Source organism: Oncorhynchus mykiss, chromosome 19, assembly GCF_013265735.2.
Source record: "Oncorhynchus mykiss isolate Arlee chromosome 19, USDA_OmykA_1.1, whole genome shotgun sequence".
Taxonomy (NCBI): Eukaryota; Metazoa; Chordata; class Actinopteri; order Salmoniformes; family Salmonidae; genus Oncorhynchus; species Oncorhynchus mykiss.
Window position 1 is genome coordinate 2,397,362 of NC_048583.1, and position 64,030 is coordinate 2,461,391.

A 64,030-nucleotide genomic window follows, 5' to 3' on the forward strand; every position below is an offset into this window, starting at 1 on the left:
GGCGGCAGCTACTCTTCCTGGGGTTTATTATGGATCCCCATTAGTTCCTGCCAAGGCGGCAGCTACTCTTCCTGGGGTTTATTATGGATCCCCATTAGTTCCTGCCAAGGCAGCAGCTACTCTTCCTGGGGTTTATTATGGATCCCCATTAGTTCCTGCCAAGGCAGCAGCTACTCTTCCTGGGGTTTATTATGGATCCCCATTAGTTCCTGCCAAGGCAGCAGCTACTCTTCCTGGGGTTTAATATGGATCCCCATTAGTTCCTGCCAAGGCAGCAGCTACTCTTCCTGGGGTTTATTAAGGATCCCCATTAGTTCCTGCCAAGGCAGCAGCTACTCTTCCTGGGGTTTATTATGGATCCCCATTAGTTCCTGCCAAGGCAGCAGCTACTCTTCCTGGGGTTTATTATGGATCCCCATTAGTTCCTGCCAAGGCAGCAGCTACTCTTCCTGGGGGTTTAACATGGATCCCCATTAGTTCCTGTCAAGGCAGCAGCTACTCTTCCTGGGGTTTATTATGGATCCCCATTAGTTCCTGTCAAGGCAGCAGCTACTCTTCCTGGGGTTTATTATGGATCCCCATTAGTTCCTGCCAAGGCAGCAGCTACTCTTCCTGGGGTTTATTATGGATCCCCATTAGTTCCTGCCAAGGCAGCAGCTACTCTTCCTGGGGTTTATTATGGATCCCCATTAGTTCCTGCCAAGGCAGCAGCTACTCTTCCTGGGGTTTATTATGGATCCCCATTAGTTCCTGCCAAGGCAGCAGCTACTCTTCCTGGGGTTTATTATGGATCCCCATTAGTTCCTGTCAAGGCAGCAGCTACTCTTCCTGGGGTTTATTATGGATCCCCATTAGTTCCTGCCAAGGCAGCAGCTACTCTTCCTGGGGTTTATTATGGATCCCCATTAGTTCCTGCCAAGGCAGCAGCTACTCTTCCTGGGGTTTATTATGGATCCCCATTAGTTCCTGTCAAGGCAGCAGCTACTCTTCCTGGGGTTTATTATGGATCCCCATTAGTTCCTGCCAAGGCAGCAGCTACTCTTCCTGGGGTTTATTATAGATCCCCATTAGTTCCTGCCAAGGCAGCAGCTACTCTTCCTGGGGTTTATTATGGACCCCCATTAGTTCCTGCCAAGGCAGCAGCTACTCTTCCTGGGGTTTATTATGGATCCCCATTAGTTCCTGCCAAGAAGCAGCTACTCTTCCTGGGGTTTATTATGGATCCCCATTAGTTCCTGCCAAGGCGGCAGCTACTCTTCCTGGGGTTTATTATGGATCCCCATTAGTTCCTGCCAAGGCGGCAGCTACTCTTCCTGGGGTTTATTATGGATCCCCATTAGTTCCTGCCAAGGCAGCAGCTACTCTTCCTGGGGTTTATTATGGATCCCCATTAGTTCCTGCCAAGGCAGCAGCTACTCTTCCTGGGGTTTATTATGGATCCCCATTAGTTCCTGCCAAGGCGGCAGCTACTCTTCCTGGGGTTTATTATGGATCCCCATTAGTTCCTGCCAAGGCGGCAGCTACTCTTCCTGGGGTTTATTATGGATCCCCATTAGTTCCTGCCAAGGCAGCAGCTACTCTTCCTGGGGTTTATTATGGATCCCCATTAGTTCCTGCCAAGGCAGCAGCTACTCTTCCTGGGGTTTATTATGGATCCCCATTAGTTCCTGCCAAGGCAGCAGCTACTCTTCCTGGGGGTTTAACATGGATCCCCATTAGTTCCTGTCAAGGCAGCAGCTACTCTTCCTGGGGTTTATTATAGATCCCCATTAGTTCCTGCCAAGGCAGCAGCTACTCTTCCTGGGGTTTATTATAGATCCCCATTAGTTCCTGCCAAGGCAGCAGCTACTCTTCCTGGGGTTTATTATGGACCCCCATTAGTTCCTGCCAAGGCAGCAGCTACTCTTCCTGGGGTTTATTATGGATCCCCATTAGTTCCTGCCAAGGCAGCAGCTACTCTTCCTGGGGGTTTAACATGGATCCCCATTAGTTCCTGCCAAGGCAGCAGCTACTCTTCCTGGGGTTTATTAAGGATCCCCATTAGTTCCTGCCAAGGCAGCAGCTACTCTTCCTGGGGTTTAATATGGATCCCCATTAGTTCCTGCCAAGGCAGCAGCTACTCTTCCTGGGGTTTATTAAGGATCCCCATTAGTTCCTGCCAAGGCAGCAGCTACTCTTCCTGGGGTTTATTATGGATCCCCATTAGTTCCTGCCAAGGCAGCAGCTACTCTTCCTGGGGTTTATTATGGATCCCCATTAGTTCCTGCCAAGGCAGCAGCTACTCTTCCTGGGGGTTTAACATGGATCCCCATTAGTTCCTGTCAAGGCAGCAGCTACTCTTCCTGGGGTTTATTATAGATCCCCATTAGTTCCTGCCAAGGCAGCAGCTACTCTTCCTGGGGTTTATTATAGATCCCCATTAGTTCCTGCCAAGGCAGCAGCTACTCTTCCTGGGGTTTATTATGGACCCCCATTAGTTCCTGCCAAGGCAGCAGCTACTCTTCCTGGGGTTTATTATGGATCCCCATTAGTTCCTGCCAAGGCAGCAGCTACTCTTCCTGGGGGTTTAACATGGATCCCCATTAGTTCCTGCCAAGGCAGCAGCTACTCTTCCTGGGGTTTATTATGGATCCCCATTAGTTCCTGCCAAGGCAGCAGCTACTCTTCCTGGGGTTTATTATGGATCCCCATTAGTTCCTGCCAAGGCAGCAGCTACTCTTCCTGGGGTTTATTATGGATCCCCATTAGTTCCTGCCAAGGCAGCAGCTACTCTTCCTGGGGTCCATCTAAAATAAAGGCAGTTAGACCATTTTAAAAACATGACAATAAATTGACAACACACTGTGTCCTCAGTCACCTTGTCCCAGAGAGATTTACATGGTTATCAAAACATCACACCAGGGTGAGTCTAAACAAAACACAGCCCTGTGGGGAAAATGAATGGAACCATCTCCCTGTTTGACCTCTAGTTGTTATGGATATTATGACTCTACAGAGACACACAGTGGACCTGTCAAAATATGTTCCATTGATAAATCACACTTTATTTAACCTCAATGTCATCTTGTGTTTACATGGCATTGTAGATTTTAGCTGTATATAGTATGTATTCTGGATGTTTTCAGTGTGTTTTTAACCCTTTCAGACAATGGATTAATCACAATTAAAAATAGTGCATTAACATTACACAAAGTGAACTCAAGTCTGACAGCCGAAACAAACACACACATTCTCAGTCAAAAACAAGTCAGAACACAGCCTCTCGATTCTCTCATGTGTTTTCAGGTTCTCTGACTGGGAAAATGTCTTTCCACAATGAGAGCAGTGGTATGTCTTCTCCTCCTGTGTATTTGTATGTATTCCTTCATGCTCTTTCAGGTACCTTAACCGGGTAAATCTCTCTCCACACTGGGAGCAGCGGTACATCTTCTTACCTGTGTGTGTCCTCTCATGCTTGTTTAGGTTTCCTACCTGGCCAAAACTCTTTCCACAATGGGAACATTGGAAAAGCTTTTCCCCTGTGTGTCCCCTCTCATGCGTTTGCAGGCTCCCTAACTGGGTAAACGTCATTCCACATTGGGAACAGTGGTAAGGCTTCTCTCCAGTGTGTATTCTCTTATGTGTTCTCAGGCTCCCTAACTGAGTAAAACTCTTTCCACACTGGGAGCAGTGATGTCGTCCTGCTGGTTTGGACGTCTCGGGGTCTGGTTTCCCTGAAGGACTCTTCCTGCTGTCAGAAGGAGAGTCTGGTCTCTCTCCTGTCAAAGACAAACAGATGATTTAATTAAACAGAGACCTGAATGAAACCTCCACATGATAAAACTTCCTATGACGTTTAAATCTAGACTAGATCCCTCAATCACCTGAAGTCACTTTTCACAAGTGTTATTACAGCCACTACAAAATGCAGGTCTCTGTGTGTTCTTAGTCAGAGAGGCCTATAGAATGGTCTAGAATGTCATTGTATGCTGTAGCGTTTACACCACTCCAGCCTACGCTTGACACTCTAGCAATGATAAAGTACTTTATGATAACACGAAAATTAAATAAACGATTTGGTATCATTTGTATTATGGAAGATTGAATAAGTGTGCTTCAAACGGTTTGCTTGTAATGATTTGTAGCCATGGTCTCGACTAGCTGTGCATGAGAGTCCATTCAACTCAGTTTCCCTAACTGAAAAAACGCCATTCCGTAAAGTGTTTTCGCGCACGCAAATTCAGGAAGAAACTGAAGAGCAGATGGCCTGACCGCGTTTTGCGACTGTCGGCTCACTTGACCGCAGTCAACGGTGGGCTGGAAATCGCCTCCAGTTTAGTACAGTGGAATTGCAGTATTGAATGAAGGCAAGTCCATTCCGTGAGACATTTAAGTTGTGATTTTGGGTGCAAATCCATTGTTAAAGTTTTGTTGTTGGCCAGCTTCTTGATGGTATTCACATCTTACAGTGTAGCTTTATCAATTCCTACATTAAAAAACGGCATTTAAGCTCAGAACTAGAGTAGAATGCCGTTTTAAAACCTCGTATCAGTTCAACAACTATTTTCAAGACAGGACTTACTGGTGTTACTCAGATCTTCTGTCTCCTTCTCTTCTTCCCTCTCCTCCTCCTTCAATATGACAGTTATCTCTCCTTCATTCACTCCAAAAAAAAGTATAATCGTTTTCTTCCTCTTCTTTCTGTGTAACAGCCTCACCCTCTACTTCTTCGTTTACTGTGACATCCTCCTCTTCATTCTCCTCTTTCACGACAACGTTCAGCCAAATACCTTCTTTCTCCTTCCAGCAGACCTCTTTTTTAGCAGGAGGGCAGCAGCTTGCTGAGCTCATGGTCGGGGATGTTAGCCAGCTAACCTAGCTAGTTAGCGACTAGCCTAGTGATAGGCTCATTTATCAAGCCAGCTACCGTTACCTGACTAAACGGAAATATGACATGAAATGGGGAAACTAGTTAAAAGACAGAATTATGTTCCAAATACAGAAGTAAATATTGACCGAAGCAGTCTGAACAGCTTGAACGTTTCCGCTAGGAAGCTACCGAGGTGGCTGACGAGATGTTGTTGAAGAAGCGTCCCGTCCACTACATTATACGTCACTCTGATAGCATCGCCTGAAAAACGCATATCGCCATCTGTTGACTGGAGTGGTTAACGCAGATAAATGTTTATTTTATTTCCAGACAAAAAGTGCATTTTTACATTTCTTTCATTAAATAATAATAGAATAGTCAGACAACTGCAGATTTGTAATAAGTATGAATTTAAAACCTACTCCCACATTCTACCAACCCAACAGATGTTTCTACTACAGGGAATATTAACCAATGAGGTGGGTCTTTCCACATTCTACCAACTCAACAGATGTTTCTACTACAGTGAATATTAACCAATGAGGTGGGTCTTTCCACATTCTACCAACCCTACAGATGTTTCTACTACAGGGAATATTAACCAATGAGGTGGGTCTTTCCACATTCTACCAACTCAACAGATGTTTCTACTACAGTGAATATTAACCAATGAGGTGGGTCTTTCCACATTCTACCAACCCAACAGATGTTTCTACTACAGGGAATATTAACCAATGAGGTGGGTCTTTCCACATTCTACCAACCCAACAGATGTTTCTACTACAGTGAATATTAACCAATGAGGTGGGTCTTTCCACATTCTACCAACCCAACAGATGTTTCTACTACAGGGAATATTAACCAATGAGGTGGGTCTTTCCACATTCTACCAACCCTACAGATGTTTCTACTACCGGGAATATTAACCAATGAGGTGGGTCTTTCCACATTCTACCAACCCAACAGATGTTTTTTACTATGAACACTTTCAGGTTCATTGAAGTTAAATTCCCAAAAAGCCTAAACAGGTTTGGTCATTATCAGGTATTGGAGCGTTGAACGATGATGCACAACAACGGTTTCTTCCACGAAACCACGACTTCAATAACCACCGCGGTCAAAATAACTGTCAAGTCATTCACCATCGAAACGAATACCGCTACAATCGACCTGTTCGCAACACATGGGTATTGGATCTAACCTCATTGATCTATCAGTAAGATATGTTTACATGGGTATTGGATCTAACCTCATCGATCTGCCAGTAAGCTATGTTTACATGGGTATTGGATCTAACCTCATTGATCTATCAGTAAGCTATGTTTACATGGGTATTGGATCTAACCTCATTGATCTGTCAGTAAGCTATGTTTACATGGGTATTGGAACTAACCTCATTGATCTGTCAGTAAGCTGTTTACATGGGTATTGGGATCTGACCTCATTGATCTATCAGTAAGCTATGTTTACATGGGTATTGGATCTAACCTCATTGATCTGTCAGTAAGCTATGTTTACATGGGTATTGGGATCTCAGCTATAGTCTAATCCATCAAAGGAGTCCTACCAGCTAGCAGTGTAACGAACCTTGTAGGAAAGTACTACGTGGCTCTGGTGGAAGATCAGACATCACCACCATTTGACTGATGTTGGGGGCGTGTCTTGGATTCTTTAAAACCTCTTAATTAAAGAGGCTGCGAATTTTTGCAGCTTTTTGTTAAAAATCGCGCAAAATTTCAACGTCCTGCTACTCATGCCAGGAATATAGTATATGCATATGATTAGGATGTGTGGATAGAAAACACTCCGAAGTCTCTAAAACTGGTTAAATCATGTCTGTGACTATAACAGAACGTGTGTAGGAGGCAAAATCCCAAGGAAAACTGTTATCCCTCCGCCAGTCTCTGTATTGTCTATGGCAAGGGAAAATAGATAGCGTCCAGTTTACAATGCCTACAGCTTCCACACGATGTTGCCAGTACTGGCGATTGAGTTGAAGTTTATCCTTGGTGAGATGAGGAATAGGCACTTCCTGTCTTCGGGTACAATTGTGGCTGGTATTGGAGTGGCCATCACAAAGCCCTGACCACAATCGTATAGAACATTTGTGGGCAGAACTGAGAAGGGAATTTTTACTAGGATTAAATGCCAGGAATTGTGATGAGATGAAATGTATTTGTCGAAGGTGTATGTAAACTTTGGACTTCAACTGTAGGTACCGTTACTGTGTTAAAAACAGAGGCAGTTGTGGGACTGATGTGTGTGGTGTTAAAGGGGAAATCTGACATTTGTTTCTAAACATTGGAGTAAAAAAAGAATGACAGCTTTGTTATTGTTTCAACTGCAGATTGGTTGTTTGTTGTGTGGCTTTTTTAAAGGGGCAACCTGGGTTTTAAACAGAAACAAAATGGCAGCCCAGAGACCTGAGCTGTGTTGGAATACTCAGACTAACCGTACTATTTGTGACGTACATTGAGTTTGTAGTTTGCTTATTGGTCGTAGTATGATATAGTTGGTTTAGCCAAAAGTTCCCTGGTATGCAAGCATTTCTAAACTTTTATTCACTTTTATGGGGTATTGTGATGTCATTATGGGGTACTGTGATGTCATTATGGGGTATTGTGATGTCATTATGGGGTATTGTGATGTCATTATGAGGTATTGTGATGTCATTATGGGGTATTGTCTGAAGATGGATAATAAATAAAAAAATGTAATCCATTTTAGAATAGTAGCCAAAGAACATTTTACTGGTTGAAGTCGTTTTTAAATATAAAGTAGTACATTTTCGACAAAAACAAACATTATGTTAATCAGGACATTCAAATGAACCTTACAATTATAATCCAAAGTAGTGTGAAATGCACTCATAAGCAACCTGTAAATGGAGGCTATATCTGCTGTCAGCCTATGAGAAGTCCCCTGAGTTTTCCCCCACGGGGGTGAATTAGTGAATAGACACAGAAATTAATGTGAGGTTCCTTGAGTAGCATCCTGATCTTACACTGATAGTGTGTTGTCATATTCAGAATACATTGTGGAAAAACTACAATCTCTGCTCACCTTTTTGCTCCAGGCAGATATACAACATCCATAACTAGGGGTTTCTGCATTAGAAGGGAGTTGTTTCTGCATTAGAAGGGAGGGGTTTCTGCATTAGAAGGGAGGGGTTTCTGCATTAGAAGGGAGTGGTTTCTGCATTAGAAGGGAGGGGTTTCTGCATTAGAAGGGAGGGGTTTCTGCATTAGAAGGGAGTGGTTTCTGCATTAGAAGGGAGGGGTTTCTGCATTAGAAGGGAGGGGTTTCTGCATTAGAAGGGAGTGGTTTCTGCATTAGAAGGGAGGGGTTTCTGCAACCAAATTGCATGTGCATCGCCCTTGTTGCAATTTTAGCAAACACAGAAAGGGGCCTATATAGAAGACCAAAAGTCATCTGGCACACTGCTTAGGATGTCAACAACTTTTACTTTTTTCTAGCCTAAAATCATTGATGTTACTACTAATGTGAAAAAAATACTAAATATGACTTGTTGCTCACTTGACTGTCTTCAGACGATTGTCAAGTAATTTTAACATTCTTTACAGACGTCAATTGTTGTACAACATCATGGCTACGCTGTTGGCATCACCTTTTACAGTGGATTTCTGCTGTTGTGGGCCTTTAACCATCTGTCTGACTTGTTGTTTACACAGGAGAGAGATGTGACTACTAAGTTGACGAGGCAGAGAAGAGTCTCTCCAGATCATATCACCTCAAGAATCACCAGCAGAGACCCACAGGGAATAAATCTCATTGCTTCTCAGACCGTGGGAAAGGTTGCAAATCTTCATCAGAACTTAAAATACACCAGCGAGTACACACAGGAGAGAAATCTCACCACTGTTTTGATTGTGGGAGAGTTACTTAAGATCAGAATCACTAAAAGTACACATGAGAATTCATACTGGAGAGAAACCTTATACCTGTGATCAATGTGGGAAGAGTTTTACTCAGTCAAGCTGCCTGAAAACTCACCAGAGAATACACACTGGAGAGAAACCTTATAGCTGTGATCAATGTGGGAAACATTTTACTCACTCAAGCTGCCTGATGGTACATCTTGAGAGCACACAAGGGAGAGAAACCTTACCACTGCTCTGACTGTGGAAAGAGTTTTGCTAGTTCAACAGATCTAAAATCACACCAGAAAATACACACAGTAGAGAAACCTTATAACTGTACTCAATGTGGGAAGAGGTTTAATCACTCAAGCTGGCTGATAGTACACCTGAGAGCACACACAGGAGTGAAACCTTATAGCTGTGATCAATGTGGGAAGAGTTTTGTTACATCTAGGCATCTGACTATACAGCAGAGAACACACACAGGAGAGAAATCTTACAGCTGTAGTCAATGTGGGAAGAGTTTTTTTCAGTCAAGTAGCCTGATATCACACCAGAGAACACACACAGGAGAGAAATCTCATAGCTGTGATAAATGTGACAAGAGATACTCTGATAAAAGATCTCTGATCAAACATCAGAAAATACATTAATGATGGAGTTGTTTCATTATATCAATGAATTAATGTCACAATGTAGAATGTTTTGACATTGTAGTAGGAGTATTTTAATGATGTCACAATGTAGAATGTTTTAACATTGTAGAAGGAGTATTTTAATGATGTCACAATGTAGAATGTTTTCACATTGTAGAAGGAGTATTTTAATGATGTCACAATGTAGAATGTTTTAACATTGTAGTAGGAGTATTTTAATGATGTCACAATGTAGAATGTTTTAACATTGTAGTTGGAGTACAAAGGATGTGAATGTGTTAAAAGTCCATATTGATACAGAAACACTAAACCAGGATTTAGATGTATTAATAGAAGTTGATTGACAAAGTCATGAAAAATGGAATAAACCACATTTTGGCTGTGATAAAAGATATGCCTCTGGGGTCAAAATGATCCATGTCAGAACTATGGTTCAATGTAAATATGTAGTGGGTCAAAATGATCCCTGTCAGAACTATGGTTCAATGTAAATATGTAGTGGGTCAAAATGATCCATGTCAGAACTATGGTTCAATGTAAATATGTAGTGGGTCTAAATGATCCATGTCAGAACTATGGTTCAATGTAAATATGTAGTGGGTCAAAATGATCCATGTCAGAACTATGGTTCAATGTAAATATGTAGTGGGTCTAAATGATCCATGTCAGAACTATGGTTCAATGTAAATATGTAGTGGGTCTAAATGATCCATGTCAGAACTATGGTTCTATGTAAATATGTAGTGGGTCAAAATGATCCCTGTCAGAACTATGGTTCAATGTAAATATGTAGTGGGTCTAAATGATCCATGTCAGAACTATGGTTCAATGTAAATATGTAGTGGGTCAAAATGATCCCTGTCAGAACTATGGTTCAATGTAAATATATAGTGGGTCTAAATGATCCATGTCAGAACTATGGTTCAATGTAAATATGTAGTGGGTCTAAATGATCCATGTCAGAACTATGGTTCAATGTAAATATGTAGTGGATCTAAAGTTTGTTTTAAATTATCACTCATTAAACACGAATAAATCAACACATGCTTCTCTTTGAATGACTTAATATAATATTACACTTTTATGAAATAAATGAAAATAAACTTTTGGTTCCTCAACTGTGTTTCCCCTCCAGTCACCAGATGACGATGTGTCTTTTTATTTTAATTAAATTTTATATATTTATTTTTTGATTCAAAATACAGACCAACAATTTGCATTGTTACATCATACAAAACAGAACTAGTATCAACTAGAAAATACTAAAACACACAAAATATCAATGAAGTAATAAAACATTAACTATTTTAGTGTAGTTGTTATCACTCTGAAAAAATCTATAATGATTCAGGAAAATGTTATTCTTGTTGTTATTCACTAGGGTTAATGTTTTAATAAAATATTTAAATTCAATCAGAAAAATGTGTAATTTTGATATAGAATTTTGGAATGTTTGTTTGTGTATAAAGTATTTGGCAACAAGAATAAAAAAAATCACAATCATTTCAGTGGTTTTGTTATCATTGCAATAGTAACATATTATATCCTCCATGTTAAACAAGGGCAGTGTTCATAATGGTAACATATTATATCCTCCATGTAGAACATGGGCAGTGTTCATAATGGTAACATATTATATCCTCCATGTAGAACATGGGCAGTGTTCATAATGGTAACATATTATATCCTCCATGTAGAACATGGGCAGTGTTCATAATGGTAACATATTATATCCTCCATGTAGAACATGGGCAGTGTTCATAATGGTAACATATTATATCCTCCATGTAAAACATGGGCAGTGTTCATAATAGTAACATATTATATCCTCCATGTAGAACATGGGCAGTGTTCATAATGGTAACATATTATATCCTCCATGTTAAACATGGGCAGTGTTCATAATGGTAACATATTATATCCTCCATGTAGAACATGGGCAGTGTTCATAATAGTAACATATTATATCCTCCATGTTAAACATGGGCAGTGTTCATAATGGTAACATATTATATCCTCCATGTTAAACATGGGCAGTGTTCATAATAGTAACATATTATATCCTCCATGTAAAACATGGACAGTGTTCATAATGGTAAATAGGTATCTTGCAAGGTTTTCACAAAATTATGACACAGATTTACATCAAAGAACAAGTGGGACAGATTCTCACCTTTTTCACAGAAAACACAGATATCATCAACAGCCACACATGTGGACATCATGTGGGGGAGAATTGTGCAGGAAACATATTTTCCAGGCCATTAAAGCTTGTTGGTGAAACCTAACTGACTTTGAGAGTTTACTTAGTGTAGAATTGCTTCAGTTATCTGGTGTTGAAAAGTCCCACACCACACCTTACCATCCCATGGGTAACGGCCAAGCAGAACGTCTGAATCGCACACTGGGTGGGCGAGACTACTGGGTTTCCACCCTTCTTCTTGATGTTCAGACGCACCTCTAGGCTGCCGGTAGATGTTATGTTTGAAAGTGTGCTGTTGGATGGGGACACAGTAGATGTGGATAAGTAGGTCCAGTCTCTGGGTGAATGAAATACCATATTGAATCAGTATTGATCAAACATCTTTTCAACCAGTTGATCTTGAAAGTGTTATTTATGTCACAAAGTCCAACACTTCCAGACCTCCTTCAGCTCTTTTATTAGAGGACTCTTTTAGTTGGTGAGATTTATTTTTCCAGATGAAGTCAAGAAAGGTCTTGTTGATCTCTTTACAAGTAGCAGGATTTACACATAAAGATAATGAGGGGTACACAAAACCAGACAGTCCCTCTGCCTTGGACAGAAGTTCTCTCCCAAGTATAGAAACATCTCTTTGTAGACAATTATTACATATATTTTGGGTTTTCTTCATTTTAGGAGAGAAATTCATGTGTTGTCTGACTAAGTGGTTTTTGACAGATGTATTCCTAAATATTTAACACAGTCCTTTACAGGAATATTTTATATTTCTTTATCATCAGAGTCAAATAAACATAAGATTTCTGTACTATATAAACACTGCTAATACAACAATAGTGCTAGGTGTCTGTACTATATAAACACTGCTAATCCAACAATAGTGTAGGTGTCTGTACTATATAAACACTGCTAATCCAACAATAGTGCTAGGTGTCTGTACTATATAAACACTGCTAATCCAACAATAGTGCTAGGTGTCTGTACTATATAAACACTGTTAATCCAACAATAGTGCTAGGTGTCTGTACTATATAAACACTGTTAATACAACAATAGTGCTAGGTGTCTGTACTATATAAACACTGCTAATCCAACAATAGTGCTAGGTGTCTGTACTATATAAACACTGCTAATACAACAATAGTGCTAGGTGTCTGTACTATATAAACACTGCTAATACAACAATAGTGCTAGGTGTCTGTACTATATAAACACTGCTAATACAACAATAGTGTAGGTGTCTGTACTATATAAACACTGCTAATCCAACAATAGTGCTAGGTGTCTGTACTATAGAAACACTGCTAATCCAACAATAGTGCTAGGTGTCTGTACTATATAAACACTGCTAATCCAACAATAGTGCTAGGTGTCTGTACTATATAAACACTGCTAATACAACAATAGTGCTAGGTGTCTGTACTATATAAACACTGCTAATCCAACAATAGTGCTAGGTGTCTGTACTATATTAACACTGCTAATACAACAATAGTGCTAGGTGTCTGTACTATATAAACACTGCTAATCCAACAATAGTGTAGGTGTCTGTACTATATAAACACTGCTAATCCGACAATAGTGCTAGGTGTCTGTACTATATAAACACTGCTAATCCAACAATAGTGCTAGGTGTCTGTACTATATAAACACTGCTAATCCAACAATAGTGTAGGTGTCTCTACTATATAAACACTGCTAATCCAACAATAGTGCTAGGTGTCTGTACTATATTAACACTGCTAATACAACAATAGTGCTAGGTGTCTGTACTATATAAACACTGCTAATCCAACAATAGTGCTAGGTGTCTGTACTATATTAACACTGCTAATACAACAATAGTGCTAGGTGTCTGTACTATATAAACACTGCTAATACAACAATAGTGCTAGATGTCTGTACTATATGAACACTGCTAATCCAACAATAGTGCTAGGTGTCTGTACTATATAAACACTGCTAATACAACAATAGTGCTAGGTGTCTGTACTATATAAACACTGCTAATACAACAATAGTGCTAGATGTCTGTACTATATAAACACTGCTAATACAACAATAGTGCTAGGTGTCTGTACTATATAAACACTGCTAATACAACAATAGTGCTAGGTGTCTGTACTATATGAACACTGCTAATCCAACAATAGTGCTAGGTGTCTGTACTATATGAACACTGCTAATCCAACAATAGTGCTAGGTGTCTGTACTATATAAACACTGCTAATACAACAATAGTGCTAGGTGTCTGTACTATATAAACACTGCTAATACAACAATAGTGCTAGGAGTCTGTACTATATAAATATAAACACTGCTAATCCAACAATAGTGCTAGGTGTCTGTACTATATAAACACTGGTAATACAACAATAGTGCTAGGTGTCTGTACTATATGAACACTGCTAATCCAACAATAGTGCTAGGTGTCTGTACTATATGAACACTGCTAATCCAACAATAGTGCTAGGTGTCTGTACTATATGAACACTGCTAATCCAACAATAGTGCTAGGTGTCTGTACTATATGAACACTGCTAATCCAACAATAGTGCTAGGTGTCTGTACTATATAAACACTGTTAATACAACAATAGTGCTAGGTGTCTGTACTATATAAACACTGCTAATACAACAATAGTGCTAGGTGTCTGTACTATATGAATACTGCTAATCCAACAATAGTGCTAGGTGTCTGTACTATATAAACACTGCTAATACAACAATAGTGCTAGGTGTCTGTACTATATAAACACTGCTAATACAACAATAGTGCTAGGTGCCTGTACTATATAAATATAAATACTGCTAATCCAACAATAGTGCTAGGTGTCTGTACTATATAAATATAAATACTGCTAATCCAACAATAGTGCTAGGTGTCTGTACTATATAAACACTGCTAATACAACAATAGTGTAGGTGTCTGTACTATATAAACACTGTTAATCCAACAATAGTGCTAGGTGTCTGTACTATATAAACACTGCTAATACAACAATAGTGTAGGTGTCTGTACTATATAAACACTGCTAATCCAACAATAGTGCTAGGTGTCTGTACTACAGAAACACTGCTAATCCAACAATAGTGCTAGGCGTCTGTACTATATAAACACTGCTAATACAACAATAGTGTAGGTGTCTGTACTATATAAACACTGTTAACACAACAATAGTGCTAGGTGTCTGTACTATATAAACACTGCTAATCCAACAATAGTGCTGGGTGTCTGTACTATATAAACACTGCTAATCCAACAATAGTGCTAGGTGTCTGTACTATATAAACACTGCTAATACAACAATAGTGCTAGGTGTCTGTACTATATAAACACTGTTAATACAACAATAGTGCTTGGGGCCTGTTCTACAGGTTCACACTTGAATTAAATGGGAACTACCTTAAAATCTACATTTCTTAGATTTTCCCCAAACCTCAAAAGTGGTCTACTATTATCCTACTGAACAGTACAGCCTGGGTTGGTCTACTATTATCCTACTGAACAGTACAGCCTGGGTTGGTCTACTATTATCCTACTGAACAGAACAGTTTGGGTTGCTCTACTATTATCCTACTGAACAGTACAGCTTGGGTTGGTCTACTATTATCCTACTGAACAGTACAGCTTGGGTTGGTCTACTATTATCCTACTGAACAGTACAGCTTGGGTTGGTCTACTATTATCCTACTGAACAGTACAGCTTGGGTTGGTCTACTATTATCCTACTGAACAGTACAGCTTGGGTTGGTCTGACTGTGAAAGACCAATATGGGATTCATCATTTAGGTCATTCAGAGTGTATCACTGTTTCTCGTGCTTTTCACACAGGGTGCCTTTCCTTCTCTGGGCCGTTTGGAAAATGTTTTGCTAAATTAGAGTACTGTATACCCACTTCTCCAGGCACCACTACACCACTGACCTACACAACAGCTTTCAACATACCAGTATTCAGTTTGGAAACATTGACATCTTTCAACAGTTTGGAAACTGTCAAAATAAATGCTGGTATAAATTATACAATATTAAAATATGTCAAATTATCCATTTGTTTCAAAAGTGGTTGCAATGCTGTGAAAAACAGTTGTATTGAACTACAGTGCTAAAATAATCGATATTGTCAAATTTGAGCTTGTCCTTTCAGAGGGACTCTTATTTAGAAAAAATATATATATATTTTTAGAATTTTTTATTGTATAATTTTTTTTTATTTAGAAAAATATAATATGCTGTGTGCTGCAAACATATTATCCTGCTGCTAGCAGAACGGTAATATCGGCGTTTAACTTTGAATATTTGTACGGTGTGCTGCGAGGTACAAAATGCACAGAAATATATAGAGAAGGATTATATTACGTTCTTTCCACCAGGGGGTGATAAACGACAGTTAATATTCCAGAATAGAGCACCACAGAATTTTTGGCTCCCTTTGCCAAGAGGTCAATTTGGAAATCAGAGAAGACAGGCTATGTGCCCACAGCCCACAAAATGAGGTGGAAACTGAGATGCACTTCCTAACCTCCTGCCAAATGTATGACCAGTTAATTCATACTGTATGTTGTAGTCTGTCCAAGAGGGGAATCACACAGACTGATCTCAGTTAATTCATACTGTATGTTGTAGTCTGTCCAAGAGGGGAATCACACAGACTGATCTCAGTTAATTCATACTGTATGTTGTAGTCTGTCCAAGAGGGGAATCACACAGACTGATCTCAGTTAATTCATACTGTATGTTGTAGTCTGTCCAAGAGGGGAATCACACAGACTGATCTCAGTTAATTCATACTGTATGTTGTAGTCTGTCCATGAGGGGAATCACACAGACTGATCTCAGTTAATTCATACTGTATGTTGTAGTCTGTCCAAGAGGGGAATCACACAGACTGATCTCAGTTAATTCATACTGTATGTTGTAGTCTGTCCAAGAGGGGAATCACACAAGACTGATCTCAGTTAATTCATACTGTATGTTGTAGTCTGTCTAATAATTAAATCACACAAGACTGATCTCAGTTAATTCATACTGTATGTTGTAGTCTGTCTAATAATTAAATCACTTAAGACTGATCTCAGTTCAGTTAATTCATACTGTATGTTGTAGTCTGTCCAAGAGGGGAATCACACAGACTGATCTCAGTTAATTCATACTGTATGTTGTAGTCTGTCTAATAATTAAATCACACAAGACTGACAGCCTGTAATTTTATTAAAAGCATTCAGTTGATTACATGGCAGTTTAGAGAGCAACATCAGAACAATAATCTACATCATAATCAATAATCAATATCATAACATTTATAATCAATAACATTATCTCTATACTACTAACAACATAACACTAATCTACATCATAATCAATATCATAACGTTTATAATCAATAACATCATGAGAGGTAAACAACAACAAACCCCTTTATTAAAAAATGTTTAAAAATACAAAGAATGAACAGATGATTATAATAATACCTGGACTAATAATGGAAACACTTCAAGATAAAGAATCTAAGAGACACTAAATAAGATAAAGAATCTAAGAGACACTAAATAAGATAAAGAATCTAAGAGACTAAATAAGATAAAGAATCTAAGAGACACTAAATAAGATAAATAATCTAAGAGACTAAATAAGATAAAGAATCTAAGAGACACTAAATAAGATAAAGAATCTAAGAGACACTAAATAAGATAAAGAATCTAAGAGACACTAAATAAGATAAAGAATCTAAGAGACACTAAATAAGATAAAGAATCTAAGAGACACTAAATAAGATAAAGAATCTAAGAGACACTAAATAAGATAAAGAATCTAAGAGACACTAAATAAGATAAAGAATCTAAGAGACACTAAATAAGATAAAGAATCTAAGAGACACTAAATAAGATAAAGAATCTAAGAGACACTAAATAAGATAAAGACATGAAGAGTCAAAAAACAGACTTAATTGAGCTTCTCTCTTAAAATTATTAAAACCCCATGTTACCCAGAACCCCATGTTACCCAGAACCCCATGTTACCCAGAACCCCATGTTACCCAAAACCCCATGTTACCAAAACCCCATGTTACCCAGAACCCCATGTTACCCAAAACCCCATGTTACCAGAACCCCATGTTACCCAGAACCCCATGTTACCCAAAACCCCATGTTACCCAAACCCCATGTTACCAGAACCCCATGATACCCAAACCCCATGTTACCCAAAACCCCATGTTACCCCAAAACCCCATGTTACCAGAACCCCATGTTACCCAGAACCCCATGTTACCCAAAACCTTTGTTACCCAAAACCCCATGTTACCCAAACCCCCATCTTATCCAAAACCCCATTATACCCAAAACCCCATGTTACCCAGAACCTCATGTTACCCAGAACGCCATGTTACCCCATGATACCAAAACCCATGTTACCAAAACCAATGTTAACCCATACCCCAATTTACCCAATCCCCATGTTACCCAAAATCCCATGTTTTTCTGCTGGTTTGTCACCACATTTTAAACATCAGTCCACTGCTGACCATCGATTTAAAACACAAAACTGACCCAAGATCAGCATGTAGGGTCAGCTTCATTCTACTCCTACTCCGTCCCATGGGCTGCTCTCTCCTCTCCCGGTCCAGCTTCAGCTCTGGAGCTCAGAGAGACCGTCTCCATGGCATTGACATAAAGATCCATGCTGCTCACCCTGTTCACTCTCTTCTGCCTCCTGGTGGGCTAGGGAGACACAGCACCAACAGTCAGACATTTACTCTCTACTATCTCCATTCTCTCCCCCTCACCCTCTCCCTCTAGTTTAAATGACTTCTAAATGTCTGAGTAAATGTCTTTACCTTGTAGTACAGGTAGGAGGTGGTGATGGCTGTCAGTAGGATCAGCAGCACTACAACGTGTCTGATGATGAAGGCTGGCAGAGGAGAGGCTGCAAACAGAAACACCTTTGATGAGGGGACTGATCATCATCACATAGATCTGTGGGAAATCTGTCATTGACAAAGTTATAAATCTGGTTCATGTTCAGTTACCTGTGATGGTGAGGGAGAGGAGCTCACTCTCAGAGGAGAAGTTATGAGAGAAAACATAATTGTCATAAACACAGCTGTAGTTCCCTTGGTGGGAGTCATCTGCAGCAGGGAAGAGGAAGGCAGCAGAGTGATTGACAGCTGGCTGGGTCTGGGTTCTGTTGGAGCCAGTGAACGTGAGGAGGAAGGAGCCTCCTGGGTACTGTGGCTGAGTGGAGCAGGTGATGGTGAAGTTGTAGCCCCTGAACATCTCGGGCCCCTGGTGGCCCCTGAAGACCCCTCCCATTGAGTCAGTCAGGAAGATATCAGGCTGGACCAGGAGATCTGTAACAATAAAAGAGAACAAGAAAAACCTCTTCAACTAGTTTCCTATAGATATGACAATAACATCAGCATGTAACAGTGCCAGCCACCCTCCCTCACAGGGCAACATGAGTAGTGGGCCTACAGTCACTGAGACAACACATGTTGATATCAGGCTGAAGCAGGACATCTGGAACAAGAGGAGAGAAAAAGAAAACGTAGCTCCTCAACTACTTTCCTCATTTAGATGTGACAATAACATGACATGTGACAGTGGTAGTGAGTAGAGACGTTCACTGAGATAACACTCACATACAAAAGCATTCTGGGATATTTAAGGTGTATTTGATTCCTACTTGACTGAGTGATCTATTTAGTAAAGCAGACTGACAAGTTAAACAGTCATCATGAGAGGTGCAGAGGAAGTTGTATGAATGAAGGAAATCAGTTGAATATAATTATAATATGTTGATATTTCCTGAGCAGATCACTGTGAGTCCAGGAAGGAGATATAATACATGGACAAAAGTATGTGGAACTCAGCAGTGAGTTTTTCAATCATATATTTTTAAGCTTTATGAGGTTCGTTCTGTGAGTTTTTGTGGTCTACCACTTCGCATCTGAGCCGTTGTTGCTCCTAGACGTGCCACCTAATGTCCACCTACTTTTGGCCATTTTGTGTATCTTGTTATTACCTGAGCAGATCACTGTGAGTCCAGGACGGAGATAATAACTTCTGGAACATTCCCTCAGTGAAGACTCAGACCCAGAACAGAAAACTCCAATCCCTCTAGTGGTGTTTCCAGGTGGTACTGAAACAGTGGAGCCACAACCCAGCTGTCTACATACTACTGCAGCTACATTCTCCTTGTTCCAGTCAGCTCCCACAATCCTCCACTCTCCCTGGTCGTACCACTCCACTCCACCAGCACAGCGACTGCCTCCTTCCACCAGCCTCACATCATCAGGCTCTGAGAAAAGAAAAGAGAGAGACAGTAATCTTACTATTTTCTCACTAAAACACACCTATATTGTCTCTCATATTCTTCACTCCAGATGAGAAACAATGTTGACTGAGTGACAAACTGTTTCTTACCTGAGCAGGTGAGTCCAACAGCATTACCAGGTAGGCAGGTGTTCTTTCTGTCTGAGGTGTCACAGTCCAGGAGAAGGGACTCTTTGCCTTTACACTGGAACTCTTTATCCCAGGTCTGACCCTCACCTTCTCCATAGAGCCCCCCCTGTAGAGCTGCAGGAGCCCCACAGCCAACATCCCTACAGACTACCTCTGCATCCTGCCGGTCAAAGTCAGCTTCACACACTGAGGCCCAGGACTGATTGGACTTCACCTCCACTCTCCCAGAGCAGAGACCAGCTCCATCCACAAGCCGCACAGACTCTGGAGAAAAAGAGTTGGTTGAACATTCAATCAGTTTTGTTGATGACACTGTCAAGGACGAAACACAAATATGTTGGATAAAAGATTGTAGTTTGCTATGTTTGATACTGTAAGAGGTAGAAATGGGTTCTTAGTCACTCAGGATCGGGTTGGGAATAATGCAGGCAGGAGACAGGAATAAGTTCACTTCACTTTATAGAAAATAAACAGCTGGACATCCATCAGGCAGCTTCACTTCAGTACCATCTGAACTACAATGATCTGCCCATGAACATCTCCCATAAACCAATATGACAAACACAAATATAATGTTTAACTACATCTGACATCTCTCCCTCTATTTAAATGAAATAAAAACACATAAAACATGATACATGGTAATATTGTATAATGTATAAATAAATCTCTCAATATGACCAGTCTCTAACCTGAACAGGTCACATGATGATAATATCCACCATCACAGACACCAGGTTCTTCTACGATCTCACACTGTCTAATAGAAGACTCATCTCCACTACACCTATATAGTCTGACTCCACTTCTCCCATCTTCAATCAGAGGTCCTCTAGATTCAGATACAGGATTCCCACAGTCCAGCTCTCTACACACAACCTTAATCTCTCTCATCATGCTCCACCAACTAGGACATAGACCTGTCCACTCTCCTCTGTAGAAGACTTCCACTGTCCCAGAACAGGAAGTGGTTCCATTCACCAGTCTGACTGAGTATTCAGCTGTAAACAGCAGAGAGGAAAACACAGTGGTGATGACAGATGATGACAGTGATTCTGTTATTCTAACAGCAGTAATGCTTTGTGGTTGACAAGTATTAGTAGTTCCATAAAACACTACTTGTTATTGGGGTTTAGAATGGTTTGTATGGACACATGAATTTCTCCATGTGGGATAATAAAGTTGACTAATATTGAACTGCTATAATCACTGTAGATTTATACTCTACCTACCTGGTGGACTGACGCTTTGAGCCTGGAGATCTGAGGAGAAAGAGAGAGACAGAGGAGAAAGAGAGAGAAAGAGACAGAGAGAGAGAGAAACAAAGGAGAAAGGGAAGAGAGAGAGGAAGAGAGAGACAGAGGTTAAATGAACATCAACATGACCTTTCATGATGTGATGTGGAAGACAGGTTTATCGTTGGTATGGTGCAACAACACCCATGTGTACATACACTACATATACAAAAGTATGTGGACACCCCTTCAAATTCTGTCCCCATCTGGTCGTGCTGCTGCTCCAGTTTCAACTGTTCTTCCTGCAGCTCTGGAACCCTGACCTGTTCACCGGACGTGCTTCCTGTCCCAGACCTGCTGTTTTCAACTTTCTTGACACAGCAGGAGCGGTAGAGATACTCAGAATGATCGGCTATGAAAAGACAACTGACATTTACTCCTGACCTGTTGCACCCTCGACAACCACTGTGATTATTATTATTTGACCCTGCTGGTCGTCTATGAACGTTTGAACATCTTGGGTTTTAGGTTTCTGTACAGCACTTTGTGACATCAGCTGATATAAGAAGTAAATACATAAATGTAATTGATTGATTGTATGTGGACATCTCTTCAAATTAGTAGACTCTATTTCAGCCACACCCCTTCCTGACAGATGTATCAAATCAAGCACTCCGCCATGCAATCTCCATAGACAAACATTGTCAGTAGAATGTCCTTAATGAAGATCTCAGTGACTTTCAACATGGCAACATCATAGGATGCCACCTTTCATTATCCCACAACTCCTCTCCCTCACTTCTCCTCTTATCGTCCTCACTTCTTCTCTTCTGCCCCTCTCGTCTACTCCTCTCCACCCATTCTTCACCTCCCACTCTCTTCTCCCTCTACTCTCATCTCTTCCCCCCCTCTCTCTTCTCCTCCCCCTTTCCTCTCCTCTTCTCCCCCTCTCTTCTCCTCTTTCCCCCCTCTCCTCTCCCCCCTCTTCTCTTCTCCACCTCTTCTCCCCTCCCCTCCCCTCTCCTCCCCTCCCCTCTTCTCCCCTCCCCTCTCCTCTTCTCCCCTCCCCTCTCCTCTTCTCCCCTCTTCTCCCCTCCCCTCTCCTCTTCTCCCCTCCCTCTTCTCCAACCCTCTCCTGTCCTCTTCTCCCACTCTCATCTTCTCTTCTCCTCTTTTGACAGTCTATTCTCCTCCTCTCCCACTCTCATTCTCTCTCCACTCCTCTCCTCTTCTCCCCCTCTCATTCTCCCTCCACCCCTCTCCTCTTCTCCCCCTCTCCACTTCTCACAATCTCCTCTTCTCCCCCTCTCCTTTCCTCCCCCTTTCTTCTCCTCTTCTCCACCTCCACCATTCTCTTCTCCTCATCTCTTCTCCAATGTCCTCCATCTCTTCTCCCCCTCTCTTCTCCTCTCCTCTCCTCCCCATCTCCTCTTCTCGCCCCTCTTCTCTTCTGCCCCTCTACTCTCTTCTTCTCCCCCTCTCCTCTTCCCTCCCTTTCCTCTTCTCCGTCTCTCTTCTATACTTCTCCCCCCTCCTCTTCTCCCCGCCCCCTGTCCTCTTCTCCCCCTCTTATCTTCTGCCCCTCTCTTCTCCTCTTTTGACACTCTATTCTCCTCTTCTTCCCACCTCATTATCCCTCCACTCCACTCCTATTCTCTTCTCGCCCTCTCCATTTCTCACAATCTCCTCTCCTCTCCTCCCTCCTCCCCTCTCCCCTTTCCTATGACTTGTTCAGGCAGCGTTCGGAGGTCGACGTCATCGGCCTTCTAGCCATCGCCGATCCACTTTTCATTTTCCATTTGTTTTGTCTTTGTTTTACACGCCTGGTTCCAATTCCAAATGACATGTTCATTATTTAACCCTCTGTTTTCCCCATGGTTTTTGTGCGGGATTGTTTTATGTATGTTTGGTCTGTTACTGTGGGCTCTGTCATGTACTGTCATGTTGTGTCTTGTCTCTGTCCTTTCCCTTCACCCTGTCTCCCTCTGCTGGTCGTTGTTAGGTTACCTTTTCTCCCCCTCTTTCCCCCAGCTGTGCCTTGTCTCCTCCTAACCACCTCGTCACCCCTTTTCCCACCTGTTCCCTTTTTCCCTCTGATTAGGTCCCTATATCTCTCTCTGTTTCTGCTCCTGTCCTTGTCGGATTCTTGTTTGTTGTGTTTCATGCCTGAACCAGACTGTCGTCATGTTTGCTGTAACCTTGTCTTGTCCTGTCGGAATCTGCCGGTCCGTCTGAGCCTACCTATGTTTGGTAATTAAAGAAGCTCTGTTTAAGTTAATTCGCTTTTGGGTCCTCATTCACGCACCGTAACAGAAGAATCCGACCAAGAATGGACCCAGCGACTTCGGATCCTCTCCACTCCGCCGTCGAGATCCAGGGAGCGATGCTAGGCAGACACGAGCAGGAAGTGTCTGCTGCTCGACATGCCGTTGAGACCCTGGCCGCCCAAGTCTCCAACCTCACTGAACAGGTTCACCATCTCCGCCTCGATCCACCGGCCACTTCCAGGGCTTTCGAATCTCCGGAGCCCAGAATCAATAACCCGCCGTGTTACTCTGGGAAGCCCACTGAATGCCGCTCGTTCCTCACCCAGTGTGATATTGTGTTTTCTCTCCAGCCCAACACTTACGCCAGGAGCACTGCTCGTGTCGCCTACGTCATATCTCTCCTTACTGGACGGGCTCGTGAGTGGGGCACGGCAATCTGGGAGGCAAGGGCTGAGTGTACTAACCAGTATCAGGACTTTAAGGAGGAGATGATACGGGTTTTTGATCGATCTGTTTTTGGGGAGGAAGCTTCCAGGGCCCTGTCTTCCCTATGTCAAGGTAATCGATCCATAACAGACTACTCTATTGAGTTTCGCACTCTTGCTGCCTCCAGTGGCTGGAACGAGCCGGCTTTGCTCGCTCGTTTTCTGGAGGGTCTCCGCGCAGAGGTAAAGGATGAGATTCTCTCCCGGGAGGTTCCTTCCAGCGTGGATTCCTTGATTGAACTCGCTATTCGCATTGAGCGACGGGTTGATCTTCGTCACCGAGCTCGTGGAAAGGAGCTCGCGTTCTCCGTTGCCCCCCTCTCCGCATCACTACCATCTTCCTCTGCCGGCTCGGGTGCTGAGCCCATGCAGCTGGGAGGTATCCGCATCTCGACTAAGGAGAGGGAACGGAGAATCACCAACCGCCTCTGTCTCTATTGCGGTTCCGCTGGTCATTTTGTCACTTCATGTCCAGTAAAAGGCCAGAGCTCATCAGTAAGCGGAGGGCTACTGGTGAGCGCTACTACTCCTGTCTCTCCTTCAAGATCCTGCACTACCTTGTCGGTCCATCTACGCTGGACCGGTTCGTCAGCTTCCTGCAGTGCCTTAATAGACTCTGGGGCGGAGGGCTGTTTTATGGACGAGACCTGGGCTCGGGAACATGACATTCCTCTCAGACAGTTAAAGGAGCCCACGGCCTTGTTCGCCCTGGATGGTAGTCCTCTCCCCAGGATTCAGCGTGAGACGCTACCTTTAACCCTCACTGTTTCTGGTAATCATAGTGAAACCATTTCTTTTTTAATTTTTCGTTCACCTTTTACACCTGTTGTTTTGGGCCATCCCTGGCTAGTTTGTCATAATCCTTCCATTAATTGGTCTAGTAATTCTATCCTCTCCTGGAACGTTTCTTGTCATGTGAAATGTTTAATGTCTGCTATCCCTCCTGTTTCCTCTGTCTCTTCTTCACAGGAGGAGCCTGGTGATTTGACAGGGGTGCCGGAGGAATATCACGATCTGCGCACGGTGTTCAGTCGGTCCAGGGCCACCTCTCTTCCTCCACACCGGTCGTATGATTGTAGTATTGATCTCCTTCCGGGAACCACCCCCCCCCGGGGTAGACTATACTCTCTGTCGGCTCCCGAACGTAAGGCTCTCGAAGATTATTTGTCTGTAGCTCTTGACGCCGGTACCATAGTCCCCTCCTCCTCTCCCGCCGGAGCGGGGTTTTTTTTTGTCAAGAAGAAGGACGGGTCTCTGCGCCCCTGCATAGATTATCGAGGGCTGAATGACATAACAGTGAAGAATCGTTATCCGCTTCCTCTTATGTCTTCAGCCTTCGAGATCCTGCAGGGAGCCAGGTTTTTCACTAAGTTGGACCTTCGTAACGCTTACCATCTCGTGCGCATCAGGGAGGGGGACGAGTGGAAGACGGCGTTTAACACTCCGTTAGGGCACTTTGAATACCGGGTTCTTCCTTTCGGCCTCGCTAACGCTCCAGCTGTCTTTCAGGCATTAGTCAATGATGTCCTGAGAGACATGCTGAACATCTTTGTTTTCGTTTACCTTGACGATATCCTGATTTTTTCACCGTCACTCCAGATTCATGTTCAGCACGTTCGACGTGTCCTCCAGCGCCTTTTAGAGAATTGTCTTTTTGTGAAGGCTGAGAAGTGCACTTTTCATGCCTCCTCCGTCACATTTCTCGGTTCTGTTATTTCCGCTGAAGGCATTAAGATGGATCCCGCTAAGGTCCAAGCTGTCATTGATTGGCCCGTCCCTAAGTCACGCGTCGAGCTGCAGCGCTTTCTCGGCTTCGCGAACTTCTATCGTCGTTTCATCCGTAATTTCGGTCAGGTGGCAGCTCCTCTCACAGCCCTTACTTCTGTCAAGACGTGCTTTAAGTGGTCCGTTTCCGCCCAGGGAGCTTTTGATCTCCTCAAGAATCGTTTTACATCCGCTCCTATCCTTGTTACACCTGACGTCTCTAGACAGTTCGTTGTCGAGGTTGACGCGTCAGAGGTGGGCGTGGGAGCCATTCTTTCTCAGCGCTCCCTCTCTGACGACAAGGTCCACCCATGCGCGTATTTTTCTCATCGCCTGTCGCCGTCGGAACGTAACTATGATGTGGGTAACCGCGAACTGCTCGCCATCCGGTTAGCCCTAGGCGAATGGCGACAGTGGTTGGAGGGGGCGACCGTTCCTTTTGTCGTTTGGACTGACCATAGGAACCTTGAGTACATCCGTTCTGCCAAACGACTTAATGCGCGTCAGGCGCGTTGGGCGCTGTTTTTCGCTCGTTTCGAGTTCGTGATTTCTTATCGTCCGGGCTCTAAGAACACCAAGCCTGATGCTTTGTCTCGTCTCTTCAGTTCTTCAGTAGCCTCCACTGACCCCGAGGGGATTCTCCCTGAGGGGCGTGTTGTCGGGTTGACTGTCTGGGGAATTGAGAGGCAGGTAAAGCAAGCGCTCACTCACACTCCGTCGCCGCGCGCTTGTCCTAGGAACCTTCTTTTCGTTCCCGTTCCTACTCGTCTGGCCGTTCTTCAGTGGGCTCACTCTGCCAAGTTAGCCGGCCACCCTGGCGTTCGGGGTACGCTTGCTTCCATTCGCCAGCGTTTTTGGTGGCCCACCCGGGAGCATGACACGCGTCGTTTCGTGGCTGCTTGTTCGGTCTGCGCGCAGACTAAGTCCGGTAACTCTCCTCCTGCCGGCCGTCTCAGGCCGCTTCCTATTCCCTCTCGACCGTGGTCTCACATCGCCTTAGATTTTGTCACCGGACTGCCTTCGTCAGCGGGGAAGACTGTTATTCTTACGGTTGTCGATAGGTTCTCTAAGGCGGCTCATTTCATTCCCCTTGCTAAGCTTCCTTCTGCTAAAGAGACGGCACAAATCATCATCGAGAATGTTTTCAGAATTCATGGCCTTCCGTCAGACGTCGTTTCGGACAGAGGTCCGCAATTCACGTCTCAATTTTGGAGGGAGTTTTGCCGTTTGATTGGGGCTTCCGTCAGTCTCTCTTCCGGCTTTCACCCCCAGTCTAACGGTCAAGCAGAACGGGCCAATCAGACTATTGGTCGCATCTTACGCAGTCTTTCTTTTCGCAACCCTGCGTCTTGGTCAGAACAGCTCCCCTGGGCAGAATACGCCCACAACTCGCTTCCTTCGTCTGCGACCGGGCTATCTCCTTTTCAGAGTAGCCTCGGGTACCAGCCTCCGCTGTTCTCATCTCAGTTCGCCGAGTCCAGCGTCCCCTCCGCTCAGGCTTTTGTCCAACGTTGCGAGCGCACCTGGAAGAGGGTCAGGTCTGCACTTTGCCGTTATAGGACGCAGACTGTGAGGGCTGCTAATAAGCGTAGAACTAAGAGTCCTAGATATTGTCGCGGTCAGAGAGTTTGGCTCTCCACTCAGAACCTTCCCCTTAAGACGGCTTCTTGCAAGTTGACCCCGCGGTTCATTGGTCCGTTCCGTATTTCTCGGGTCATTAATCCTGTCGCAGTTCGACTTCTTCTTCCGCGATACCTTCGTCGCGTCCACCCGGTCTTCCATGTCTCCTGCATCAAGCCCGTCCTTCGCGCCCCCGCTCGTCTTCCCCCCCCCCCCCCCCCATCCTTGTCGAGGGCGCACCCATCTACAGGGTCCGTAGAATTTTGGACATGCGTCCTCGGGGCCGTGGTCACCAGTACCTCGTAGATTGGGAGGGGTACGGTCCTGAGGAGAGGAGTTGGGTTCCCTCTCGGGACGTGCTGGACCGTGCGCTGATCGAGGATTTCCTCCGTTGCCGCCAGGTTTCCTCCTCGAGTGCGCCAGGAGGCGCTCGGTGAGTGGGGGGGTACTGTCATGTACTGTCATGTTGTGTCTTGTCTCTGTCCTTTCCCTTCACCCTGTCTCCCTCTGCTGGTCGTTGTTAGGTTACCTTTTCTCCCCCTCTTTCCCCCAGCTGTGCCTTGTCTCCTCCTAACCACCTCGTCACCCCTTTTCCCACCTGTTCCCTTTTTCCCTCTGATTAGGTCCCTATATCTCTCTCTGTTTCTGCTCCTGTCCTTGTCGGATTCTTGTTTGTTGTGTTTCATGCCTGAACCAGACTGTCGTCATGTTTGCTGTAACCTTGTCTTGTCCTGTCGGAATCTGCCGGTCCGTCTGAGCCTACCTATGTTTGGTAATTAAAGAAGCTCTGTTTAAGTTAATTCGCTTTTGGGTCCTCATTCACGCACCGTAACAGGCTCGGTATTTACGACACGTTATTGGAATATTTGAGTAAAGTTACATGTGTTACTCATCTCTACTGTCCTGACTCCTCTGCACCAGCTACACCCAGAACATTACAGTAGGACTGTTAACAAAATAGCTGAATCGTCAAAGACTGAGGTCACCCAAAGAAAAGTAATCCAGAACTTTCTCTTGTAAAGAATTACAAATCTACCACTTTCATATAAACCCCTCGATACACAGCAGAACACCTACACTGAATCCATCCACCAAACATCCTGATTTGTTTTAATGAACACTTTTTATGACACTAAAATAACCTTCAACTACAGTATATATGAAGGGATTATTGTCATTGTTACATTATATAGGCTACAGTAAGTTATATTCTTCCATTTTAAATAACAGGTTCTCCGACCATCTATAATCATCAGGTCTGCTTGCAGATGAACAGAATGTCTTGGAAAGCCAAACCTTTAGACCTCATAGTTCTGTCCAATACATTGTTGATTATTTATACTTTAGTTACAAGTTGGGATTTAAATTGATGGACACGCCATGACGTCTCAGTGAAAATGTATAAAATATATTTATAATAAAACAATTGAGAAAACGTCACTCAAATCCTGTTAAAATGTATATAGAGGTATTAGTCTCATGCTACAGTATATAAATGATATTCTTCCATTTTAAACAGCCTAACAGGCTCTTCCACCATCTCTAATGATCTGGTCTGCTTGATGATGAACAAAATGTAGACCACAGCATGATTATTATATGACTACCACATCTCTGTACCCCCTCACACACAATCCATGTTTGGCAGATGCTCTTTTCATTTACAATTGAACCCTTAGCCTACAATTTCTGCGGCCGTGTGGAAATCTGTAACGTCTGATCAGTTTGGCCTGTAAACGATGGAAAGATGAGACTCAGGAACACGATGAGAACTCACTAACATGACCTCACTATGTAAAGGTGAGTCTCTCAGGAACACCTATAGGTTGTTTTGATCTAGGACACACTAACATGACCCCACTATGGAAAGCCACTTCCTGTGGCTATGCTCTATCCCCTCCTACTTCCTGTGGCTCTGTCCCCTCCTACTTCCTGTGGCTCTGTCTCCTCCTACTTACCGTGGCTATGCTCTATCCCCTCCCCTCCTTGCGCTCTCCATTACCCTCTCCTCTGCCATCCCCACCCACTCCCCTTTTTCCTCCCTATCTCTCTCCTCCTCTCCACTTCCCTCTCTATCTATCTCTTCCTGACATATAGCATCAGGCCTGTTGAGCTTGACTCAGGTCACAGACCTCATCGATCCCCTCTCCCCTTTTCCTGCTCTAAAATATGACCAATATAAAATACATTGTATTCTCTCATTCATTTACATAGAGACAGATACAATCAATCATTGACACACTGAATATACAACAGTCAGACACATGACACCATCACAACTTAACTGACATTAGTGCCTGTCCACAGATGGACAGTTAGACTACAGTAAAGTACATTTACAGGTGATCACATCATTGTCCTGCTTTGAGACACATTTTTACTGTCTGCTTCCAGTTGCATGTTATTTTACTAACCCTGCAAATTATAATATATCTTACAATATTAAATCATATCTCAGTAACTGCCACAAGTGTATATCAGTATAACAGCATCCTACCTGTGCTCCACAACAGGGTCATCAGTACCACTGCAGGTATCATATCTGCCTCTAACTGGGGCTCCACTGAGCGAAACAAGTCTACTGTCATGAAGAGAGGACTGAAGAGTGAGAAATACTGCTAGACTATATGACTTCTATCTCATTACTTCCTTACTTCTATGACGTGACAAACTGTTAAGCAGACAAGATCTGTTCAACCCACCTACATACAGGAAACACTGACATTAGAAAAACTCCACAGGAAACTGCTGGCAGGGCAGCAAAGTTATACATAGTGTGTCCTATAATATCACATGGTGTTGATATTAACACTTGGTAGACTATATAACTTCTACATCCATGGTGGTGACATTAACACTTGGTAGACTATATAACTTCTACATCCATGGTGGTGACATTAACACTTGGTAGACTATATAACTTAAACATCCATGGTGGTGATGTCAGGGCAGGTTCCTTGTTCCTTGTCAATCATTTGCTTATTGGTGAAATCAGCAACCAGACAATATCTTTAAGTAAATAAATCGTTCATTTATTAATGTGGTTGCAGACAGAAGTTGACAACGGGAACACAGCATGTATGTTTCAGAGTAAGTTCTGCACCCCACCTAAGGGCACAGCTGATTATATACATGTGATCACTACCTGGTGGTATGATCACCTACGTCAATGTGTGTGTGTATCAATAAGCTGAGGTTACCTTATAAAGTAACCTGGTACAGTAGCTTCTGTGAATTCATTAGCATTGACCACTGTCTCACAATATCAACATGTCAAAACCAGACAGTGGTTACTTCTCTTTATCTAGTTTCAGTCTGACTCAGACCCAGCCTGCAAGCACACTCTCACATCAGCCAGGGCCTAACCACAAAGACTAATATAGACTCAGACCCAGCCTGCAAGCCCACTCTCACAACAGCCAGGGCCTAACCACAAAGACTAATATAGATGCTTGTACAACGTATAGTGGCAGAGTTTTAGACACATAGAAACAGTATCTATTATAAGGCCTGCAGCAAAACAGATGAATCTTCAAGTCCCCTTAATCACTAATGGGGAGGGTCTTTGGGACCCACCCTCTACAATGACATTAACACTTGGTAGAATATATAACTTAAACATATTGGTTGTTACTGTTGGGTAGCAACTTCACCAGCTTGTTGTTGTTGTCATGGTTGTCCTGTTGGGTAGCAACTTCACCAGCTTGTTGTTGTTGTTGTCATGGTTGTTCCTGTTGGGTAGCAACTTCACCAGCTTGGTGTTGTTGTTGTCATGGTTGTTCCTGTTTGGTAGCAACTTCACCAGCTTGTTGTTGTTGTTGTCATGGTTGTTCCTGTTTGGTAGCAACTTCACCAGCTTGTTGTTGTTGTTGTCATGGTTGTTCCTGTTTGGTAGTAACTTCACCAGCTTGGTGTTGTTGTTGTCATGGTTGTCCTGTTGGGTAGTAACTTCACCAGCTTGGTGTTGTTGTCATGGTTGTCCTGTTGGGTAGTAACTTCACCAGCTTGGTGTTGTTGTTGTCATGGTTGTTCCTGTTGGGTAGCAACTTCACCAGCTTGTTGTTGTTGTCATGGTTGTCCTGTTGGGTAGTAACTTCACCAGCTTGGTGTTGTTGTCATGGTTGTCCTGTTGGGTAGTAACTTCACCAGCTTGGTGTTGTTGTTGTCATGGTTGTTCCTGTTGGGTAGCAACTTCACCAGCTTGTTGTTGTTGTCATGGTTGTCCTGTTGGGTAGCAACTTCACCAGCTTGTTGTTGTCGTCATGGTTGTCCTGTTTGGTAGCAACTTCACCAGCTTGTTGTTGTCATGGTTGTCCTGTTGGGTAGCAACTTCACCAGCTTGTTGTTGTCGTCATGGTTGTTCCTGTTTGGTAGCAACTTCACCAGCTTGTTGTTGTTGTCATGGTTGTTCCTGTTGGGTAGCAACTTCACCAGCTTCTTGTTGTTGTTGTTCTGAAGCATCTTGTGTGATGTTGGTCTTGAGGGGAGAGGGTGAGAGAAGATGGATTCTATTCATATGCTGTCCAGCTTCTGAAGAACATATGGTGCTAGAATGGAGAGAAGATCAGTAAACAACAGAACGTATGGTGCTAGAATGGAGAGGAGATCAGTAAACGACAGAACGTATGGCTCTAGAATGGAGAGGAGATCAGTAAACAACAGAACGTATGGTGCCAAAATTGGGACAAAAGCCACAGCCCTGGCCTGGTACTTCCGTATGCATACAGGGCTATACACATGAGATAGTATGCCTGCAAAGAGGCACTCTGATTGGGATTCAGAGAATGGCTTACTCCCTTAAACAGTTAGCACTGAAACAGAGTAGGTTGCTAGTTGACGATGTGTTGTAAATTGTTTCAATGCTGCCGTCTATAGATCTTCTAATGTATTGTAATACCACATGTACCAATACAGTAGAATAGACAGGGACACTGTGTAATGATACAATGACCCTCCATCCAATGTTCTGCTGCTGTTGTGCAACATTGTGACGCCACTGACATGTTTACAGGTTGCCATGCCGACGAAAGAGAAGGTGTTTTCATTCTGTAACAAGGCCTTCACTTCAGTCTGGATGGCTGGTTGACTGCAGACAGGTTACACAGTATCAGTGGAGGTGTTAGGCTGTTTCTGCTCTCCTCCCAACTACTAATGGAATTGTCCTGCCAATGCAACGTATGAAAATGTATCCAGTCACTACTGTAAGTCTCTCTGGATAAGAGCGTCTGCTAAATGACTCACATGTTCAATGTGTAACTGACAGTTAGACTTACAGGTTATGTCGTTGTCTTTTGTTTGAATTGTTTACGTGTCCGCTGTGCGGGGGAAATGATAATACAAGCGGAACTACGTAGCTAATTGTAATTGTTGTAACGGGGATCCTTATTGTAGCAACACACTTTTGGAGGGAAGGCAATCCTGCGCTGCGTTAGCTAAGTTTTCATGTCATCGGGTGTAGTTCATAAAGGTTGAAGAGTGTATGTTAGGATGAAGTGTGAATTCATGCCAGGACTAATAAGTGTGAAGTTTGATTTCCTCCCTTCTGTAATAAGCAGCCGTATTTTTTCAAGAGGTATTTTCTCCTTTATTCATGTGTTTAATCTGAACCCGTTATAACGCCGGTTAAACTGTTATGTATGTAATCACTTCAGAGTTATACCAAGCTAATAAGTCACTCGTAAGATAAGGTTGTAAGAGTGTGCTTAACTGTATTTTTCATTTACTTTATATCACGGAAGGTGATAATTCTGACTAAAACTACAGAATAAAGCCGCCAGTTAAAATCAAGGAACGGTTGTGCTCGTGGTTACTGAAGGGAGCTACACAATGTAATGTTCAGGTTGACAATATCAATGGAATAGACCAAAGCAGAGCCATGTATTTAGATATGAACAGATATCTCGATTGAGGATAATGTCAGTATTTAGCTACGTTATTAGCTGTTTTGCTCACCAAAGGTGGAACAAAGTGAAACTGTTGATGTCAAAGCCTCAGTTCCGGGAGAGTAGTGGGTGAAACCATTCACCTCAGGAAAAAGGGTGATATAAATTACGTTTCCTTTCATTATGTGTTACTGAATTCATTAAAATATTTGCTGCCATTGTAGTATGGTTGGTAATACGAGAGGTCTTCGGACCTACCATTTTTGTATAATTTTCTTTGAAAGAACAACTAGTGTGTTTTGAGTGCTTCTCCCCTATTTGGGAAGTTGGTCTGCCCGCTCCTCAGTCTGACAGATATTCTGAGAGCAGGTTCGAGTCCTCTTCCTCTGTACATAAAAACTGTTTCAAACTGTATAACACAATAGTGGTTTTGGAAAACTGGTTCATATATCCTAAAGTAAATAGCGAATGTGGCTCTGTAGATATTTATTTAGCCGTTCATGAATTGAAGACCTATTTCAGCCAGTTAACCAAGTTGTTGCTGTCTTAGCTAGCCGTGTTAATGACGAGCTAACGAGCACCGTTGGTCTCTGCACTACAATGTCACGCTAGTTATTACCAGCAGGTGATTTACTAGCAGGTGACTTGTTGAAATATTAAGTGAATGTTTATTTTCTTACTACCTTAAAAGGTTTATTAAAAGGGTTGTACTTGTGCTCTGTATTTATGGATTAATATCACTTCACATTGAGGGTTTGTATCAATAACGTTACTGTTGCTCCTATCTAACAGATATCTTGTGTCCTACCTAACCATGTATCACTACTGTTGCTCCTGTCTAACAGATATCTTGTGTCCTACCTAACCATGTATCACTACTGTTGTTCCTATCTAACAGATATCTTGTGTCCTACCTAACCATGTATCACTACTGTTGTTCCTATCTAACAGATATCTTGTGTCCTACCTAACCATGTGTCACTACTGTTACCCCTATCTAACAGATATCTTGTGTCCTACCTAACCATGTGTCACTACTGTTGTTCCTATCTAACAGATATCTTGTGTCCTACCTAACCATGTGTCACTACTGTTGTTCCTATCTAACAGATATCTTGTGTCCTACCTAACCATGTGTCACTACTGTTGTTCCTATCTAACAGATATCTTGTGTCCTACCTAACCATGTATCACTACTGTTGTTGTTTCTATCTAACAGATATCTTGTGTCACTACTGTTGTTCCTATCTAACAGATATATAGTGTCCTACCTAACCATGTGTCACTACTGTTGTTCCTATTGTAGCGGTATTTATTAGAGAGGGGTAAAGAAAGCTTTTGTTCGGGCGCCAGGCAGGTATTAACCATGCCGAAAGGAAAAGAGTAGAATAGAGAGAACCACTACCAGACCCACACACACATCAGCAGAAGAGACTGCCTAGAGTGTAGCCTGTTTACCAGATAGCCAGTGGAGAGAAAAGAGAATACACACCATATAAAACCCACATCACAGCACAGGATTAACCCCAACAAGAATACCTCATACAATAATAGTAATAATGGCAGAGCAATTCAACAGCAACTTCATACAAGAATGAACCCAGTCATCAACATAGGATTTGCAATAATCTGTATTATTTTCTAGTGGATGAGTGCAGAGGGTATGAATGTGGGGGGTGTTTATCGACACAACAAAGGCCTTAAAAATGTCCAGTCTTCTCGGCCACATCTCAATACAGTTCACATAACAATACACAATTTGCAAGCAACCTCCCTTTTAACTGAAATGTCCAAATACTTCTGGCAGGGCAATAATAGTACAGCTCTAATGAACTTCAATGGGAAGTGCATTGGAAAAATAGAGAGTCTGTTGCAGGGTAAAACACTGGAACGATAGAGGGAGTTTGTTGGTTTGTATGTTAAAGCTTCGCAACAATGTTGCTACTAATCCATGCGATCCATAACGGGCGCGGTCCCAAACGAAAACAACCACGACCTAGAGCAATTACACCGATGATTGAGTTAAATACTCTATAAACTACACACGCTGAAAAAACAAACAAAACTTCTACAGCACACACAATCAAACTGTCGCGCCACCAAAGAGCCCCTCCCCAAAGAGCTGAACGAGCTCTCTTTATTTTCTCCTTCCTTACTGCTCATGCGCTCTTAAAGTGGCAGTGCACGGTGAAGGCTCCGTGCAGATTTCGCCACACTATCTAACAGATATCTTGTGTCCTACCTAACCATGTATCACTACTGTTGTTCCTATCTAACAGATATCTTGTGTTCTACCTAACCATGTATCACTACTGTTGTTCCTATCTAACAGATATCTTGTGTCCTACCTAACCAGTGAACATGTGACCGTCCTGTCAATGCCTGTCATCACTGTTAGATATCTTTTACTGCAGATAAAAACTGAGTCAACCTGAAGTGTTGGTGTCTGTGTGCCTTTCTTCTGGGGGGCGATGTGAAGTTGGTTCCACCAGGTGTCTGTACTATATAAACACTGCTAATACAACAATAGTGCTGGGTGTCTGTACTCCAGAAACACTGCTAATCCAACAATAGTGCTAGGTGTCTGTACTCCAGAAACACTGCTAATCCAACAATAGTGCTAGATGTCTGTACTATATAAACACTGCTAATCCAACAATAGTGCTAGGTGTCTGTACTATATAAACACTGCTAATCCAACAATAGTGCTAGGTGCCTGTACTACAGGTTCACACTTGAATTAAAATCTAAATTTCTTAGATTCTTCCCAAAACTCAAACGTGGTCTCCTGATGTGGTTTAAGCATTGTTATATACATTGTTATGTACTTGTATTGTTTTTCTGTTTAAAAAGTCTGACTTTGAGAATGACTGTATAGTACTAGGACTATATACAGGTCAGTACCTGGCTCTCCAGAGAAGACAGGCTATGTGCACACAACCCACAAAATGAGGTGGAAACTGAGATGCACTTCCTAACCTTCTGCCAAATGTACCAGTTAATTCATACTGTATGTTGTAGTCTGTCCAAAAGGGGAATCACACAGACTGATCTCAGTTAATTCATACTGTATGTTGTAGTCTGTCCAAGAGGGGAATCACACAAGACTGATCTCAGTTAATTCATACTGTATGTTGTAGTCTGTCCAAGAGGGGAATCACACAGACTGATCTCAGTTAATTCATACTGTATGTTGTATTCTGTCCAAGAGGGGAATCACACAGACTGATCTCAGTTAATTCATACTGTATGTTGTAGTCTGTCCAAGAGGGGAATCACACAAGACTGACAGCCTGTAATTTTATTTAAAGCATTCAGTTGATTACATGGCAGTTTAGAGAGCAACATCAAAACAATAATCTACTTCATAATCAATATAACATTTATAATCAATAACATTATCTCTATACTACTAACAACATAACACTAATCTACATCATAACGTTTATAATCAATAACATCATGAGAGGTAAACAACAACAAACCCCTTTATTAAAAAACGTTTCAAAATACAAAGAATGAACAGATGATTATAATAATACCTGGACTAATAATGGAAACACTTCAACATAAAGAATCTAAGAGACACTAAATAAGATAAAGAATCTGACACTAAATAAGATTTCGAATCTAAGAGACACTAAATAAGATAAAGAATCTAAGAGACACTAAATAAGATAAAGAATCTAAGAGACACTAAATAAGACAAAAAAAATAAAGATAAGAAGCAATACTGGAACATGAAACAGCTGCTCTCTTAAAATAATTAAAAACCGATTGTTACCAAATTCCCATGTTACCCAAACCCCATGTTACCAAAACTCCATGTTACCAAAACCCCATGTTACCCAAAACCCCATGTTACCCAGAACCCCATGTTACCCAGAACCCCATGTTACCCAAAACCCCATGTTACCAAAACCCCATGTTACCAAAACCCCATGTTACCAAAACCCCATGTTACCCAAAACCCCATGTTACCCAAAACCCCATGTTACCCAAACCCCATGTTTCTCTGGTGGTAAAAAACAAACTAAATGAATAATGGTGGTTGCAGTCACTCCTTTTAGATTTCTTCCAAGGTTCTAGAAAGAGAAACTAATTCTGAACTTGTTATTAAAATTAGAACCACTTCAGGTTTGTCACCACATTTTAAACACCAGTCCACTGCTGACCATCGATTTAAAACACAAAACTGACCTAAGATCAGCATATAGGGTCAGATTCATTCTACTCCTACTCCGTCCCCTGGGCTGCTCTCTCCTCTCCCGGTCCAGCTTCAGCTCTGGTGCTCAGAGAGACCATCTCCATGGCATTGACAAAGATCCATGCTGCTCACCCTGTTCACTCTCTTCTGCCTCCTGGTGGGCTAGGGAGACACAGCACCAACAGTCAGACATTTACTCTCTAGTATCTCCATTCTCTCCCCCTCACCCTCTCACCCTCTAGTTTAAATGACTTGTAACGTCTGAGTAAATGTCTTTACCTTGTAGTACAGGTAAGAGGTGGTGATGGCTGTCAGTAGGGTCAGCAGCACTACAAAGTGTCTGATGATGAAGGCTGGCAGAGGAGAGGCTGTAAACAGAAACACCTTTGATGAGGGGACTGATCATCATCACATAGATCTGTGGGAAATCTGTCAATGACAAAGTTATAAGTCTGGTTCATGTTCAGTTACCTGTGATGGCTAGGGAGAGGAGCTCACTCTCAGAGGAGAAGTTATGAGAGAAAACATAATTGTCATAAACACAGCTGTAGTTCCCTTGGTGGGAGTCATCTGCAGCAGGGAAGAGGAAGGCAGCAGAGTGATTGACAGCTTGCTGGATCTGGGTTCTGTTGGAGCCGGTGAACGTGAGGAGGAAGGAGCCTCCTGGGTACTGTGGCTGAGTGGAGCAGGTGATGTTGAAGTTGTAGCCCCTGAACATCTCGGCCCCCTGGTGGCCCCTGGAGACCCCTCCCATTGAGTCAGTCAGGAAGATTTCAGGCTGGACCAGGAGATCTGTAACAATAAAAGAGAACAAGATAAACCTCTTCAACTAGTTTCCTATAGATATGACAATAACATCAGCATGTAACAGTGCCAGCCACCCTCCCTCACAGTGCAACATGAGTAGTGGGCCTACAGTCACTGAGACAACATATGTTGATATCAGGCTTAAGCAGGACACCTGGAACAAGAGGAGAGAAAAAGAAAATGTAGCTCCTCAACTACTTTCCTCATTTAGATGTGACAATAACATGACATGTGACAGTGGTAGTGAGTACCCCACACCATGACTGACCCACCGCCAAACCGGTCATGCTGGAGTCTGTTTCTGACCGTTTGAGCAGACACATGCACATTTGTGGCCTGCTGGAGGTCATTTTGCAGGAATATGGCAGTGCTCCTCCTGCTCCTCCTTGCACAAAGGCGGAGGTAGCTGTCCTGCTGCTGGGTTGTTGCCCTCCTACGGCCTCCTCCACCTCTCCTGATGTACTGGCCTGTCTCCTGGTAGCGCCTCCGTGCTCTGGACACTACGCTGACAGACACAGCAAACCTTCTTACCACAGCTCGCATTGATGTGCCATCCTGGATGAGCTGCACTACCTGAGCCACTTGTGTGGGTTGTAGACTCCGTCTCATGCTACCACAAGAGTGAAAGCACCGCCAGCATTCAAAAGTGACCAAAAATCAGCCAGGAAGCATAGGAACTGAGAAGTGGTCTATGGTCACCACCTGCAGAACCACTCCTTTATTGGGGGTGTCTTGCTAATTGCCTATAATTTCCACCTGCTGTCTATTCCATTTGCACAACAGCATGTGAAATGTATTATCAATCAGTGTTGCTTCCTAAGTGGACAGTTTGATTTCACAGAAGTGTGATTGACTTGGAGTTACATTGTGTTGTTTAAGTGTTCCCTTTATTTTTTTGAGCAGTGTATTTTGCAAAGCAGATTTAAAAGCTAAACAGTTGTCATGAGAGGTGCAGAGGAAGATGTGTGAATGAAGGAAATCAGTTGAATATAATTATAGTATATTGTTATTACCTGAGCAGATCACTGTGAGTCCAGGAAGGAGTTCATCTGATTTTCTACACTCCTTCAGTACAGACTCAGACCCATAACAGAAAACTCTAATCCCTCCAGTGGTGTTTCCAGGTAGTACTGAAACAGTGGAGCCACAACCCATCTGTCTACACACTACTGCAGCTACAAACATCCTGGTCCTGTCCCCGTCTTCAGCTCCCACAATCCTCCACTCTCCCTGGTCGTACCACTCCACTCCACCAGCACAGCGACTGACTCCTCCCACCAGCCTCACATCATCAGGTTCTGAGAAAATAAAAGAGAGAGACAGTAATCTTACTATTTTCTCACTAAAACACACCTATATTGTCTCTCATATTCTTCACTCCAGGTGAGAAACAATGTTGATTGAGTGACAAACTGTTTCTTACCTGAGCAGGTGAGTCCAACAGCATTACCAGGTGGGCAGGTGTTGTGTTTTCTGTCTGGGGTGTCACAGTCCAGGAGAAGGGACTCATTGCCTTTACACTGGAACTCTTTATCCCAGGTCTGACCCTCACCTTCTCCGTAGAGCCCCCCCTGTAGAGCTGCAGGAGCCCCACAGCCAAGATCCCTACAGACTACCTCTGCATCCTGCCGGTCAAAGTCAGCTTCACACACTGAGGCCCAGGACTGATTGGACTTCACCTCCACTCTCCCAGAGCAGAGACCAGCTCCATCCACAAGCCGCACAGACTCTGGAGAAAAAGAGTTGGTTGAACATTCAATCAGTTTTGTTGATGACACAGTCGAGGACTGAACACAATATGTTGGATAAAAGATAGTAGTTTGCTATGTTTGATTCTGTAAGAGGTAGAAATGGGTTCTTAGTCACTCAGGATCGGGTTGGGAATAATGCAGGCAGGAGACAGGAATAAGTTCACTTCACTTTATAGAAAATAAACAGCTGGACATCCATCAGGCAGCTTCACTTCAGTACCATCTGAACTACAATGATCTGCCCATAAACATCTCCCATAAACCAATATGACAAACACAAATATAATGTTTAAATACATCTGACATCTCTCCCTCTATTTACATGAAATAAAAACACATAAAACATGATACATGGTAATATTGTATAATGTATAAATAAATCTCTCAATATGACCAGTCTCTTACCTGAACAGATCACATGATGATAATATCCACCAAAACAGTAACCAGGTCTTCCTATGCCACACTGTCTAATAGAAGACTCATCTCCACTACAACCATATAGTGTGACTCCACTTCTTCTATCTTCAACCAGACGTCCTCTAGATTCAGCTACAGGATTCCCACAGTCCAGCTCTCTACACACAACATTAGTATCTCTCATCATGTCCCACAACCAACTAGAACATAGACCCAACCACTCTCCTCTGTAGAAGACTTCCACTGTCCCAGAACAGGAAGTGGTTCCATTCACCAGTCTGACTGATTGTTCAGCTGTAAACAGCAGAGAGGAAAACACAGTGGTGAGGACAGATGATGACAGTGATTCTGTTATTCTAACAGCAGTAATGCTTTGTGGTTGACAAGTATTAGTAGTTCCATAAAACACTACTTGTTATTGGGGTTTAGAATGGTTTGTATGGACACATGAATTTCTCCATGTGGGATAATAAAGTTGACTAATATTGAACTGCTATAATCACTGTAGATTTATACTCTACCTACCTGGTGGACTGACCCTTTGAGCCTGGAGATCTGAGGAGAAAGAGAGAGACAGAGGAGAAAGAGAGAGAAAGAGACAGAGAGAAACAAAGGAGAAAGGGAGGAGTCAGAGGAAGAGAGAGACAGAGTTTAAATGAACATTAACATGACCTTTCATGATGTGATGGGGAAGACAGGCTTATCGTTGGTATGGTGCAACAACACCTATGTGTACATACACTATATATGCCTCAGTACGCATAGAAGTAGGCTACTTTTCCTGGTTGTTAATGGGTTCTAAAAGTGGGGATGTTTCATAGTATATAGGGTTAGGGTTAGGGTTAGGGGTTTCATAGTATTTCTGATGATCTTAACTTACCAGAACCAAAGAATCATTTTGTTTTACAGAAAACCACAGAACAAATACAGCAATATAGTCCTGCACTCTTTATAAAGGGGCTATCTAGAACCTAGAAGGATTCTTCCACTGTCCCCATATGATAACCCTTTGAAGAACCCTTTTAGTTCCAGGTAGAACCCTTTTTTAGTTCCATTTTACAGAGGGTTCTACATGGAACCAAAAAGAGTTCTACATGTAACAGGGTTCTCCTTTTATGACAGCCAAAGAACCCTGTTTGAAACCCTTTTTTCAATCAGATGTGTCTCACCTCAACATGGATATAGTCCAATCAGACGTGTCTCACCTCAACATGGATCTAGTCCAATCAGACGTGTCTCACCTCGACATGGATCTAGTCCAATCAGACGTGTCTCACCTCAACATGGATCTAGTCCAATCAGACGTGTCTCACCTCAACATGGATCTAGTCCAATCAGACGTGTCTCACCTCAACATGGATCTAGTCCAATCAGACGTGTCTCACCTCAACATGGATCTAGTCCAATCAGACGTGTCTCACCTCAATATGGATCTAGTCCAATTAGACGTCTCTCAACTCAACATAGATCTAGTCCAATCAGATGTGTCTCACGTCAACATGGATCTAGTCCAATCAGACGTGTCTCACCTCAACATGGATCAAGTCCAATCAGACGTGTCTCACCTCAACATGGATCTAGTCCAATTAGACGTCTCTCAACTCAACATGGATCTAGTCCAATCAGACGTGTCTCACCTCAACATGGATCTAGTCCAATCAGATGTCTCTCAACTCAACATGGATCTAGTCCAATCAGACGTGTCTCACCTCAACATGGATCTATTCCAATCAGACGTGTCTCACCTCAACATGGATCTAGTCCAATCAGACGTGTCTCACCTCAGCATGGATCTAGTCCAATCAGATGTGTCTCACGTCAACATGGATCTAGTCCAATCAGACGTGTCTCACCTCGACATGGATCTAGTCCAATCAGACGTGTCTCACCTCAACATGGATCTAGTCCAATCAGACGTGTCTCACCTCAACATGGATCTAGTCCAATCAGACGTGTCTCACCTCAACATGGATCTAGTCCAATCAGACGTGTCTCACCTCAACATGGATCTAGTCCAATCAGACGTGTCTCACCTCAACATGGATCTAGTCCAATTAGACGTCTCTCAACTCAACATGGATCTAGTCCAATCAGACGTGTCTCACCTCAACATGGATCTAGTCCAATCAGACGTGTCTCACCTCAACATGGATCAAGTCCAATCAGACGTGTCTCACCTCAACATGGATCTAGTCCAATTAGACGTCTCTCAACTCAACATGGATCTAGTCCAATCAGACGTGTCTCACCTCAACATGGATCTAGTCCAATCAGACGTCTCTCAACTCAACATGGATCTAGTCCAATCAGACGTGTCTCACCTCAACATGGATCTAGTCCAATCAGACGTGTCTCACCTCAACATGGATCTAGTCCAATCAGACGTGTCTCACCTCAGCATGGATCTAGTCCAATCAGATGTGTCTCACCTCAACATGGATCTAGTCCAATCAGATGTGTCTCACCTCAACATGGATCTAGTCCAATCAGACGTGTCTCACCTCAACATGGATCTAGTCCAATCAGACGTGTCTCACCTCAACATGGATCTAGTCCAATCAGACGTGTCTCACCTCAACATGGATCTAGTCCAATCAGACGTGTCTCACCTCAACATGGATCTAGTCCAATCAGACGTGTCTCACCTCAACATGGATCTAGTCCAATCAGACGTGTCTCACCTCAACATGGATCTAGTCCAATCAGACGTGTTCACACTGATATTGATCTAATAGGCAACAGTGATTTTTTTAATGACACAGAATAAACACTAAAAAACGCATTACATTTAAATAGCTGTAATAACTTATCTCTCTGTACACTATTCTGATTAGATACTATTTAATGCTGAGTTTGGACACAGGTTTTTATAGGAACACTAAGGCACCTGGACCACATATTGAGATGTGCCTTTAGTTAAGTAAATCAGCTGTTACATAAGGTGACAGTCGTAGGACTGTTAACAAAGTAGCTGAATTGTCAAAGAACGTAGCCTGAGGTCACCCAAAGAAAAGTAATCCAGAACTTTCTCTTGTGAAGAATTGCAAATCTACCACTTTCCTATGAACACCTCGATACACAGCAGAACACTTGCTATTGAGAAAGGATTGAAACAGGCAGAGAGATGACAGGCTATGTGCCCACTGCCCACAAATGTAGGGCAGCATAGCCTAGTGGTTAAGATAGAGATATGTATTAAATCTCAATCCAACACATCCAACAATATCTCAATTTCCCATCTGAGGTGAAAGGTCACAGAGCTAGAGCTGTGTTTGTCAGACCTTGAAACATTCAGAAAATGGGTCTTCTCACGAAAATGGCTGTTACATCTGATCAGTTTGGCCTGTAAAGTATGGAAAGATGAGACTCAGGAACACGATGATGTTCTCCATTTTGCTCTACGACCCCATAAGCATCGTCTGAGGTCATACAGTCTATCTGCCAACTTCTGTCTGTAGTGTCAGAACCGTTTGGACTACACACTAACATGACCCCACTATGGAAAGGTGAGTCTCTCAGGAACACATACAGGTTGTTTTGATCTAGGACACACTAACATGACCCCACTATGGAAAGGTGAGTCTCTCAGGAACACATACAAGTTGTTTTGATCTAGGACACACTAACATGACCCCACTATGGAAAGGTGAGTCTCTCAGGAACACATACAGGTTGTTGTGATCTAGGACACACTAACATGACCCCACTATGGAAAGGTGAGTCTCTCAGGAACACAGACAGGTTGTTTTGATCTAGGACGCCCACAAGCTTTACAAGACTCGTCTGAAGGTTTCCAGTTTAACCAGTACCAGTTTAACACATTTATGGAATGTGGAGTACAGCAGGTCAGCCACCAGAGGGAGACTCGTCTGAAGGTCTCCCAGTACCAGTTTAACACATTTATGGAATGTGGAGTACAGCAGGTCAGCCACTAGAGGGAGACTCGTGGAGGCCTGGTGTCAGACGGAGTATACATCACATCAGCTCCAACTGCTGGACGTGCCCGGTCTCCATGGGCTCTCCGGCCAGGACTAATTGGGGCTAATTGGGAGTTGGTGAGTGTCATGACTGTCCTGCTCGGCTCAGGTTACCAATGACCACAATCCCGTAGAGAGATCTCACCCCCACCAGAGGAGAGGGGATCTCAAAGGATAGGAAGACACCTTATGACACCTCACGCCCATTGTAAATCTAATGTAGGAGACCACATTCCTTTGTCCTCTCACTATGAAGAACATTAACATGCAATAAATGGAAAAAGTTAAAGGAAGACGTTATAACGCAAACAGTGTAACTTTAACAGTTGTGCTAGTATATGCTTGATGTTTATACATTGTACGTTGGGTGGAAAATGTCCAAATCAAAGATAATGTTTTGGTAAAGATGAAATGTGAAGTTAGTTGTCTAAAATTGGATTTGAGTCAAATCTAGACCTTGCCTCGTAGCTTGGTACGCCCAGAGAATTGCCCTAAAGGCGGAAGACGCCCACATCCGACACGAGGGTTTAAGACCTGTGAGTTAAGAATTAACATATCAGACTAAGTAACCCAAGCTGCAGCCGAGGTCTGAGTAGTCAACAAAATGCAACATGAAGTTGAAGACAAAGGAACCCTTAGCTACGGATGACAAGCTACGTCTAAGCGGTTGAATTCAAGCCACCCGGTCACCACTCCCCAGTGAATCGTGTATCTACACTGATTTCATTCCTTCTCTGTGAGCCCTGAGCTACAGGGCTGGCTGTCCTCAGAAGTCCCCTTTCAGAACACGGGCGAGGAATCAGACCACTAAGCCAAAAGGACACTGACATCGTGAGGACAACCAGAGAGTTGTACCAGAGAAGTGCTCCATCCGAGAAGCCGAAACCCCATCAGACACCTTCAAACCAAATTACATCATTATATTCTGACCCATAAGAGTGGCAGTTCGGGGCAAGGTTAGGGTTAAAATAAGCATAGCTGACAAATGCACCCAAATGTATATTTCTCTTGAGTACTTTCTCTTTTTCTCTCTCTTTGAAACACGTCATAGGGTGTTGGTCCGTTATATTAAGTTCTAATCAATAGCCTAGACTGTGTTATTGTGTATGTGCATGTTTTATTATAATGTAAATAAATTATCAACTAAAATTGGTCCAGACTCATTGGTGAGACCCGGGTTTGTGCAGATTCCCGAATTATGCGACGTTCAGAATGAGACTGTAGAGGAAATTGATTGTTCAGCGACTGTTGTAAAATCGATATTCTGATATTCTTTGAGTTCATTTGGGAAATAGAAACTCAATAAAAACAATTTTCCCATGGTGCCACAGGTTAATGAGTTAATCATTTCCTGATTAATTTAATCACACAATTATAAACCGTTAATCTTTCGATGAGCAGCAGTCGCCACATTAACCGATACAACGCCGCGACATATTGGCGCCCCGTGTGAGGAATCTAAGCTAGGACTAGGCTGCACTGTTGGGTTAATTCCATACCAATTGTGTAGCAAGATACATACAGTATATACCATTAATAGCTATAGGCAGGACTAGTGTGGGAGAAGAGCGTGTGTGTGTGACGTTCCATTTCACCCAGATACTGGTCGGGAGAGAATCACCCCTGTGGTATATCTGACGAAAGCCAGTGTGTAGGGGGGTCTACTGAATGCTACGAGCCAGGGCATTTGTACCAGCCGATGCAGGCATTCTGAGAATAATGCTAGTTGGGCACAATTTAGTGATATTTCTGTCAATCGCTTTCAGGAGCGATCTGACTGGGTCATAAGCAATTCCTAGAGCAGAGGACATATGAGCCAGCCATTGCGGAAATTTGAGTAGATGTATTCGTTTGACCGAAGCAAAGTCATTATCTCTCTACCTCTCGCGTTTGTTAAAGTGAAGAGTTTAAGGGTTGAACGTGAGACGTCACCTAGTAAACCTGTTCCCATGTTGGAGGGAACTTCCCTTGTGTGGAAAAAAGGAAATCCTGCGAAAGGAAAGCTAAGCATTGCACCAGATACTAAGCTAACAAAGGGGAGCATCCATTTTTGTTATTCCCTTTGTTCATAGTGAATTCCCACGTCGAGCGGGAATCCTGTGAGATCTCAGCAGTAACCTCTGGTGAAGAATCTGCAGTTATTTTTGTTCAATAATTCAGGTTACGCAGTATGATATCTAACCAGTCTCAACTGATTGGATATCATTGTCTCATTCAATTTACAACATCAATTATATTGCTATACTACCTTTCCAGGTTGTTTATTGGGATAATACACAAACTAATGTGTTCTAATCAATGAGACATCGTTAAACTTTTCCACATTAACTTAGAGATAGCAACTCTTTCAGGTGAATTAAAATTAAAATTCCCAAATAGCCGATACAGGTTCGATTTATCATTAAAATCAATTGAATCAATGAAATTTGCTTTGGCGAGTTCAGTAATAACCAACTGACGTTACTGACCCAGTCTTGATGATTCATTGACGTTTACAAACTGAGTTAAATCGTGTTTGCAGCCTCCAACTCAAAAATCCAAACGTTATGAAAATTGAAATAACTGATAATCCTAACAATGAGCCATCAGATGGGTTTCCACCCATTTCCCCTCTAATCAGTGGACCTTCACCCACGGAAAGATTGATCGCTGACCTCAGCAACGATGCAAATCCTAACTATGCCGAGGGGCAGAAAATGTTAGATTTCGATGCCATAAGCGAGAAAAATGCAGACATTGCGACAGACGCTCTCCAAAATAAACCATCAGACGGAGGCCTTGTGATGGTTCTCTCCAGTTTAGCCCTCAACTATGCCCACCAGCAGAGATGGACAGTGCACCAGTACCTCAGTGCCCAGCAGAGGCACCAGCAGGAAGCTGGGTAGTTCAAGGCACAGGTGGAGAGAACCAGGGAGTTGGCATCGTAAGCCAAAAAAGATAAGCTACTTCTAGCCGAGGAACTGTGTGTGAGAATAGATAAATTGGAAGGTCTGGCTAACACTTAAAACGAAGAACGCAAACAAACTCTTGACGAAGTCCGAATTCTAAAGGAACAACTTGTGTTAGCCAAAACGAAATACGATGAAGTCCACGCAAAACTAGATGAATCTGACGAGCTAGATAGAAACCGGGGCGAGCAACTTGATTCCAACTTGATAACATTCCATTCCAAAAGCTGCAGACCAAAGACGATCAGTTAATGAACACAATGACCAAGTTGGATGAAAAACCAGCAGAACACATGGAAGTCGCTGATTTAATGATGGATGAGAAAGACCAGGTGAGAGAGTTGGAAAATGTGACCTATAAACAAAAGGAGGACATCTCATCACTGGATCTCTCACTCCACACTGGAGACCTCTCCCGGCAAACCATTACAGATAAGTACGAGGCCGAGTGGAGCAAGTGTGCCACCTACGTGTCTAAAATAAACACCCTCAACTCCCAGGTGGACTCTGCGATGCAGCAGAACACCACCCTTAGGTATCATCTGGAGGGACTCCAGAACAATCACACGCTATCGCGGGACAACAAAACCAAGTCACCTAGCTCAGAGAACAAGGATGCATTCCTTCGTTCTCTGAGCTAGGTTGCTTGGTTGACAGGAGATTTCAGCCTCTATCTCTTGGCCAGTCGGTCCACAGTGACATGGGACTTCCTCGCCAACACAACCGCAGTTTGACTTTTCCTCTTGACCTTTCGACCCACAATTTCCCATAGGAGGTTGCAGATGCTCCCTGCGCACTCGGCGGGGATCGCCTTGACAAAATCGTCAAAAACTTCCGCCTTTTTGACCACTTTCCAGGAAAGCCAAACAACACTGAGACATTCCTAGCAGACAGAGGATGCCTTGGATGGCTACCCAAATATTATGAATGCCGACAGGCTCTACCTATTGAAGCGAACGTCCAACAGACACGTGACAAGGTTCATCCGCCTACAAGAGCAACACGTGCAAAACCACTACGCTAAACTGGCCACGGTTTTGAAAATAGAATTCAGTGGTTCTGCGACTCGCAAACACGACAGCTCGTTGGCTAACACTATCAAACACGACAGCTCGTTGGCTAACACTATCAAACAAGACAGCTCATTGGCTAACACTATCAAACACGACAGCTCGTTGGCTAACACTATCAAACACGACAGCTCGTTGGCTAACACTATCAAACACGACAGCTCGTTGGCTAACACTATCAAACATGACAGCTCGTTGGCTAACACTATCAAACACGACAGCTCGTTGGCTAACACTATCAAACAAGCTCGATACCTAACCCTCACAAAGGGTCAGGACACAAGGGTAACAAGGGTAACAAGGGAAACAAGGGAAACAAGGGTAACAAGGATAACAAGGGAAACAAGGGAAACAAGGGTAACAAGGGTAACAAGGGTAACAAGGGAAACAAGGGTAACAAGCGCAATAAGGGCAACAAAGTGTTCAACAACGATCTAAACGCTAACCGAAACGATATAGAAGCTCTGATAAGAGATGTACTGCATCGTAAGAAAAAAGGATAAGTCATCATGACTAGACGTAAAATTGTTGGAAACCAAGTCCGCCGAAACTCATGCAATTCGAGAGGACGTCAACATTTCCATTACCAACGCCCCCACTCAAATCACTGTCCAGGAACCGCTCGTTCTAGACACAAGCCCGCAGGTTTTGTCTACAGACTTTGATACGGATGTAGATGCACAAGATAAGCAGCTTTGCAACAGATGATTCCTCTCCCATTCCGATAGAGGACCCACTGGGTCACGTAGGTGACTTATCTGTCTTGGAAATCGACACAGATTACAAACCGCTCGGTACTCCCAACCCACTCCATTTTTGTTGGGGATATGACGAGAAAAAACAACTCGAACAGGCCATACCTTAGAACAGTACTGGAGGACTGTGAGGCCTGTCACACTCTAATAGATTCAGGTTCGGACAATTTCCCTCCGAAACCTGGATGAACTAAAAGGGGCCCAACAAAACGTTGGTCGAAAATGAAACGTTGCGACACGAAGCTTTGAGGCGAGGCTGGCTAGCCACCCAGGCGACCTCGCCCCTAACCAAGCGTCTCCTACTTAAACTCAACTTCGAAAAGTGTGTCAGTGATCCACCCCGTGTACGTGACTAGCATCGACATTGAACGGATGCTTATTGGGATGGATTTCATTGACCGTTTGGTACCACTTATGGATTGGAATACCAACCAAAATCTTGTCACAAATACCTATGCCAACTCTGTTGACTTCACCTCATTCTTCCAAGACTACCTGCCATACATTGCGCAACGACGTGGTTCCGACGTCAGCATCTGTCGCAAACCCGGTGAACTTGGCCATGAGTCCGCCATTGGTGGCAAATGACAAGGTGAGTTCAACTCGGAACTTAACCGAACATGAGATTTTCCTGTGTGGCTTGGGTGATTCACCAGCCGACACTTACCGATCTCCTCTGATCGGGGGCGTGTGCCTAAACAGCACTATGGTTGAAGTTGCCAGACTGGAAACCTGGTCAGAAAAATCTGCAATCAGTTTGGAAATCATCAACGCAATTTCGAAAACGGCTAACTGCCGCTAATTCTTGTGGCAAAAACGTTTACATTTCCACTGGGAACGACTCCCCAGACGATACTCACCGCTATAGGGGTGTGTGTTATCAATCCGCATTGGAACCAAGGAAGTATCTCACTACCTACTGTTTGTCGCGGACCTCCCCCGTACAGTCTATGTGGGAGTGGACATTCTGGTAAGATTGGGTGTTAAACTCGATACCATACGCCAAGTTATTTGGTCTGTGGCACAGCCAAACCAACATGCCTTGTCTTTCGACCCGATGCGAATGGCATCACTGCATAGTACACACGCAGAGTGTGTATGTCCGCCTAGATGCAGAGAATGTGTTTGCCAGCTGGCTGACAGGGCCCAAGTAGAACAGGCTGGCTGACAGGGCCCAAGTAGAACAGGCTGGCTGAGAGGACCCAAGTAGAACAGGCTGGCTGAGAGGACCCAAGTAGAACAGGCTGGCTGAGAGGTCCCAAGTAGAACAGGCTGGCTGAGAGGGTCCAAGTGGAGACAGCTGACTGAGAGGGCCCTAGTGCAGCCGGCTGGCTGAGAGGGCCCTAGTGGAGCCGGCTGGCTGGGAGTGCCCGAGGGGAGCCGGCTGGCTGAGAGGGCCCTAGTGGAGCCGGCTGGTTGAAAGGGCCCTAGTTGAGCCTGGTGGCTGAGAGGGCCCTAGTGGAGCCTAGTGGCTGAGAGGGCCCTAGTGGAGCCAGGTGGCTGAGAGGGTCCTAGTGGAGCCAGGTGGCTGAGAGGGCCCTAGTGGAAACAGCTGGCTGAGAGGATCTATGGTGGCAAAATTATGTTTATGTTTATCTGTTATGTTTATCTAGTGTTTCTATGTATTTAACTAAAGTCACATGATGTTCTGATGAGATTTGCTCCCTCTGCTAGAATACTTCCCCTTTGTCTACATGACTGACTCATGGTTCTGGACTCACAGCCAAATGCTGTTTCTCCATATCCTGTTATTTAGCAGTAGACTGAACTAAGCTGTGAGAGACGAGCAGGACAAATGGTTGTGCTTCTCTTGAGAAACAGTGTTGAGACATTGAGCACTGAGAAATGGTGTGACATTTCTCAACAAGACCTCACCACAAATGTCACAATGTGGAAAGGTGGACCTCTCTCTGTAAAGGAGATTATATATAATTTAATACATTTGCTTTCTTACGTTTCTGTTTTCTCAATTGTTCAGTTCCATAGGTCAGGGTCAAGCTGAGCTGAGCCAATAGTGGAAGAGGTTACTGGTTATGATGACATCACTACTGGTTATGATGACATAACTGCTGGTTATGATGACATCACTACTGGTTATGATGACATCACTACTGGTTATGATGACATAACTGGTGAGAAGCCTGTAGTGAAAAGATATTCAGTTGACTTCATGTTAGTCTGTCAGCCCCATCTCTTTTGACATCTCCCTCCCTCTCCTCCCCTTATCTCTCGCCCTCCCCACCCCCTCCTCTCTCTCTTTTGACATCTCCCTCCCTCTCCTCCCCTTATCTCTCGCCCTCCCCACCCCCTCCTCTCTCTCTTTTGACATCTCCCTCCCTCTCCTCCCCTTATCTCTCGCCCTCCCCACCCCCTCCTCTCTCTCTTTTGACATCTCCCTCCCTCTCCTCCCCTTATCTCTCGCCCTCCCCACCCCCTCCTCTCTCTCTTTTGACATCTCCCTCCCTCTCCTCCCCTTATCTCTCGCCCTCCCCACCCCCTCTGTTTTTTTTGTTGTTAATTCTTTCCAATGTGTCAAGTAATTTTATTTTTGTTTTCTCATGATTTGGTTGGGTCTAATTGTGTTGCTGTCCAGTTCTCTCACTCTTCCTGACATATAGAATCAGCCCTGTTGATCTTGACTCAGGTCACAGACATCTAGGTTCCCCCTGATCTAACATAACCCCAATATAATATATAATATATACTCTCATTGATTTACATAGAGACAGATACAATAAATCATTGACACACTGAATATACAACAGTCAGATGCATGACATCATCACCAATGTTCCCTCTAACTTTCTCCGTCACTGAGCAGATTTCAGGTCTTCCAGTGTGTGTTTACTGTGAACACTGAGGCTGTACCCCCTTTAAGTTACAGTTAACAGTGGACAAGTGGGCTACTGTGGCTATTTGATCATAATGTAGATCTACCAGAGTGACCTACCATCAAAAACTATGGAGAAAATACATCCCATAACATGTTAACATGGAAACAGCTGTTCTGTCATTCAGTCTACAGTAGCAGCCAATGTGTGGTGTTCAACGTAGACCTACATCCCATAACATTTTAACATGGAAACAGCTGTTCTGTCATTCAGTCTACAGTAGCAGCCAATGTGTGGTGTTCAACGTAGACCTACATCCCATAACATGTAAACAGCTGTTCTGTCATTCAGTCTACAGTAGCAGCCAATGTGTGGTGTTCAACGTAGACCTACATCCCATAACATGTAAACAGCTGTTCTGTCATTCAGTCTACAGTAGCAGCCAATGTGTGGTGTTCAACGTAGACCTACATCCCATAACATGTAAACAGCTGTTTTGTCATTCAGTCTACAGTAGCAGCCAATGTGTGGTGTTCAACGTAGACCTACATCCCATAACATGTAAACAGCTGTTCTGTCATTCAGTCTACAGTAGCAGCCAATGTGTGGTGTTCAACGTAGACCTACATTCCATGAGACTTTTGAAAGAAACATGCAGGGCTTGACATGAACCTGTTTATCCACTTATAAATGCAATAGAATCCTACTCCTACAGCTGTAAACACAATCCAGTTCAAAGTAACTGGAACAGATCCATATATGCTTCAATAGAATCCTACTCCGATGCGTTAACTCTAGAACAGTGATGGTGTTAACAGGAGAAACTCTAGAACAGTGATGGTGTTAACAGGAGAAACTCTAGAACAGTGATGGTGTTAACAGGAGAAACTCTAGAACAGTGATAGTGTTAACAGGAGAAACTCTAGAACAGTGATGTGTTAACAGGGGAAACTCTAGAACAGTGATGGTGTTAACAGGATAAACTCTAGAACAGTGATGGTGTTAACAGGAGAAACTCTAGAACAGAGATGGTGTTAACAGGGGAAACTCTAGAACAGTGATAGTGTTAACAGGAGAAACTCTAGAACAGTGATGGTGTTAACAGGAGAAACTCTAGAACAGAGATGGTGTTAACAGGGGAAACTCTAGAACAGTGATAGTGTTAACAGGAGAAACTCTAGAACAGTGATGGTGTTAACAGGAGAAACTCTAGAACAGTGATGGTGTTAACAGGGGAAACTCTAGAAACAGTGATGGTGTTAACAGGAGAAACTCTAGAACAGAGATGGTGTTAACAGGGGAAACTCTAGAACAGAGATGGTGTTAACAGGGGAAACTCTAGAACAGTGATGGTGTTAACAGGAGAAACTCTAGAACAGTGATGGTGTTAACAGGGGAAACTCTAGAAACAGTGATGGTGTTAACAGGAGAAACTCTAGAACAGAGATGGTGTTAACAGGGGAAACTCTAGAACAGTGATGGTGTTAACAGAGGAAACTCTAGAACAGTGATGTGTTAACAGGGGAAACTCTAGAACAGTGATGTGTTAACAGGGGAAACTCTAGAAACAGTGATGGTGTTAACAGGAGAAACTCTAGAACAGAGATGGTGTTAACAGGGGAAACTCTAGAACAGTGATGGTGTTAACAGGAGAAACTCTAGAACAGTGATGGTGTTAACAGGGAAAACTCTAGAACAGAGATGGTGTTAACAGGGAAAACTCTAGAACAGAGATGGTGTTAACAGGGAAAACTCTAGAACAGAGATGGTGTTAACAGGAGAAACTCTAGAACAGTGATGGTGTTAACAGGAGAAACTCTAGAACAGAGATGGTGTTAACAGGGGAAACTCTAGAACAGTGATGGTGTTAACAGGGAAACTCTAGAACAGAGATGGTGTTAACAGGGGAAACTCTAGAACACTGATGGTGTTAACAGGGAAAACTCTAGAACAGTGATGGTGTTAACAGGGAAACTCTAGAACAGAGATGGTGTTAACAGGGGAAACTCTAGAACAGTGATGGTGTTAACAGGGACAACTCTAGAACAGAGATGGTGTTAACAGGAGAAACTCTAGAACAGTGATGGTGTTAACAGGGAAAACTCTAGAACAGTGATGTGTTAATAGAGAAAACTCTAGAACAGAGATGGTGTTAACAGGAGAAACTCTAGAACAGTGATGGTGTTAACAGGGAAAACTCTAGACCAGTGATGGTGTTAACAGGGAAAACGAGAACGGAGATCTAAAGCGAAGTTTTTTTTGGATTGATTGACAATTAATAACTGTGGCTGTAAATGCTACAAAAACCACCTTCTCCACAATAAGTGTTTCCAGATCACTTGATTGACATATAACATTTACAACTGGTTGTGGTTCATCCACCTCCATCTCTTCTTCAGAACTGTGGCCTCTTTTCCCTTCAACTCTCTTCATCACCTCCACATAGGAGACTTACTGTACAGCCCTGATCCTTGACTCCTCAACCTCTTTCACCCTAACAGGGAATTCTGGGAATTCAGGAATATGAAACTTCTTTCACTTTTTACACGAACGCTCTTATCTTATATATCCCAACTTTACATAAATAAATACTAAATAAATACGTAAATACTCATCAAACACCAACAATACAGATAAACAGCTACATTCTCCATAGGGGTCAATAATACAGATAAACAGCTACATTCTCCATAGGGGTCAATAATACAGATAAACAGCTACATTCTCCATAGGGGTCAATAATACAGATAAACAGCTACATTCTCCATAGGGGTCAATAATACAGATAAACAGCTACATTCTCCATAGAGGTCAATAATACAGATAAACAGCTACATTCTCCATAGGGGTCAATAATACAGATAAACAGCTACATTCTCCATAGAGGTCAATAATACATAATGTCCAACGGTACGCCAGAGATATCAACCCCATACCACTCCTGGTTAACTATGACGACACCATATCAACACCATACCATTCCTGGTTAACTATGACGACACCATATCAACACCATACCATTCCTGGTTACTATGACTACACCATATCAACACCATACCATTCCTGGTTACTATGATGACACCATATCAACACCATACCATTCCTGGTTACTATGACTAGACCATATCAACACCATACCACTCCTGGTTACTATGACTAGACCATATCAACACCATACCACTCCTGGTTACTATGACTTTACCATATCAACACCATACTATTCCTGGTTACTATGACGACACCATATCAACACCATGCCATTCCTGGTTACTATGACTACACCATATCAACACCATACCATTCCAGGTTACTTTGACGACACCATATCAACACCATACCATTCCAGGTTACTATGACGACACCATATCAACACCATACCATTCCAGGTTACTTTGACGACACCATATCAACACCATACCACTCCTGGTTACTATGACTAGACCATATCAACACCATACCACTCTTGGTTACTTTGACTCCACCATATCAACACCATACCACTCCTAGTTACTATGACTACACCATATCAACACCATACCACTCCTAGTTACTATGACTACACCATATCAACACCATACCACTCCTGGTTACTATGACTACACAATATCAACCCGGCGTGCAGGGCAACTGAATCGGGGGCACCGACTGCCAACAGACCGAGACCCCCCAAAAAATAGGAACACAAGGCTTTATCGTGGGTTTTTACAGAAGTGTTTGTCGATCCACTAGGAATACCATGGAGATCGACCAGTTCGCGATCAACCGCTTGGTGACCAGCTGCTCTAGAAAAGTTAGTGAAGTTCAATCTTGTGCTTCTCGCTATTGGCTGATTTATCTGCAGCTTAGAGAGAACATTGTGTCACACCCTGATCTGTTTCACCTGTCTTTGTGATTATCTCCACCCCCTTCCAGGTGAAGCCCATCTTCTCCATTATCCCCTGTGTATTTATGCCTGTATTTATGCTTTTTCCTAGTCTCTGTTTTCTTGTCCTCCCGGTTTTGACCCTTGACCCTGACCCCACCTGCCTGACCACTCTGCCTGTCCTGACTCTGAGCCCACCTGCCTGACCACTCTGCCTGTCCTGACTCTGAGCCCGCCTGCCTGACCACTCTGCCTGCCCTGACTCTGAGTTCGCCTGCCTGACTCTGAGCCCACCTGCCTGACCACTCTGCCTGTCCTGACTCTGAGCCCACCTGCCTGACCCTGAGCCTGTCCTGACTCTGAGCCCGCCTGCCTGACCACTCTGCCTGTCCTGACTCTGAGCTCACCTGCCTGACCACTCTGCCTGTCCTGACTCTGAGCCCACCTGCCTGATCACTCTGCCTGTCCTGACTCTGAGCCCACCTGCCTGACCACTCTGCCTGTCCTGACTCTGAGCCCACCTGCCTGTCCTGACTCTGAGCCCACCTGCCTGACCCTGAGCTTGCTTGCTGATCTGTACCTCTGCCCTCCTCTGGATTACAGATCTCTGCCTACCCTGAGGATGCCTGCTGTCCTGTAACTTAGCCCACTTACTCTGGACTATCGACCTCTGCCTGCCTTGACCTGTCTTTGCCTGAACCCTGTTGTCTGCGTTTGGGTCTTACCTTGGTTCGAATAAGACTGACCATCACACCTTAACTGATATTAGTGCCTGTCCCCAGATGGACAGTTAGAGTACAGTAAAGTACATTTACAGGTGATCACATCATTGTCCTGCTTTGAGACACATTTTTACTGTCTGCTTCCAGCTGGATGTTATTTTACTAGCCGCACAAATTGTAATATATCTTACAATTTCGAAACATACCTGTGCTCCAGAACAGGATCATCAATATCACTGCAGGTATCATATCTTTCTCTAACTGGGGCTCCACTGAGTGAAACACGTCTACTGTCATGAAGAGAGGACTGAAGAGTGAGAAATACTGCTAGGCTATATGATTTCTAACTCATTACTTCCTTACTTCAATTATGTGGCAAACTGTTAAGCAAATCAGATCAGTTAAACCCACCTTCCTAAAGGAAACACTGACATCAGAAAAACTCCCCAGGAAACTGCTGACAGAGCAGCAGTTACACATGGTGTCCTATAGTATCTTACCTAATTGTCAGTGACTGACTTGAGAAAGTCACCTCTAACTTTCTGTGTTGTAGAAGCTAGAGGTCTGTCACCCAAGTCAACTCAACAGGTGTGGTGGTAAATTAGACATGCTATACTGTTTTTTTACTTAAAGAATTGTCTGTTGTTAAATGCTAGTTTTTTCCACTGATACAAACTTGTCTTGTGTGACTTAGTGTTAAGTCTGGGCGGACAGCAAAGAGCTGTTTGGGTGTGACCACAGTGTGTGACACATCCTGTTTTTCACCATCTGCAGGGACTCCACTGTGTGGAAATCTGTTAGAAATCATCAATGACATCACATCAACTCACAAGTATCACAGTCGGATAGAAATTAACACTTGGTAGACTATATAACTTCTACATCCATGGTGGTGACATTAACACTTGGTAGACTATATAACTTCTACATCCATGGTGGTGAAATTAACACTTGGTAGACTATATAACTTAAACATTCATGGTGGTGACATTAACACTTGGTAGACTATATAACTTAAACATTCATGGTGGTGAAATTAACACTTGGTAGACTATATAACTTAAACATTCATGGTGGTGACATTAACACTTGGTAGACTATATAACTTAAACATCCATGGGGGTGACATTAACACTTGGTAGACTATATAACTTAAACATATTGGTTGTTACTGTCGGGTAGCAACTTCACCAGCTTGTTGTTGTTGTCATGGTTGTTCCTGTTTGGTAGTAACTTCACCAGATTCTTGTTGTTGTCATGGTTGTTACTGTTGGGTAGCAACTTCACCAGCTTGGTGTTGTTGTCATGGTTGTTCCTGTTGGGTAGCAACTTCACCAGCTTGTTGTTGTTGTCATGGTTGTTCCTGTTGGGTAGCAACTTCACCAGCTTGGTGTTGTTGTCATGGTTGTTCCTGTTTGGTAGCAACTTCACCAGCTTCTTGTTGTTGTTATTCTGAAGCATCTTGTGTGATGTTGGTCTTGAGGGGAGAGGGTGAGAGAAGATGGATTCTATTCATATGCTGTCCAGCTTCTGAAGAACGTATGGTGCTAGAATGGAGAGGAGATCAGTAAACAACAGAACGTATGGTGCTAGAATGGAGAGGAGATCAGTAAACAACAGAACGTATGGTGCTAGAATGGAGAGGAGGTCAGTAAACAACAGAACGTATGGTGCTAGAATGGAGAGGAGATCAGTAAACAACAGAACGTATGGTGCTAGAATGGAGAGGAGATCAGTAAACAACAGAACGTATGGTGCTAGAATGGAGAGGAGATCAGTAAACAACAGAACGCATGGTGCTAGAATGGAGAGGAGATCAGTAATCAACAGAACGTATGGTGCTAGAATGGAGAGGAGATCAGTAAACAACAGAACGCATGGTGCTAGAATGGAGAGGAGATCAGTAATCAACAGAACGTATGGTGCTAGAATGGAGAGGAGATCAGTAAACAACATATTTAGATTCTCTTCACAACTAGACAGTACATTTGACTCATGTTGGTTCCATGTAGAACCCTCTGTTAAATGGAACCCCAAAGGGTTCTACCTGGAACTAAAAGGGTTATTCAAAGGGTTCTCCTATGGGGACAGTGGAAGAATCCTTCTAGGTTCTAGATAGCACCTTTTATTTAAGAGTGTAGGCCTATATTCTAATCCCCGAGCTGACAAGGTAAAAATCTGTTGTTCTGCCCCTGAACAAGGCAGTTAACCCACTGTTCCTAGACCGTCATTGAAAATGAGAATTTGTTCTTAACTGACTTGTTAAATAAAGGTTAAAACATAAATAAAACAACTAGACAGTTACAGTACATTTGACATTAAAGTAAAATCTTAATTGTATATATACTTACCTATATAGACACACTTCCCAGGTTTGACAGTAAAAAACCTTGCTACAAAGACTATTTTCCTGACTGTCTCTACTGATGGCCTCTAACAGCAGAATAAAATAAGTGGGATATTTAAACAGCACTGAAACAGAGTAGGTTGCTAGTTGACGATGTGTTGTAAATTGTTTCAATGCTGCCGTCTACAGATCTTCTAATGTATTGTAATACCACATGTACCAATACAGTAGAATAGACAGGGACACTGTGTAATGATACAATGACCCTCCATCCAATGTTCTGCTGCTGTTGTGCAACATTGTGACGCCACTGACATGTTTACAGGTTGCCATGCCGACGAAAGAGAAGGTGTTTTCATTCTGTAACAAGGCCTTCACTTCAGTCTGGATGGCTGGTTGACTGCAGACAGGTTACACAGTATTAGTGGAGGTGTTAGGCTGTTTCTGCTCTCCTCCCAACTACTAATGCAATTGTCCTGCCAATGCAACGTATGAAAATGTATCCAGTCACTACTGTAAGTCTCTCTGGATAAGAGCGTCTGCTAAATGACTCACATGTTCAATGTGTAACTGACAGTTAGACTTACAGGTTATGTCGTTGTCTTTTGTTTGAATTGTTTACGTGTCCGCTGTTCGGGGGAAATGATAATACAAGCGGAACTACGTAGCTAATTGTAATTGTTGTAACGGGGATCCTTATTGTAGCAACACACTTTTGGAGGGAAGGCAATCCTGCGCTGCGTCAGCTAAGTTTTCATGTCATCGGGTGTAGTTCATAAAGGTTGAAGAGTGTATGTTAGGATGAAGTGTGAATTCATGCCAGGAATAATAAGTGTGAAGTTTGATTTCCTCCCTTCTTTAATAAGCAGCCGTATTTTTTCAAGAGGTATTTTCTCCTTTATTCATGTGTTTAATTTGAACCCGTTATAACGCCGGTTAAACTGTTATGTATGTAAGCACTTCAGAGTTATACCAAGCTAATAAGTCACTCGTAAGATAAGGTTGTAAGAGTGTGCTTAACTGTATTTTTCATTTACTTTATAGTTCTCACGGAAGGTGATAATTCTGACTAAAACTACAGAATAAAGCCGCCAGTTAAAATCAAGGAACGGTTGTGCTCGTGGTTACTGAAGGGAGCTACACAATGTAATGTTCAGGTTGACAATATCAATGGAATAGACCAAAGCAGAGCCATGTATTTAGATATGAACAGATATCTCGATGGAGGATAATGTCAGTATTTAGCTACGTTATTAGCTGTTTTGCTCACCAAAGGTGGAACAAAGTGAAACTGTTGATGTCAAAGCCTCAGTTCCGGGAGAGTAGTGGGTGAAACCATTCACCTCAGAAAAAGGGGTGATATAAATTACGTTTCCTTTCATTATGTATTACTGAATTCATTAAAAGATTTGCTGCCATTGTAGTAAGGTTGATAATACGAGATGTCTTCGGACTTACCATTTTTGTATAATTTTCTTTGAAAGAACAACTAGTGTGTTTTGAGTGCTTCTCCCCTATTTGGGAAGTTGGTCTGCCCGCTCCTCAGTCTGACAGATATTCTGAGAGCAGGTTCGAGTCCTCTTCCTCTGTACATAAAAACTGTTTCAAACTGTATAACACAATAGTGGTTTTGGAAAACTGGTTCATATATCCTAAAGTCAATAGCGAATGTGGCTCTGTAGATATTTATTTAGCCGTTCATGAATTGAAGACCTATTTCAGCCAGTTAACCAAGTTGTTGCTGTCTTAGCTAGCCGTGTTAATGACGAGCTAACGAGCACCGTTGGTCTCTGCACTACAATGTCACGCTAGTTATTACCAGCAGGTGATTTACTAGCAGGTGACTTATTGAAATATTAAGTTAATGTTTATTTTCTTACTACCTTAAAAGGTTTATATAAAAGGGTTGTACTTGTGCTCTATATTTATGGATTAATATCAATTCACATTGAGGGTTTGTATCACTAACGTTACTGTTGTTCCTATCTAACAGATATCTTGTGTCCTACCTAGCCATGTATCACTACTGTTGTTCCTATCTAACAGATATCTTGTGTCCTACCTAACCATGTATCACTACTGTTGTTCCTATCTAACAGATATCTTGTGTCCTACCTAACCATGTATCACTACTGTTGTTCCTATCTAACAGATATCTTGTGTCCTACCTAACCATGTATCACTACTGTTGTTCCTATCTAACAGATATCTTGTGTCCTACCTAACCATGTGTCACTACTGTTGTTCCTATCTAACAGATATCTTGTGTCCTACCTAACCATGTATCACTACTGTTGTTCCTATCTAACAGATATCTTGTGTCCTACCTAACCATGTATCACTACTGTTGTTCCTATCTACCACATATCTTGTGTTACAATAGTGCTAGGTGTCTGTACTATATAAACACTGCTAATCCAACAATAGTGCTAGGTGTCTGTACTATATAAACACTGCTAATCCAACAATAGTGCTAGGTGCCTGTACTATATAAACACTGCTAATCCAACAATAGTGTAGGTGTCTGTACTATAGAAACACTGCTAATCCAACAATAGTGCTAGGTGTCTGTACTACAGAAACACTGCTAATCCAACAATAGTGCTAGGTGTCTGTACTATATAAACACTGCTAATCCAACAATAGTGCTAGGTGTCTGTACTATATAAACACTGCTAATACAACAATAGTACTAGGTGTCTGTACTATATAAACACTGCTAATCCAACAATAGTGCTAGGTTTCTGTACTATATAAACACTGCTAATACAACAATAGTGCTAGGTGTCTGTACTATATAAACACTGCTAATCCAACAATAGTGCTAGGTGTCTGTACTATATAAACACTGCTACTCCAACAATAGTGCTAGGTTTCTGTACTATATAAACACTGCTAATACAACAATAGTGCTAGGTGTCTGTACTATATAAACACTGCTAATCCAACAATAGTGCTAGGTGTCTGTACTATATAAACACTGCTAATACAACAATAGTGCTAGGTTTCTGTACTATATAAACACTGCTAATACAACAATAGTGCTAGGTGTCTGTACTATATAAACACTGCTAATACAACAATAGTGCTAGGTGTCTGTACTATATAAACACTGCTAATCCAACAATAGTGCTAGGTTTCTGTACTATATAAACACTGCTAATACAACAATAGTGCTAGGTGTCTGTACTATATAAACACTGCTAATCCAACAATAGTGCTAGGTGTCTGTACTATATAAACACTGCTAATCCAACAATAGTGCTAGGTGTCTGTACTATATAAACACTGCTACTCCAACAATAGTGCTGGGTGTCTGTACTATATAAACACTGCTAATACAACAATAGTGCTTGGGGCCTGTTCTACAGGTTCACACTTGAATTAAAGGGGAACTACTTTCAAATCTACATTTCTTAGATTTTCCACAATCCTCAAAAGTGGTCTACTATTATCCTACTGAACAGTACAGCTTGGGTTGGTCTACTATTATCCTACTGAACAGTACAGCTTGGGTTGGTCTACTATTATCCTACTGAACAGTACAGCTTGGGTTGGTCTACTATTATCCTACTGAACAGTACAGCTTGGGTTGGTCTACTATTATCCTACTGAACAGTACAGCTTGGGTTGGTCTACTATTATCCTACTGAACAGTACAGCTTGGGTGGGTCTACTATTATCCTACTGAACAGTACAGCTTGGGTTGGTCTACTATTATCCTACTGAACAGTACAGCTTGGGTTGGTCTACTATTATCCTATTGAACAGTACAGCTTGGGTTGGTCTACTATTATCCTACTGAACAGTACAGCTTGGGTTGGTCTACTATTATCCTACTGAACAGTACAGCTTGGGTTGGTCTACTATTATCCTACTGAACAGTACAGCTTGGGTTGGTCTACTATTATCCTACTGAACAGTACAGCTTGGGTTAGTCTGACTGGGAAAGACCAATATGGGATTCATCATTTAGGTCATTCAGAGTGTATCACTGTTTCTCGTGCTTTTCACACAGGGTGCCTTTCCTTCTCTGGGCCGTTTGGAAAATGTTTTACTAAATTAGAGTACTGAATACCCACTTCTCCAGGCACCACTACACCACTGACCTACACAACAGCTTTCAACATACCAGTATTTAGTTTGGAAAATGTTTTACTAAATTAGAGTACTGTATACCCACTTCTCCAGGCACCACTACACCACTGACCTACACAACAGCTTTCAACATACCAGTATTTAGTTTGGAAAATGTTTTACTAAATTAGAGTACTGTATACCCACTTCTCCAGGCACCACTACACCACTGACCTTCACCTACACAACATCTTTCAACATACCAGTATTCAGTTTGGAAAATGTTTTGCTAAATTAGAGTACTGTATACCCACTTCTCCTGTCACCACTACACCACTGACCTTCACAACAGCTTTCAACATACCAGTATTCAGTTTGGAAAATGTTTTACTAAATTAGAGTACTGTATACCCACTTCTCCAGGCACCACTACACCACTGACCTTCACAACAGCTTTCAACATACCAGTATTCAGTTTGGAAAATGTTTTACTAAATTAGAGTACTGTATACCCACTTCTCCAGGCACCACTACACCACTGACCTACACAACAGCTTTCAACATACCAGTATTCAGTTTGGAAACTTTAAAAACAAATGCTGGTATAAATGATACAATATTAAAATACGTCAAATTATCAATAATTCTTCTAAACTGGTTGCAATGCTGTGAAAAACAGTTATACTGGACTACAGTGCTAAAATAATAGATATTGTCAAAGTTGAGCTTGTCTTTGCAGAGGGACTGATGATGTGCTGCCAGTATATTATCCTGTTAGGACAAAATTAATACAGCATTTACTCTTGAATAATGTATGGTGTCCTGTGAGGTACAAATTGCACATATACAGAAGATCAGGCTTTAACAACGGTAATTTGGAAATCCTCCGGCCAGGGGTGCGTCCCAAAAGTATTTACTGCTTCCTGAAGTGTGCATTCGTTCACTACTCCCCATA

General features: G+C 42.8%; 2 protein-coding genes across 2 annotated transcripts in view; both read right to left on the reverse strand.

Annotated features, from left to right (window-relative positions):
• Positions 1–5,094, reverse strand: part of LOC110517701 (CD5 antigen-like) — a 177,630-nt gene extending 172,536 nt beyond the window's left edge. The window contains exons 1-2 of the mRNA XM_036953910.1: positions 4,562–5,094; positions 3,435–3,758 (exon numbers count right to left, since the gene is read on the reverse strand). Coding sequence (XP_036809805.1) covers positions 3,435–3,570 — 136 coding nt within the window. The 5' untranslated portion in view covers positions 3,571–3,758; positions 4,562–5,094. The remainder of the gene's footprint in view (positions 1–3,434; positions 3,759–4,561) is intronic.
• Positions 5,095–18,626: 13,532 nt separating this feature from the next.
• Positions 18,627–57,128, reverse strand: LOC118941398 (deleted in malignant brain tumors 1 protein-like; the record flags this gene model as incomplete). The annotated part of the gene is made up of 6 exons (XM_036953911.1): positions 56,858–57,128; positions 41,012–41,041; positions 40,472–40,780; positions 39,739–40,044; positions 19,609–19,884; positions 18,627–18,934 (listed from the first exon to the last, which is right to left on the reverse strand). Coding segments are annotated over exons 1-6 (1,320 nt in total), but the record flags the coding sequence as incomplete, so codon positions are not given.
• Positions 57,129–64,030: the final 6,902 nt, after the last annotated feature.